Here is a 72,089-nt window from a genome sequence, read left to right as displayed (position 1 = left end):
TGTGATATGCCACTGGATGTCCATGTTGAGTAAGGACTGCCCCAATAGCATAGTCAGAGGCATCTGTCTCGACCTCAAATGGTTGTTGTAAATCTGGTAACGCGAGCACTGGTGCCGTGCAGAGGCGATCCTTCAACTCCCTGAATGCCTTCTGTTGAGATTCAGACCAAAAGAATTTTGCTTTCGCCCCGCCCTTGGTGACTTGACTCAAGGGCCAAGAAATATGAGAAAATCCCAACACAAACCTGCGGTAGAAGTTGGCAAGACCTAGAAAGCTGCGGAGCTCTGTTAGAGTGGTTGGAGAGGGCCAATCCCGAATGACTTGGACCTTGGCTGGATCGACATGCACCCCCTGTTCATCAATGATGTATCCCAGATACTGAACCTCGGTCATGCCAAAAGTGCATTTCTCCAAATTGGCACATAGCTTGTGTTGCCGCAGTGTTTGGAGAACCTGTCGGATGTGGTGGAGGTGCTCTTCCCAACTCTGGCTGAAGATCAGAATGTCATCCAAGTATACTACTACAAAGGAGTTGGTGAATGGCCGCAAGATGTCATCCATTAGCCTCATAAAGGTTGCAGGAGCATTCGTCAATCCGAAAGGCATGACCAACCATTCGAAGAGGCCCTCCTTGGATTTGAAGGCAGTCTTCCACACATCTGAGGGTTCAATTGGTACCTGGTGATATCCTGACTTCAGATCGATCTTGCTGAAATATTTCGCCCCCTTTAGTTGGTCTAGGAGGTCATCAATCCGCGGGATCGGGTACCTATTACGGACAGTGATCTTGTTCAGCGCCCGATAGTCAATACAGAGTCTCCACGTCCCATCCTTCTTCTGTACCAACACTATCGGGCTCCCACAGGGCGAAGAACTCGGACGGATGTGACCTTTCTGCAGGAGCTCCTGAATCTGCCTCTTGATTTCATTGTTCTCCAGAACGGAGCGCCGATAAATTGGTCCATTGGGTAGCGGCGCACCTGGGGTCAGATCGATGGAGTGCTTGACTTGACAGTGCAGAGGAACCCCTGCCGGGGAGGTGAAGATGTCTTCGTACTCCTCCACAATCTTGTCCATCTGTAGCTGCCGTGCAGAGGGACCCCGTTTGGAGGCCGCGGCCACTGTCTTCTTCTTCCCTTGAGGGCGTATCATCAGGAAAACAAATTTCCTGGTTTTGGAAATGATCTTACTGCATTGTTTTGCAGTAATCAAAGAGATGGCGGCAGGTGGTGCTACCTCTGGTATCCTGAACAACTTATTTCCCAATGTAATAATAACAGCACGGGGCCTTGATTCATACACAGCATGTCGCTTCCACAAGTATGGTTGTCCTAGTAATACATCACAAACTTCAAGGGGAGCAATGTCACACAATACCTCATCCGTGAAGGGCTTGATGTTGTATGGAAGGCGACACTGCTGGCTCACGCGAAGATCTCGCCCTTGGTGAAGCCACCCAATGGTGTATGGTTGTGGATGTGCTGTGGTCGGTAAGCCCAACCGCTTCACGACCTCTGCCGAAATGAGGTTCTTTTGACTCCCGCTATCAACAATGAACTGTATCGGGGAGCCCTTTACCCACATCTGGGAGTGGAAGAGACGCTCCTCCTCCTCTGGATCTTCGGGTTCATTTTTCTGGATCTTTGCGGTAGCAACAGTGGCGCTGGGATCCGCATCAATGATCTGCTTCCCTTTTTCATACCCCTTATCGGGTTCTGACTCAGAGTCGGAACATGCATCTGATTCTGAAACCTTTAGCTCAGCCACCAGTGACTGCTTGGCCCGACACTCACTTGTGTTGTGAGTGGAGCTCTTATGGAACTCGCACCATTTTCCAGTGTCCTTTCTCGGCTTCGCGGCGTTGCTCTTTGCTTGCAGCTTCGGCTGGTTGTCTTGGGCTGTCCCGCCTTGGCTTTGTCCTTTGTTCTGTGGTTTAGGGGCACCTTTCCCCTGCTTTGGATTCGCAGATCCAAAGTCTCGCTTCTTTTGTTTAAACTTCTGCTCGACCTTGACGGCATACCGGTATGCTGCGCCGAGCGAGGGGATGTTTAGGAACTGTATTTCTTCCTGGATGTACTTGTGCAGGCAGCCACGGTATTTGAGTATCAAATGTTGCTCCGAATCCTTGATACCCAACTTTGTGCGAAGGGTATGGAAAAGATTGGTGAACTCCGGCACGTCTTGGTCCCTTCCCTGCCGCAGCGTGGTCCACTTTATGTATTCATCCTCATAGCTTCCGACAGGGTAGTACTGCTCCTTGATGGCATCCCGGAACGAATCCCAGGTGGGTGCGGCTGAAAATAGTGAGCCAGTACTTTCATCCTTCTGCTCGCAGTAGGTTTCCCACCAGTCCTTGACGTGGGGGGCTGCTTTGAGAAGAGCAAAAACAATCTTTTCCCGACTCGAAAATTCATGAACAGAAAAATAACCCTCTAGCAGATTTAACCATTTATCTACGGCATCGGCGTCTATCTGACCCTCGAATATGGGGATTTCAAAATTAACTTGTACCTTAAAGGGTGTGGCGTTTCCAGAGGAGCTACTGGAAGCCGATGCGCCGCTTCTGGGTAGCCGCTGAAGGATCTGCGCAAAGCTGTCCATCATCGCGTTCCGTTGTCGCTCGAGCGCTTCTTCGAGCAAGATTTTGATGGGATCTCCTGCCCCCTCGTCTTTCTTCTCGTCCGCCATGGGAGGCCGTCGGGATTTGCGAGGCTGGTCTTGCAAAGGTTCAACCAGTTCAAGCCCTAACTCCTTATATCCCGACCTTGTTGGGGACATGCAAAGAAAAACAGAGAAAAAGCAGACCGCTCTGATACCACTGATCCGGATTTAAACAGGAACGCAACAAATTACAGAGATAACCATATACACAAAGATGCAGCGGAAATAATACTTCATTTCATTAATGGAAAATACTGAAATATGCTTACAAACAGAAATGGCAATAAACTAGCTAGGGCGATGGTAGCTTATCTCTGAGAAGAGATGTGATGGCTACATGCCTCTGAACTGTGTTACAATGAGGCTCGAAGGCCTATTTATTGTTGAGAAACAATGGAAAACCCTTAACATTCCAAAACCTAACCCTAGGAGATGAAACGCCAAACTGTGGGCCCCGTTTGGGTAAATTGGTACATCAACTTCCCGGGGTCGTAACTTTGGCATACGATCTCTGTTTGACGCGTACAATAGCTCGTTAGAAAGATCTATCCGAGCACTACCACTTTGGGAAGGGCAACATCGGTCCATGGACCCATGTTGCCCCCAGATTTCCCAAAAAACGTCGTTTAGGGCCTCAAAACGGCTCCGGAAGTTCAGGACCCGAAAAACTGCTAAAAATAGTAAGTTGTGCTACAATTAAGGAAACTGAAAATGCTGAGAAAGACAATGGTGGGGGTCCAGGTGGACTTGGCAGGTGGCCACCAATATCCACCTGGATCATATGGCTTCATGATGTCTTGAACCAACACTTAATATGTGAACTGTATATGCATGATTATTTCTTGGAAGATGACCAAGCATTCAACTCAGTCCCCTATGAAGGGGATATTCAACTGATAGTTTTCACATCATACACCATTAATCAAATCAAGTGGAAGAAGGCCATTGATACATTTGAAGTAAATCAATCTACTAGGCCTCTTCTTAATCAAAGAGATCATTGCCATTTTGATACTATTTATAATAGACATGCTACCTTCTTGAGGATTAAGGGGCATCCAGAAAAGATATTGGTAACTCAAAGATGGTGCACTAGGTTATGTATGACACGTGTGGTTTCTTGTCAGGATGAGGCTTTGGATCGCTGCCAAAGGAGATGGATGTTGTCATCATCAGCTGTCAAAGTGCGGGAACCTTTCGGGGCCCCTAACTATGCCAAAGCACTGGAAAGATTTCCATGTTATATTGTCTGCATCCATACTGGAGGGGTTCATTGGATGGGCTTGAGATTCCAATTTCCCATCCTTTGGTTGCCAGTAGACCAATACACTCCTACCTACAATGTGAACAATGATTGGTGGAACGATATCATACTAACATATGGATACAAACCCCTGGGGATAGATATGGTCGAAAAATATGATCTTTCTCAGCTGCATGTTGATCACAGTCGATTTAACCCATACCTAAGAAAGCAACGGGTTGCATGAGGACATGCAGAAAGACCAGTTCGGGGGAGATGTTGGGTGCTAAACTTGCATTTTTTACTTAACTTTTTATCCTATTTTCCTTCACATTTTCACTCCTAAATAAGTCATTTCATATCCTAAATCGTGCAGGTATACCTCTAATCATGTCTTTATGAATTAATCAATCATTGAAGCATAGTCTAGGGGACTATGACCAAAGAGCTTGCTAAACTTCATCTTATATGCATATTTCCAAGTCAAATGGCTAAATTTACACATCGAGCTAGCAGAGCTATTATCGAACTACAGTTGTAATAGCATAACTGATCCAAACTTCCTCTTCTATATTTGTATTCAGTTCTGGGCTTATTACAACCTTCATGTAAATCGCAGGAAATAGTTACCTTGATCTCAGGAACGGTTTTTGTATAAGAAAGGATAGAGAGTTTGAAACAAGGGGTTGGAGACAAGAGAGTTGAGCTTTGTAACATAGACTTTTATATTAATGAAATTTACAGCTTTCTGATCTTTCTTTGAGTTCATGAGTTCATCACAACCCTGATCAGGGAGTTGGGCCCACTCTCCTGATCATGTGTTGCTAAGATAGTGTGTGCTAGTTTCCTTTTCATATATGTATTTCTTTTCCTCATTGTGATGGTTTGATGTAAATGTTGTGAATCGAATTGCTATTACAGTTAATTGTTGATGTCATTTCTATTTGTTGTTTCAGTTAATTATTGTTGTCATTTCCATCGTTGTTACAGTCATTTATTGTTGTTAATGAATCCTTAGCCAACTCTGGGTTGTACAATTGTCCCTGCATATACATTGTGCGTTAGCCTTGTAGTAACTAATAGACCTCGGATTGATAATTAATGTGGGAAAGGGTTGAATAGTTTTATTCACACTTGGACACCAACAACAAGATTGTAACATTACCTTCTTGAAAGGGATCCCCTTACGCGGTGCATGGTCACTTTCATCCTCTCTCTACAACCGAGCACCTTGAATAACAACAGCTCCTTTGTTAACTTCTCTCTGGGCATAGATGATATGGGAAAATAGAATATATCCATGGGCACATATGATGAAGCCCGATGATTCGGTTCCAAGCATGCTTGAATCGCCGATTGAAGAAAAGGTAGAAAACCCGACAGTTGAAGAAGTTGAAAAGCCAGAGGAGCACAAGGTCGGTTGATAATTGTTGAATAGAATTAATCACAATTTAATTAGGAGTCGGTGGTAGAATCCAACGGCTAACATTTTTACAATCATCTAACACTCAATCTAACATTGCAGACGAGTACAGAGTGGCAGATGGGGGAGTTCTTGTCAGAGGGGAATGCCTTATAGCGTAAATATAGAATTTATTTTTCATAGTCAAATTAAATCAACTTAGAGTATCGGGTTAGTAAGTAATGTCTTACAAATGATTTATTTAAATTTTAGTTTTAGCTTAATTTATAAAATAAATTATTTGTAGATATTTTAGTATCCAACATATGAATTAGGATGAGTGTCCTATAATGTAATGACTCATCTATTATAGTGGATGGATGTTTTCTCTATATCCATTGTATTTTTTTAATGATGTAAACTTTAAAATTCTTATCTCTTCTATTTTCTTGTCTTAATTTTAGTGTGTTAATGATGTATGATTATAAGACATTATAATATTGTTTGATCTTTCTTCTTTATGTTTTATTGGTTACATTAAATAATGTTTTTCTAAAGTGGTCTCATAAAAATTTATCTACTCTGCTTCATTCTCCTTCATTTAATATTGTAATGTGGTGTAACCTTGGTATGGAATTATTATGATTCCTTTTAGGGTTTGATACATCCATAGGGGGTTCTTTTTGAAAATAAGTTTCGTCTATTAAAGTATAGACAAAGTTTCAAAAGTTTTGACGCCATTTTTTGCAAATCTTCGAGTTTTGCACTTATTGTGATGTATGAGTTGCCTACGCTCAATCGTTTTCTCTTTCATTTGGTTTGTAAGCTTTATTTTGCACTACAAAAATTGTGTTAGCTTGAATAAGGCTATTGTTTAAAATTTTACAAATTTTGGAATTTGAGTGTGGTTGAAGTTTCCCTGTTGAAGATGAAATAAAAAATATTGTTCTTTTTACAAATTATATCTACCACCCAAAAAAATGGATATTGTAACACACATTTTGTTGCACCCTGTAATTCTAGATATTTGTGTAAATTTTTGGGACATTTTTAAATTTATGGGAAAATGAATTGATAGATGGCTAAAGAGAGGGACACATACCCAGTGCTTTGGCGAGGGTGGTGTTGCTTTGATTGGTTGAATTGTCCGTGGTGCCATGAACAGGCCCATGCCAAGCTCAATTATTTTCATTAACTATCAACATGGCCACTAGCAGCCTATGTTAATAGACTAAGATTTTTTGGAATAAGAAACATGGGTGTAAGACAGTGCCCCCCTCCTCTTGGATCGAGACAAGGAACAATTGTCTCGACAGGAAAATGAGAGGGGCAAATGGTTGCTAAGAAGATATGGCACCGGAAAAAGAAGATAATGCACAACAGGCAGAGATGGAGAGATGAGAGCATGCAAATGCAAATAGAAGACACAAATGAGCACACACAACAAACAACAGATAAAGAAAATTCCTTATAGAGAAGAAATAGCTAGGAGAAATTGGAAAGGTTGAACTAAACTGGATTGTCCTTGAGCTTGCGCTAAGATATTTGGGGTGTCATCCCCTGTTTTGTTATGTGCAGGTCGTTGGACTATGATTCTAAGCCGAAATGGTCAGTGGGAGGCTCAATGGATGACAAATAATTGTGGTGCTTGTTGTATAATTGATAAGTCACTTGGACAAGGCAATATGAACCATTGTGGGGCTTGTTGTATTGATGATAAACCACTTGGACAAGGCAATCTGAGACCTTGTAGTGTTTTCTATGAAAATACAGTTGTGAAACCACCTAGATAGTGGATTACAGACCCCTTTATTTTTTTTATAAAAAGATACTTGTTAAACCAACAAAACAATGGATTCAATCTCCTGGAACTAAGCATAAATACATCATGGCCTTGGGTGAAGCCTTGTTATTGAATTCAAAGTGTAAGTGGGTCATTGGGGTGCTTGTTGTAGCTGTTAAAGAACTTGGATAGGGAGATTTGATCCACTGTGCTGCTCGTTGGAGAGTTATTAAACCACCTAGATAGTGCATTATAGACCCATGTATTTCTTCCTAAGAAAAGACGGTTGTTAAACCACCTGAAAAATGAACTTCATATCCTGAGTGTTTGACCAAGCCATGGTGTGAAATGCCCCTATGTAAGCATCCCCTCAGACTCTACATCTGACTTGAGGGTGGTCAACTACAAGATAGATTGCAGTGTAGTTGGCCTATGGTTGGATGGAGAGTTAAAGTTCCTCCTTCAATTGCCATCCATTTCAGTTTATTCAGATAAGTATAATGCTTTATGCATATTTGGATTATGAATTATGATAGTCTTTAATATGTTAATGACCGATGTGTGGTTCTACATTACTCAAGTAAGAATGTCTGGAATCATTTCCATATTGATGCTTAACAAGTTAGCTTATGTATCTATGGTGATAATGAATGAATGAATTGTGTGGTAATTTCCATCTTCATGAATTGTAGGATATATTATATGTTTATGACAGGTGGTATGATGTTTACTCGAAATTAACCATATATCGTGTAAGTTCTCAGTTATATTAAATGTTGGGATTGGGCAGGTCACCACCTTACTCATGATTGTGTTGGCAAGTTCTTACCATGTGAAAGTTATTCTAAACCTTGAATCTCTACCAGTTTCTTCTTGTTTTTATTTAGATCATAACTCCTGTATTGAGTCAAAAATTCACCATGTAAGGAAATGCATGATAACCTTCTTCAAAATTGAGTTGCAGACTTGTATTATCAGTTGAAGGTCAAGGATTAGCCTCATACAACATTTCTCGGAAATTTGGTGTTTAGGTTGTGCCCCTTGCCTTAAGGACTTCCTCAAATTCCTCTTATTTCCTTTTTGCGTATCATTCTACAAAAAATATAGTGATCCAGGGTCCAGGGCCAATGAGGAGTGGTTATGATGTAAGTAGGTTGGACCTCATCTTGACTAGAGATCTCATTTCAAGCGCCTTCCGCATAAAAGATCTTAGAATCTAGAGGTCGGTGGGGTCAACACCATACGCGCATGACGAGATGGGAAGTGGCTAGATTACCTTAACATATAATTTTGGATTTGTAGATCTGAGGATTTAGGGTGGTAAGGATTTCCACACCACTGAAAGGGTTGGATGCCTATAGAGCGGATACAAGAGGAAAACATTGAAAAATGCCAAGGCATGGGGACTTGGTGGACCCTACTTCAAGTCGGCACGGTGATGCCACAAAGGACACCATGTGGATTTCACTTGATATACGGTGGCCCTTGCACCATATTTTCCCTCAATTGTAGATGGATCTGGAGATACGGCCATCCAGGAGTGTGAAGTGGCAACATAACATTCATGGGATGGATAAGTTGTGGGTTGAATATAATGGTGATTTTCCACAAAACAACATCGATGGTCCTTGTGGCTGTGTTGATATGGCAGTACCATGTGGTCCATGTAGGGACCATGTGGATGCCACATGGAAATTCAATGTTGACATGGCCTAATATGATTTGTTAAACTTTTGATGGGAAGAAGTCTCAATCTGGGAGTCGGATTGAGGTAAAAATTATATCTTTGGAAAGCTCTTAATGATTTGTATGTGATGGTGGTGTTTATTTTTAGATTTGAATATTTAGAAGAAAAAAAATTGCAACCCCAACTCTATAACAGACTTTGGGAGTCAGGTAAATAAAAAAAGTAATGCCTCCCATGATAGCTCGAGACACTTGAGGGGGTGGGAGGGAGTGCTACAAATACCTCATATGAATTCCACAAAACAAGATAAGGAATAGGTCTATTTAGTGCTTTTTTTTATATTTACTAGTTTTTGTCTCTATGTTTTAGTTCAAACTTTTCATTTTTGGAAAGTTTATTTTTCTATTCCCTCCACCTTAATATCCTCCAAGTAAAGAGTGGGCCATATTCCCATTTTTTAGATTCCAAATAAAGCTTCAAACTACCTTACCCATTACCTCTAGGGACTCACCCTCAATGAATTAAATAATCATGCTTAAGCATGTAAATCCTAAATTTAGATTTTAATCACCAATTTCATTATGATAGTTTTTATGAATGGTCTGATTACCCAAGTATGGAGTCTTAAAGGTGTGAAGGATATATAGGCTCATTGAAATTCTCATATTCAACTTGATAAACACTCGATACAAAAACAACCCTCTTATATTCATATTCTTTCTCTATTGATTGCTGTATTGGAGATAAATGAATGGAAGAGGCAACAAGATTGTTGCTATAATTGAAACTGGAATGACTTGGTGCATATGTTGTTGCAAAATAGGGTATGATAGTTTTTTTATAATATTCTTAGACAACCATCTCTTTATCATGCATTCCTTCGAATATAGAACTTAAATACTGCTCCCTAATAGGAGGGGAGGGACATTAAGGAGTAAAATAAGAAAATTTGTAATGAAAAATATGACTACATGATATTGAAATTTTCTATTAGCAGAAGATGTTACATACTTCTCATTCCCTCTTTATTGAGATTGTTGTTATGTAATTTCTTATTCATGATACCCATGAGAAATGATGGTTTCCAACAGCGATGTCGAACAATCTATCACTCCTTGTAGATGTTTCTCTTCATCTTTGATTCAAATATAATGAGCTTCTTCACAATAAGGGTCAACAACAAAGACTTCTTTAGATTTTACACCATTGCTCTACAAATGTTAGGGTCTCATACTAATTCTCGTAGTTAAGAAAATAAGTTGTTACTTAATGTATAGTGACCATATTTATTAAATAAGTTCCAATATTTAGTTAGAGTGTGTAACCAATAAACGCAATATGGTCTTATTAAAGAATGTCCACAAGGTAGTTGATGTAACCTCATTAACAAAACTCCACTATGTGGTTAGGATTTGGGATATGTATAAATTATTTATATCAGTAGAAACTATGTAATTAGGCACCAAGTAATTAATATTGTATTGGAGCTTTGCTAAATTGGAGGTTTCCCCCTTGAAAAGGCAAAAAAACATTGCTTCTATTCATAATATGAATATATGTTCTCCTTTTATTGTTGCTTCAACACTTTGGTTATATTTATTTACTTTTTGAAATTATATTTCTATCAATATTGTTTTGATGTTTTTTTTTAGCTATCAAGGTACACCACAAGTGGTAATAGAGTGCTTCCTTATGCTAGCATTTGCCCAGTTTTAGAGAACTTGTTTTAAGGCTAAATATGAGTTCCAATGTCTTTAAACTTGGTGCATATGGGTTAATAGGTAAAAATATGGCTATCAAGCACACATGCAAGGAATAGAAGTTGGGTCACTAGATTATGCCCTTACACACCTTTATTAGTACCTGAAAGTTGTACCACATTAGAAAAAATTATATAAGGTTCAAATTGTCATGTACACTAGGGTTTCTCAAAAGCCTCCTATGTGCACCTAAAACCATCCTTACATAAATTTGTTCATCATATTTTTTGTAATAATAAACCAAGTGTAGCACTTAGGGTGATCACTCTAACATACCAAGGAATCAGGTATTATCGCTAAGGGCATGGCTTATCCTTAGTGCCTTGAAAGAAAAATTGATTATTATTGTTGGAAACCATCAAGTATCTAAGAGAGTTATAGTTCCTAAGATTCATTTTACCTTAAAACCCTTACCTCTATAATATAGGTAATGAAGTTCCTACATAACTTGGAATCTCGTAAATTTGAGAATTCCATAAGTACAATAAATCTAAGGAAGGAGTAAATAGCCCAAAAGAAAGAAGAAAGAAAGTACTTAGCCTCAACCAAACCATTATGTGAGATCCATTTCAAAAGACTACTCATTACATTGATTTTGATATAGCTCTTAAGTAACCTCATATTCCCACATTGAACCAAACCCTTATTTATGTACGTTCTCAAAATCCTCTTACAACACTAATTGTGTTGGTCTAATGCCTTTGTAACCCTTTAGTTTGTCCATATGGTCTCATGGATCATACTAGAGACATTTTATCCATGGAAGACAAAATGAATGGCATAATGGAAGAAATCATGTCCCTCATACAAGTAGTAGATGTAACCAAGGACCAACTTCAGAACCACATTACCAAATTCAATAGGCAACTCTTATTTATTTTCATAAACTTGACAAGATAGAGGGTAAGCATGATGATGGTGAATGTTCTATTAATGAAGAATCTAGCAACTACAATCACTTTCCAAACCATTCTCCCAATATGTTGCATCAATTACCTTTAAGTTAGATTTGAATAAGTTGGATGGATCCAATTTGATAAAATGGGTTGGCCAAATGGAACACTACTTGTCCCTTAATACAATAGAGGATGACCCATTTAAACTAAACGTAACAGCTATATATCAAATCAAAAATATTGGTATTGGTGATAGCGGGAAAAAATCATCTCCAAGATACATTGCATACAAGTGGCTTGTGGAATCCCATTTTACTCACTTTGAAAAATGATATTAATCTTGTGGTACTACTTACCAAATTTGCATAAAAAAGCATGGTGTAAGAATATATTTCTTCTTTTGAGCACTTGGCAATTGGAGTAGAAAATTTGATTGATGAATTTTTCATGTAATGTTATATTAGTCATCTTAAGGGGGAATAAAAACCCACTTTGAGATTAATCCACTGGGGATTCACTCAGTGAACCTCTAACATATCACATGCGTTTGTAGCATATTAAACAATACCCTTAATTTGACTACATATTGGAAAATCCCTCTAAAAATCACAATATTTAACCCCCTACCAATATGAACCCAATAAAACTTCCCAATTTAAAAATCCCCTACTTTCACTAGATATTGTAGGTATCCATTTTTTATGCCCCTTTATATTTTTTCACTAACTTTAAGCTCCATTTTTTATATTTGCTAATATGAAAACCCTTTACCACCTATATATCCCCCAATATATTGTGTCATTTGTTCTTCAATATATATCCCCCAATATGAACCCACATGGTATGATATTTCCCCCCCAGTGAATCCCTAGTGGATGAATCACCCCACTACCTGCTAGATTTCATGTAGAGGTTATGACATTATCACTATCCAAAAATCCAAACTTTGTTCCATGAACACACCGAAACTTTGTGTCTTCTTAACATCCTACTTCACCCCTCAAGATCCACAAGTTGACATGGGAAGAGATGGAAAAATGTCAATTCAAGTGTATTTACTATAATTATGATGAAAAATATTTCCCTAGTGTAGGAATTTACAGGGTAAGTTCCTTACATAGAACACCAAAGAAGATCACTCACAAACAGATCATAGATCAGTAAACCAATATTATTGACATGGTTAAAACCCTCAAAGAGGAAAACAGTCCACGTCCTGAGCCAACACGATCACTTCAAGCAATTTATTAATGTAAAAGAAATAAAATTTACATAAGCTTCTCTCATGAACGGTCACCTAACAAATGACCCTCCATTTTTTATATTTTCTAATATGAAAACCCTTTACCCCCTATATATCCCCCAATATATTGTGTCATTTGTTCTTCAATATATATCCCCCAATATGAACCCACATGGTATGATATTTCCCCCCCAATGAATCCCTAGTGGATGAATCACCCCACTACCCGCTAGATTTCATGTAGAGGTTATGACATTATCACTATCCAAAAATCCAAACTTTGTTCCATGAACACACCGAAACTTTGTGTCTTCTTAACATCCTACTCCACCCCTCAACATCCACAAGTTGACATGGGAAGAGATGGAAAAATGTCAATTCAAGTGTATTTACTATAATTATGATGAAAAATATTTCCGTAGTGTAGGAATTTACAGGGTAAGTTCCTTACATAGAACACCAAAGAAGATCGCTCACAAACAGATCATAGATTAGTAAACCAATATTATTGACATGGTTAAAACCCTCAAAGAGGAAAACAGTCCACGTCCTGAGCCAACAAGATCACTTCAAGCAATTTATTAATGTAAAAGAAATAAAATTTACATAAGCTTCTCTCATGAACGGTCACCTAACAAATGACCCTTCATGCTCTTTAAATAGAGATCATGGACCAATCAGGTGTTAAGCCACAAATCAAATGTCGATAATATCGAGGAGAGAATGAACCGTCAGATCACGTTATGTCTAGAACATATCGTGACCGTCAGATTGTAAGTTACAAAAAGTACATACTAAAGAAACACACTTTACCTAACTATAAACTAGACCAAGTTATACTTAATTATTGTAGGTTTTAACCCCGTACAGAAATTACCTGCATACTAATTATAAAACACAAAAAATAAACAATGCAAGAGAAAAACACATAAAACACATATACACGGATATTTTCCCCTAGATCCCAAAACCGGGACTACCAGCTTGATTTTTCATTATATTCCTTTCAATGTTACAATACATATTTATACATGCCGAAGCATCCAATACCATGGACCGAAAACCATCGTGCCCAAAACCATGAACAAAATCATAGGTAGGTCCGCCCACCTAATATAGGGTCCAAAAAAAAAATTCCTCAAACTCCATATGATCCCCCCGCTGCGCAGTCGGCACAACGAAGGGGGGATTTGCCCCACCTCTAACCCCGTAATTTAACTAGGGGATCTATGCGTGGAAAGAATATAACACAACCCAACATTCTCCCACTTGTTGTTTTCTTTCCACAGGGGGCCACAGGAGAGCTTAGTCATTTGTCCAGCCCTACAATGCCCATTTTTTCTCTACACCAAGAGAAATTCTCAGAGTTCACAGATTTTGTCAATGCATCTGCAGTATTCTTCCAAGTGTCCACCTTTACCAGCAACACCTTTTTGTCTTCTATCATATCCCTCACAAAGTGATATTGAACATCAATGTGCTTTTTCTTTGAATGGTAAGCAAGGTTATTTGCCAAGAAAATTGCACTTTGGTTGTCAGAGTATATCCTTATAGTTCCCTATACTAACCCCATACTTGAACACAATCTCTACAACCAAACTGTTTCCTTGCTTGCATGAGTGGCTGCCATGTATTTTGCCTCTGTAGTTGATAGTGCCACTATAAATTGTTTCTTACTCATCCAACTGACTGCACCTCCAAATAGGTTAAACACAAACCCACTTGTAGATATTCTCTGATCCAGATCTCCAGCCCAGTCTACATCAACAAAGCCATGAATATCCAACACTTTGTCTAGTCTTGGTCTTCCTTGGTAGCACAAACCATAATCACTAGTGCCACACAATTACCTAAAAACTCGTTTCACTGTTGTCCAATGCTCCTTCCCTGGTTTTGACATAAACCTGCTCAATACTCCCACTGCATGTGCAATGTCTCATCTAGTATAGACCATCGCATACATCAGGTTACCGACTGCACTTGCATATGGAACACGGGACATGTCCTCTTCCTCTTCTTGTGTCTTGGGACACTGTTCAACAGATAACTTTACGCCTATAGGAATAGGAACCTTCATCGGTTTACTATCCTGCATATTAAACCTTTGCAGTATTGTCTCAACATAATTCCTCTAGTTTAACCAGAGTTTCCTCTTTGCTCGATCTCTTTTAATTTCCATGCCCAAAATATATTTTGCAACACCAAGATATTTCATGTCGAATTTGGAGGACAATTGGGTCTTCAAATCCTGGATAATTTCTTTGTCATTTCCAACCAACAACATATCATCCACATACAAGACCAGATAAATAACACGATCACCAATTAATTTAAAATGCACACAATGATCTGCTTTGCTTCTGGTGAAGCCAAGTCCTCGTATAAATGTATTAAAATTCTGATACCACATCCTTGGTGAATGTTTTAACCCATACAGAGACTTTTTTAACATGCATACCAGTTCTTTCTTACCCTTCACTGCAAAGCCTTTAGGTTGCTTCATGTAGATCTCCTCTTCCAGATCCCCGTGGAGAAATTATGTCTTCACATCCATCTGTTCTACCTCAAAATCAAAAGCAGCAACAACAGATAAAAGTAATCTAATAGAAGCTACCTTGGCAACAGGAGAAAAAATATCACCAAAATCAATTCCGGACACTTGGGAATAATCTTTTTCTACCAACCGAGCTTTGTATTTCTCCACCTCTCCTTCTACATTTGTCTTCTTCTTGAACACCCATTTTCTTCCAATGGGTTTCCTTCCAGCAGACAACTCCACCAGATCCCAAGCCTCATTTTTGTGCAAAGATGTCATTTCATCAACCATGGCCTCTTTCTAGAGTTTTCCATCCTCTGAATCTATTGCTTCCTTCATAGTTATGGGATCATCATCAGTAATAGATAAAGAAAAATTTGAACAAAAAGCAAATGGACTATACCTTTCTGGTTGCCTTCTTTCTCGAACTGATCTTCTCACAACGAGATTTTGTGGCTCTTCATATTCTGATTCCTCTTCTGCTGCAGAGTCCTATTCTTCCTCCTTTAGCTCAAACTCTATCTTCTCAGGTTCCTTTGGTTGGAATTCATGTTTAATAACATTTTTCACCTCTCTGAACACCACATCTCGGTTGTACACAACCTTCCTTGTTACTGGGTTCCAAAGTTTATAACCCTTTAAATCATCCTTATACCCAATAAAGATGCACTTTTCAGATTTACTATCCTACTTTTTTCTTTTCTCCTTTGGAACATGTACATATGCATCACATCCAAATACCCTCATATGTGAAAGAGAGGGTTTCTTACCAATCCATACCTCTTGTGGAGTCTTATCCTACAACACTGATGAAGGTGATTTGTTGACTAGGTAACATGCAGTCTCCACCGCCTCTGCCCAGACTTCCTATCCTAACCCGGCACCACTGAGCATGCTTCTTGCCATGCTATACCACACTTCTTACAGAATCCTTCAAATTCCTTCTTGCAAAACTCTCCACCATTATCTGTCCTCAACACCTTTATCTTCTTCTATGTCTGGTTTTCTACCGGAACTTTAAATTCTTTAAACCTGTCAAAGACTTCAGATTTCTTCTCAAGGAAATATATCCATGTATCCCTTGAGAAGTCATCTATAAAGATACATAGTACACAGACTTACCCATTGATGGAACCTTCACAGGTCGAAACACATCACTATGCACAAGCTCTAGTATTTGTTTCACCCTCTTACCACCAGAGGGGAAACTCACCCGATTCTGCTTCCCATATACACAATTTTCATAGAAATCAAAATCCATAGATATATTAGTCATACCTTCTACCATACCTTTACCATGAAGTATTCGAAGGCCCTTCTCTCCAATATGTCCAAGCCTTTGATTCCATAGCATGGTCTTTTCTCCATAGACCACTATATTTTCTGCTCCACTCTTAGGAACCATAGAACTATTGCACCCATCAACAACAGTGCTACCTTGCAACTTGTACAAATTTCCAATCCAAACTCCCCGTATCAATACCAGTGCTCCCCAAACCATCTTCTAGGTATCCTTATCAAACATTGTTTTTAGACCTGCATCATCCAGCTTGCTTATAAAAATCAGATTTCTAGCCAATGCAGGAATATGAAGAACACCTAGAAGTTTTCTAATCATTCCACCTTGCAAATTCAACATACGTTTTCCGCAACCAACGATTTTAGCCTTCACTTCATCCCCCAAGAAGAAATCACCACCATAATATTTCTCATACTCATTGAACCACTCTCTATGGGGAGTGAAGTGAAAGTATGCACTTGAGTCAATCAACCATGCCTCGTGATCTACACATGTACTTGAAGAATCCAAGTACACATCCCCACCTTCATCTGAGGTGGTTTTTGCCTCTGTAGAAGGAGCATCATCAGATCCCTTTCCTTTGTCAAGAGCTTTAGATTTATTGTCCCTGTTGTAGTGCCCTTCCTTTCCGCATTTCCAGCACACCTTTACAGGTTTTCCTGGAGATTTAGATCTCCCTCTAGATTTAGATCTCCCACTTGATGACTTATTTTTTTTTATATTCTAGGAACATCCTCATACAGAAAAGGCATCACCATTATATCTCTCCATATTTTTCCGTCTCATCTCCTCCATCAGTAAGGATGAGACTATTTCATCAAACTGCAAGGCAGTTGCATTGCTACCTATTGCAATAACTAGACTATCCCATGAATCTGGTAGAGAACACAAAAAACTGATGCACTTATCTTCATCTGAAATTTTAATATCAACAAATAATAACTAACTTACCACAATATTAAATGCATTCAAATGCTCTGTCACCGAGTCTCCATCTTTCATCCTCATGTTATACATCTTTTTTTGTAGGAACAATTTATTCACCAGAGACATAGATTGGTACAAAGTCCCTAACTTGTCCCACAAACCCTTCGTCATAGCTTCCCCTGATACATTCAGCAATACTGAATCTGAGACAGAAAATTGTATTGTGCTCCTTGCCTTCCGATCCAACTTCTCCATTCTTCATCGGACACTCCTGTTGGTTTAGTACCCGGATCTACTGCGATCCACTGATCTTTATCTACCAACAGATCCTTCATCTTGAGTTTCCATAACTTAAAAATTTGACCATTAAATTTCTCGATCTCTATCTTTCCACTGCTCGCCATCTTCTTTCACCACCAGAATCGATCCTGTAGATCTCCCACTGAACAGGGTCTACCATAGGCCCGAGTGAAACCCCTTAGCAGTAAAGGCATCCCCTTGGAGCTAAAACAAATCCAATACCAAATGTAGTTTTTAACCCCGTACAGAAATTACTTGCATACAAATTGTAAAAAACAGAAAATAAACAATGCGAGAGCATAACACATAAAACACATATACACCCTAGATCCCAAAACAGGGACTACCAGCTTGATTTTTCATTATATTCCTTTCAATATTTATACATGTTGAAGCATCCAATACCATGGACCAAAAACCATCATGCACAAAACCATGTTCGAAAACCATGCACAAAACCATAGGTAGGTTCGCCCACCTAATATAGGGTCCAAAAAAAAAAATCCCTGAGTCGCTGCCCCGAACCCCGTAGAGGGGGGCGGTTAGCCCCCCTCTATGCAGTCGGCGCAATGAATATAAAACAACCCAACAATTATTTCCTATGTATCGGAATATCCTAACATCCCCCCTTAAGAACAACTTGGGATAATATTCAAGGATGTACAAATATGACACAATAGGAGAAGGAAGGAGGCATTAGAGCCTATCCCCCCTTAGTGACAACTTCCTGAACTCCAACCATAAATCAAAGTTTAGTAAACTTTGCCTCTATGAGAGCCTTTGTAAAGATGCTTGCAACTATATCATCGGTTGAACAATATTGCACTTCAATAACATGGTCATGAATGAGATTTCTGATGAAGTGCATGTGTAGTTCAATGTGTTTGTTGCGTTGATGTTGGACTGGATATTTTCATAGTTGAATGGAACTTTGATTATCACACCAAAGTGTAGTCGGATGTTGTTGTTGAAAACTAAACTCTGATAGGATCTGACGAAGCCACGGGGCTTGCTTACTAGCTTCAACGCCGCCATGATACTCTGCTTCTACTGAAGAAAGAGAAATGGCACTTTATTTCTTACAATCCCATGTAATAGGCCAGAACCAAGAGTGAAGACATAACCTGCAATAGACTTCCGATCATCAGGGTCACCAGCCCAATCAAAATCAGTGAAACCAACCAATAGAGGAGATACCTCTCCACTATAATGAATCCAAAACTGACTTGTACCTCGAACATAACGAAGTATTCTTTTAGTTGCTTTCCAATTACTTTCATGTGGGTTTTGCACAAACCAATCAACAAGGCCAACAACAAAGGAAAGGTGAGGACTGGTATGGGTCAGATACAAAACTTTTCCAGCAAGTTGATAGTATAAGGTAGCATCAACTTCAAGGGAAGTACAAGTCACTGAAATTTTGGCTCCAGACTGAAAGGGAGAAGGGGTTGGCTTACAGTCTTCCATGTGAGAGTGGCATAGAATATCACAAGCATACTTGGACTGGGAAAGGGAAATACCTTCTTTGGATTTCAAGACTTGAAGACCAAGAAAATAATGCAAGTGTCATAAGTATATCATTTCAAACTACTTTTTAAGGTTGGACTTCACATGGTTTATAGTGTTGGGATCACTACCAGTAAGAATAAGATCATCAACATAAAGAATAAGAATGATAAGAGACTCACCCACTTTTTGGGTGTAAACATTATTGTCAGAATGACACCTAGAAAATACAGTATCTAAAATAAAGCTATCCATTTTGGCATACCAATCCCCAAGGGGCTTGCTTGAGACCATAAATGGATTTCTTAATCTAACATACAAGGCTAGAGTCTGTTTGTATAAATCCAGGAGATTGTTCCATATAGATTTCTTCATGCAAGTCCCCATGCAAGAAGGCAAATTTAGTATCCATCTGATGGACTTCCCATTTGAAAGAGGTAGCAACGGAAAGAACAAGGCAGATAGAGTTCATTTTGGCAACAGGGGAGAAGGTTTCAGTATAGTCATTGCCTTCAACTTGTGAAAAACCATTAGCAACAAGACAAACTTTATGTTTATCAAAATTTCCATCTGGTCCAAACTTGGTTCTGTAAACCCATTTTCATCTAACAAGTTTTCATCCCTTTGGAAGAGGAACAAGGTCCCATGTATATGTTGAAAATAGCAACAAGAAATGACAAAAATAGAATCCAGAATATTCCAATTTTAATTTTTCCTTGAATTAAAATTGTGAATTAAAATCGAATTTAGTCTCACCAGCTACTTGGAAATAATTAATTAATTCATTATGGATTAATTAGTTGGAGAATTCAAGCTAGAAGTCTTCCTGAAGTCATGAAAGAGTTATCCCTTAAATTAAGGAGATAAGACTTAAATTAAAGAGATAAGATTGAATTATATTTGAGTTGTAATTAGTTTACTCAGTTTACTGAGTTAAGTCCAGTTAAATTAGTTCCAAATTGTTTGAGGAACTAATTGTGAGTTATCAGTCAGTTGATGCATGCATGCACTCAACTAGTGTACTCCAAATAACTGAAGATTCCCTCTTCAGAAACTCGTGCATGTCTATTTTGAGAAAGACAAAGTTGAGATTAAAGTCAAGGACAGTGTACTATGAGTTGCATGTGTTTTCCTATAAAGGAAACTCATACATGCAGTCAAGGTAAGGTTCCTTGAGGATTGCGCAGTTTTAATGTGTATAAGTGTAGTGTTCCACTTGGTTGAAGGTGAATCATCCTAGAGGAACAACGCAAGGAAATAGGAGCTTGGAGGGAAGAGAGGAAGGCTTGTGAGAAGCCAGGATTGCCTATGAGCATCTGTGAGGATTGTACTGAGAGTTGGCTAGCTGTGAGAGCTAAGGCTTTGTATAATCTCTATGTATTTCCACCTTGTATGATAATACAATAGTGGGGTTTTTAGTTGAGGCTTTCCCAAAAGTATTTTCATGTGTATTGTGCATTGATTCTTCTTCTTCTGGTTATATGTGTTCAGCTCAATCTTGCTCTATCTTTAAGCTTCCGCAAATTGATAGTAGAATTAGGTTATAGTATTTTGCTTTGGTTACATTGCATTATCGGGTTAATCTATAGTCAAATTTTCTACATGGTCTTAGTGCGAGATTTGTAGAAAATTTGCAGAATTTATACATGGTATCAAAGGCAGGTTTATCGGAGCTGTGAACAATATACTGAGAAGAGAATTCAAAGTTTTAAGTTCAGGGTTGCAGGTACAAATCGAATTCATATCATACTTCAATTGAGATGGGACATTATGCAACTAATTTCCCATCGAAGAAGTCCAAGAATGGATCCTCGGAAGGATCGAAAGGTGAGGCATGAGCCTCTCAGTTCAAAATGGACTTTACCTTCATCGCATGCATGGCGCCATCGATGATGGGTTGTTTCTGGTATCTTGACAGTGGAGCCTCATTCCACCTGACCGGTGATAAAAGTTTATTCAGTACCTTGGAGGAGAAAGACCTCAAGATGCTCATAGAGATGGGTGACGATGAAAGGTATAGTGTTTGAGGAGTGGGCATGGTTTCTTTTCAGAGGGAGCATGGAGCTCCTATCACCTTAACAGATGTGAAATATGTGCCTGGACTGAAGCAGAACTTGGTATCAGTCGCGATGTTGGAGGACAAAGGCTATGATGTTGTCTTCAATAAGGGAAAGATTTTCCTTAGACACATCACCACGAGACAGGTGAAACAGATCGGTTCACGAGTTAATAACCTGTATGCTCTTAAGGTTCAAGATGCATGCAAGCCTTGAGGAGCAAGGCAAATGTTAGAGACTTGGTGGTTGAGAAAGAGAGTAAATTAACTCTCAACATGCAGTCCCAGAAGAAGTCTCAGACAATTGAGGAGGAGCCACAATTGGAGAAGCGGAGAGGAGACCGAGTGAAGAGATCCACTCATACAGATACCTCCATTAGGGGGGGATTTCGATCCAAGTGGGCAGAGGGATCACACCCAGCCATACCTCTAGGTGTGAGGTGGGGCGATATGAAGTGATAGTCCCATGAAGGCTGAAATTGGGCAGGGTCCAATGAGAGGTTTTATCTCATGGATCGTACCTTGCTACGGGAGCCCAAATTAAATAGTAGCGGGAGGAATCGGTGGGATTGATGCAGTCTTAGATCAAAGTGACAAAGGCTAGAGCAGTCAGATACTGAAGAGCGTAGAGAAGGATTGACAACAGTGCAGAAAGGCAGAGTCAGCAGAAGCGCAAAGTTTTCAGTTCACAGAGGCAATAGCAGTTAGAGACTTCGATGACAAATGCATCATACTAATTCAGGTTGGATGACTTTTTTTGTTTTGTTTCTGGAGTTGCTAGAGCAACAACACTCGAGAGAGGTGTTGCATGCATAACATTCCAAAGGTTCACGATTGGGATCGAGTTGAATTCATTTCTTGTTGAGAGGGAGTGTTGAAAATAGCAACAAGAAATGATAAAAATAGAATCCAGAATATTCCAATTTGAATTCCTTGAATTAAAATTGTGAATTAAAATCAAATTTAGTCTCACCAGCTACTTGGAAATAATTAATTAATTCATTATGGATTAATTAGTTGGAGAATTTCAAGCTAGAAGGCTTTCTGAAGTCATGCAAGAGTTAAGCCTTAAATTAAGGAGATAAGATTGAGTTATATTTGAGTTGTAATCAGTTAACTCAGTTTATTGAGTTAAGTCCAGTTAAATTAGTTCCAAACTATTTGAGGAACTAATTATGAGTTATCAGTCAGTTGATGCATGCATACACTCAACTAGTGTACTCTAGATAACTGAAGATTCTCTCTTTAGAAACTCATGCATTTCTATTCTAAGAAAGACCCAGTTGAGATTATAGTCAAGGACAGTGTACTATCAGTTGCATGTGTTTTCCTATAAAGGGTACTCATGCATGCAGTCAAGGTAATATTCCTTGAGGATTGTGTAGTTTTATAGTGTGTAAAAGTAGCGTTCCACTTGGTTGAATGTGAATCATCCCAGAGGAACATCGCAAGGAAATAGGAGCTTGGAGAGTAGAGAGGAAGGCTTGTGAGAAGTTAGGATTGCCTGTGATCATCTGTGATGATTGTACTAAGAGCTGGCTAGCTGTGAGAGCTAAGGCTTTGTATAATCTCTATGTATTTCCACCTTGTATGATAATACAAATAGTGGGGTTTTTAGCTGAGGCTTTCCCCAAAGTATTTTCATGTGTATTATGAATTGATTCTTCTTCTTCTGGTTATATGTGTTTAGCTCGATCTTTCTCTATCTTTAAGCTTCCGAAAATTGATAGTAGAAGTAGGTTATAGTATTTTTCTTTGGTTATATTGCATTATCAGGTTAATCTACAGTTAGATTTTCTACATGGTCTTAGTGTGAGATTTGTAGAGAATTTGCAAAATTTCTACAGTATCATTTGCCAATAATGAACGATATTATTTATTCATAGTTGCGTCCCAATCTGGATGGCTTGAAGCTTCTGCAAAGGTTTCAGGATCATAATTCATTGAAGCTTGAGCTAGTAAAGAAGAGGCTCTATCAAACTGAGAACGTGTATGACGTTGATCTGTAGGATCACCTACAAGAGCACCTATTGCATCCTAAGTAGCGCAGACCCATTTTGGAAGCTAAGGAACTGAAGGAGGATCCTGAAAAGGCGGGAGAGGATTTTCATCCTCGCTTTCATCATCTGAAGAAGGAACATTTTCTGAAGTAGAAGGGATAGAGAGAATTGTCACATCTACCGAACTAGGCTCGTATTTCGATATATTTTCAGAAAACTTTACATCTCTTCTAATGACAACATTTTTGGATTTAGGTTGAAGAAGTCTATATCCTTTGACATCTTCATATCATCCTCATTTTCATCATCTGAAGAAGGAATATTTTCAGAAGTAGAAGGGATAGAGAGAGTTGGCACATCTACCGAACTAGGCTCGTAGGTCGATATATTTTCAACAAACTTTACATCTCTTCTAATGATAACATTTTTGGATTTAGGTTAAAGAAGTCTATATTCTTTGACATCTTCAGATCATCCAACAAAAATACATTTTTCACTCTTAGCTTCTAAGGCTTTATGTTTCTCATCTGGAATATGGGCCCATGCTTCACTTCCAAAAACATGAAAGTGACTTACATCTGGTTTAATTGAGCTCCATGCTTCTTCTGGAGTTATATTCTTTAAAACCTTAGTAGGAGTGCGATTTACTATGTAATTTGCACAATTAATTGCTTCTACCCAAAAATTAAGACTAATTCCTTTAGATTGAAGCATACAACTAGAAATTTCCTTTAAGGTGTGATTCTTCCTTTCAGCTACACCATTTTGTTGTGGAGTATATGGAACAGTATGTTGCAATTGAATTCCATGCTCAATGTAAAATTCTAAGAATTTGTTGTTAACATATTCTCTGTTATTATCATATATTAGCTTAAGAATTTGATGTCCAAATTGTTTCTCAACAAAGGCCTTAAAGGCCAAGAACATGTTAAAGACTTCACTCTTGAGTTTTAAGAAGTATACAAAAGTCTGTCTAGAGAAATCATCAATGAAAGTTAAGAAATAATTGTAGCCAAGGAATGAAACAACTAGAAATGGACCACATAAATCACTATGCACAAGCTGTGAAGGGGTTGAGGCGTGCCAAGAGGCACGTTTTTCAAAACTATCCCAATGATGTTTTCTGAGTATACATCTGGAACAAACACCATCTCTGCAAGATACCATAGGAAGAATTGTCACCATATTTTCTTTACATAGATTTTGAAGGGAGCAACAGTTTAAGTGACCAAATCGTTCATGCCAAAGTTTTCTCACTTCATCATTATGAGCAACAAATATAGAGGGAAGAGTTGATGACCCAAAGCTGCTAAAATTATACAGCCTTATAGAATCATCGGCAATTCCAGTAGCTAAAATCTATCTAGGATCTCTCAGGTCCTTAATTACAACAACATGAGGTGAAAATTCAACGGTTTTACCTTCACTTGAATCAGTTATCTGATATACAAATAGAAGGTTGAAGGACAAGGTAGGAACACATAATACATCATTAAATTGACCATTGCTTAGATGAATAGTTCCAGTCCCCACAACACTAAGAGATCTATCATCGCCAATATATATATATTTGGTGTTACAATCATTTAAATTAGAAAACATGGCTTTGTTTTTTGCCATGTGATAAAAAGCTCCAGAATCAATGAGCCACTTATGAGAATGAGAAGAATAAGATACATTTAGTGCATAACCATACCGAGATACTTGACAACCACATGCAGAAAGTGTTATTCCTAAAGATGAAGTTGAAGTTGAAGAGTGCTCCAAATGGATGTTATGCTTATTCATTGTTGCTTCCAAGGCTTCCATCTTCTTAAAGCATTTGGATTCTAAGTGGCCATCACAATTACTTTTTTGCAATGTCTATCAATCTTCTTCCTATTGTTTTTAGTTGTCTTTTCATTTTGTTTAGTTGATTTTTCATTGTGAGACTGAAATTTCTTAGGACCCTTGTTTGTTTTAGGACCATTCATTTTAGGATGTTGCGTCTTAGGATTCTTTGAACTTGGTTTCTACTAAGTTGTTAAGGATTTCTTATAAGAGTTTTCAGTATTAAGAAGACCAAGATGTAAGAGTTTTTCTTGCTCTCTTATTAAAGAATCACAAAAGAGGGGGACTTGTAGGCTTGTTCTTGAGAAATAAAGGCTTCTCTAGTAGAATGGAAGGTAGAAACAAACACAGAGTAGGTTGATCCTAACTTAGTAAGAATGGAATAGATAAGGCTACCATCTTCTCTCTTAACCTTAACACCTTCCAAGAGAAATCTAAGGGTCTTGAACTTGGACAAAAAATCCTCAGTGGAAGAAAAATTATTGGGGTCCAATGTAAGAAACTCATTTTCGAGTTAATGGGCTATAATTTCACTTTTCATTCCAAAAACATTACTGAGCTTTTTCATTACTTCATCGTGGGTATCAATTTCTGCAATATGGAATCTAAGGTCTAGAGAAATAGACATCCCTATCAACCCATGTGCATGATCTTTCTTATTTTCCCATTTGGCTTGTTTATCTTTATCTTGAGGTTTAGACTCTTGGCCTAAGGCTATTCTATAAACACATTTACTTCTAAGTAAATCCACCATGTAGAATAGCCATTGGAAGTAGTTGGTGCTGTCAAGAATAACTAGGCATGGACTTTCCAATTTAAAAGATACTAAAGTTGTATATGATGAAACTAAGTGTTCAAATGGAAAGATCTCGAAAAATTAGGCCGATTAAAAAAAAATTTCTCTGCAAACGGCTCCCGGATGAAGAAGTTATGGCTTTTTGAAGAAAAGTTGTTGAAAATGTCAACGAACCACGTGAATGTTTGGAAGTTGATGATAATGTTATATTTAAAATAAAAAACCCCCCTCCTTTCCAAACTTAATCTAATTAGCTCACTTAAAAAAAAAAAAAATTACTTTATGTGACCCACTTTTATAAATAAGTGAAAGTCACTTTTACAATGGTACTTTTTTATGAACTATTGACTATATTGTAACTTAAATAAAAGATAAAGTGACTTTAGAAATATAAGTGACTCACTTTTTACAATGGGTGAGAACATTTTTACATAAAATAACTTTAAAACATAAGTTACATGTGTTTTTTGAAAAAGTAACTCAACAAAAGAAAGGCTTGAACCCAAAACCTCTATTTAATTTTAGACCAAGTGAGCTAGTTTAAAAGGTTATTAATTGTTGGAAAGGAAGAATGATTTTTTTTCATTTTTTTTTTTCCTTTCTTTTTCAAACAATGAAGCTTTGGGGTGTGTGCTTACTTGAAAAACCATTTTTCGCCTACAAAACAAAAAAACAACTGCACAAACCAAACAAACAAGCAAATGTATCCAATTCTTACACCTTAAAGTTCGATTTTTCCAAAAACTAGATATTTTCCTCAATGTTTATGATTTTCTGAGATCACATTTAGGCGTGGCGGAAAAGAGCATACACATGAGAAAAATATTTTATTTATGTTTATGGTTTTCCCAGATCACACAAAGTCCCAAGGTAAAGAGTTGTTGTAGGCTTGAAAAATCGAGACTCCAACAAGGGGGATAAACACCCTGTCGGGACCTTAAGACAACTCTTTTTTCGTTTGGAATAGTGGCTCCGCTGGGGATGATGGGACCAGTTTCCCAATCTATTTATGATGTGTGTGTGCTAACGGGATAATGTTTTTCTTTTTGGGGTTTTATGGGGTGAATACGTGTTCTAAATCTAATCTATCTTCTAACTATCATATGCAATCTATCGTAATCAAAGAAAACATCTAACTTTAAAACTATCCCAGGAGTAACGTTTACATATGAGATCTAAAATAATTTCTTAAAAGCGATTGATAATGAAGATCATTCAATCACCATAAGAAAAGAATCCATTTAAAAATGATTGTTTCGTATAAATAGTTAGCCGAAACAATATGAGAAATATATCGCATAAGAGTCATTCACATATTTAGCATAAAGAGTAAGTCATCACCATACAAAAGTGCAATAATGATAACTAAACATTTAAACTTTCATATATAAATAACTGAAAATGATTTATTGCTTAACACACAAGTAAAAAGCATTAAGAGATAAAAGTACCATTTGTAATACGTTCTACTTATGAGCTGCAGCAATATCGATCTATCTTCAAATCACTTAACATCCACTAAGAGAACAAAAGTGCAATTTCAGTAACAGATATTAAACTCAAATAGAAAATAAATATCGTTCCATTAATTTTATCAAAACCTCCTCAGTGGGGGGCAAGATGCACGTTCTGAAGAATGCTTTTGATAAAACTCTGGACCCCTCTCTAAATGCATGAGAGGGGTTTAAATACTACTCTATGAAATCTAAAAATAAATATTACAAAAATAGATGAGGAGGTTTAAACGACCTGCCTCATTTTAAGCAAAGTTAAATTAAAACAAAAATAAACTATACCTATGACTAATCCTGCATATGATTCTTTAGATCGCAAATATCCAGCATTGGTTTTAAGAGTGTCGGTTGGTCGACTTCAACTTTCAACTATCCTGCAAATATGGCGTTGGTGAGAGCTGGCACTATCTTCTTGGCAAAAGTCATCAGGCACTTCAGGGTCATCCATTGGCTATGTGGTTTCACCAGGTACTGCCAGTATGCTTCCTAGTTCAATCTGTTTACCTATTTAATTGCCTCTACCCTTTCCTCTGCTGCTTGTTTCCACACTATTTGAAGTTGTTGTGCTTTTGGAAGAAGCTAGGGGTGGTATCTACTACCAAATTAACCTTGTGCATATTTTCATTTACGCATTCAATGACACTGTTCGTTGTTGTCGTTGCATCTTCCATTGCCTGTTCTGCTTCCTTTAGCCAAGAATCCCATTTCGCGAATAAAATTTCTTTGTGTGATTCATCAATTTTGGGCATGTCTGCTCTTTTCCCTTCTTCAGATTTCTGCCAGTTCAAGAAGTCTGAGACTTTCTTAAAAATTGAATCATATTCAAGTCGTAATTCTACTACTTGATTTTTAATATTATTTCTCATTTCACAATGGGAATTCCATTGTGAAATCTTCTGGCATAGTAGTTCTTTCTGTTGCAAGAGTTGGGAATTGAGACCAAGTGCCTCTGTGACAAACTCCCCAATTTTGGGATCATCTTTATGCAGTTCTATTATACCTTGTAACTTTTTTTCTTTACTAGTTAAACTGCTCTGTTGTGCCAACTACATCTGCTGAAAGTCTTGTTGAAGTTTTTCCAACTGTGTTTCCGCTTGTTGATTGATGCTGACTTGCTGTAACTGTTGTTCCAAAAACAAAATCCTATCTTCTTTTTCTTTAAGTAGCAATTGAACCTCTGTTGCCTTATCAATAGTTGCTGAAGCGTATGCACCTACGACCTGTGAGAGCCTAGTGAGATTTTCTAAAGGATCTGTAGAGGGGTCTTTCCAAAGAACATCCAGAGGTTCATCCTCGGGAGTGAGCACAGAATCCAACTTTATTTTCTTTCTTTTCCTTCTGATGACAGCTTTATGTTGAGGGCTATAAAATACATCTAGAGGAGGAATTTTCTCTATTCTTAGTACAATCTCAGATGAGGGAGCAATGGGAATGTGCTCCGTTTCCTGAGCGTTAACAGCCCTTTCTATTACCATTTCCATGGTCGCCTCTTTTGGATTTGTTGGTGGCTCTGCGCTCTGTTCTTCTGTGTTAAGTATCTTATTAAAATTTTCCCATTCCCCTTCTAGATCAATTACAAGTGGCTTTGTTTGCTTTGTAAGAGGAGTGGAAACTTCAGCTTGCTTTGCAGACAAAGTCTACTGATCAGACTTTGTTGTAGACTGAGCTGTGTCTTTTATTGACTCCTCGCTTTTACTGTGTTCATTCTTGGATTGATCGCCAGACTTTTCAGCTGATTCTTTTTCAGAACTTGTTTTGGACTTCTCTTTTGAATCCTCACTTATGCTAACACTGGGAGTAGGATCTCTTATTGGTTCGATGAGTAATTGGTCCAATGGGACCTTAGATAACCTTTGTTTTCTATAATTGTCAAAATTTTGGAGACTTTCTTGGTCAAAAAGAATTCGTGTTGTATGCTGAACCTCTTTGAAGGTGTTTTTCTGCAGGAAAACATCATCAAAGGGATCTTCTTCATGGGAAAATATTTTTATTTTAACCATTGTAGTAAAATCACTTACAACACCAAAGGGATCATATTTCCTTCCCGAGAACTTGGGTAGTTGTAAAGATAATACATTATTAACTTCTTTGAAAGCATGACCTAAGTCATGCAATGCAAATGCTCCGCATATTACAAGAAATTGGGGCCAAATGGCCTTCTTGGAATCTTTCAGTACTTTGCTCATTCCCCCCATGCCGTAGCTCTGATAGGCTATCTCCCTAGCCATCAGTTTGTCTGGGACGTAAAGAGGTAGCACATAGGGTGAAGCAATGTTGCCAAACACTCTGACATATGTGAACAATTCTTCCCCAAACCATCTTGCCACGAGGAGAATATCTACCTCAGCTTCTTGGGAAAACCTTGGGGCATCTCTGTTGTAGATCTTTTTATGGATCGGGAGTATAACTTCGTGACAAATTTTGAAGAAATGTGGCACAAAATTTGATTCCCACATGGCTTTGTGATAAATTTGAATGGGAAGTGGATTTTGAACCGTCCACTTCCATCCCATAACAGGAAATTTGGAAACAAAACAAATAGCGTCCATAACATAGGCGCTCATAAAAAATGGAGGGTAAACCCTCGAAGCAATGCTTCTTTTTCTTCTGTATTCTAAAATTGCAGTGGCTAAATTATCTGACAGGATTTGGGCCCAATTCATTATTGTGGCATTAATAGCCGCATCCACTAGGGGTAACCATTCTGATGAAAATTTGTTGATATCTGGTTTACCAAACAATCTACATAACATTGCGGTGGAAAAACAGTAAGGGGAACAAAGAGAACCAGTGGCGTACATACCGTTTTTATCTTTCTTTAGTCTTTCCTCATTGGCAGACCAATTCTTTTTGCATTCCTCCAAGTCTTCGTTTTCCTTGGCGAACTTCTCGACAAATTTCTTGTTGTAGATGGCCTGGGGTTCTAGTAAGTGGTACATGAGCCTCAGATTTTCTGGAGTAAATGACCCCATGACTTCCTGGCTTGCTGTCTTGAACTCTCCGTCAGATATGTCTGCGTCATCTATAATCCATTTCACCATGTCGGTGTAGGGGAGTATCTTTGGCCTTGCAACAATGCAGTGTAGAAACGAGCATGCAAGTTCAATTAGGGATGCATCAGAAGAGCCGCGTCCATCCGCTGCAACTGTTACTTCCATAATTCTCGGTTGTTCTTCCTCCAACAATTGATACATATTTTCCCACATATATGTCCCTCCATCCCGACTACAGGTAGTGTCTGTGAATAATGGGGTCATTTCTGACTTCTCAGACACGGGAGCCTTGCCTTTCTTCACCATTTCTTCTTGTATTACGCTCTGTGTGTTCTTCCTGAAAGTTGCAAGCAGAGAGAAAAAATATGATAAATATGATAGTGAATACAGGAATAATTAATAGAAGGAAGAAAATAAGGTGACGGGAGGTCTTTGATTCTGAATCACATCAAAAGATATCAACTTACGTCCAATGGTCATTTACATTGATCCTAATCGTTCTTTTAATAAATGACCACTAATGGACCGTTATGCTAAACTTTAATGTTCATAAATTTGCATCGAACATCGGAAAGTACTCTCCTAGAACCCCTAAGCCCTTCGAATTGCGATAAAAGTGATTTTGCGATTTGCTTCGCAATATCGCAGATCGCTATATCGCAAAATCTGTTTTCGTTAAAAACCACTGCCACATGAGTTGCTGCGATATGTGATTTGCGAGATGCTATCGCATTTCGTGATATTTGCTTATGTTTCATCAAGTAGCACCGCGATATTGAAATTTGTGATGCGATAAGGTTATAGGATTTATGATCTCGCATTCTCGTGGATCGCATTTTCAAGGGGTAATTTTTATAAGGGATGTGCGCTGTAACTTTTTTACAATGCGAGAATAATCTTTCTAAAGCGGGTTATTCAAGGTTTACCTTAATGTTCATGACTTTCCATTATAAAGTTATTCTAAGGCTTTTTATCATGTAGCGCTTTTTATAAGAAACTCGTAGTTTGTGAAGTTTTATGCGCTTAAAGTATGAAAAGGTAAATTTCCATGTTTTAGCAAGTTCCACTTTCACATCTTATTTTAAAAAACAGGAAATGCATGATTAAATGCTAAGATTTGATTTTTTGGAAGGGTCCCCATTTATTAATGTTATTACTAATACTAATAAATGGGGGGGTTGTTGACAAGCACAAAAATTGGCAATTCACTTGGAAGAACCAGTTATCTCTGAGGGTTTTTTGAATTTTCTAAAACTTCCAAAATAGAAATGGTTTTGAAAATGAAACTTCATTGTACAAAATATAAGGTAAATAGTGCTATTTATTAATAACAACATCTTGTTCTAACTATCTTTATTTTGATTATCTTCTTTCCAGAGTTAGTCATTTTACTCACATCATTCATTACTTGGTTGTAAAGATAAAAACAAAAACATCTCTTTAGACCAGTTTTGGTGTACTCATTTGTCGTAGGTAGAGCCTCTGCTACCAGCAGACGTTCATAGCCTCGACAGGGTTACCTGTTACCCAGCAATGATCCAGTGTCCCACTTGAGAAGCATGCAATTTTCAAAGATAAATCCTCATATACACTTATTGCTTTTTCTTTTCTTATTTCTCTTTTAATTCTTAAAGAACAATGTCTTGGTTTGGTGGCCAAAATTGACAGTGCCATTCACTTGATTTATAACTTAACTGAACAAGCTGGCTCGTGATGAGACCCCTTGTCTTTTGATTGAAACAATCTCGAGCCATTACCCTGTTTTGTTATGCAGTATGGAAATGTTAGTTAGTTATAATCTTTATTATCATGATAAGCCGACTCTTGATGAGACCTCTTATTCTTTAAGTTTAAAGTGTATAGTTGGATTACTCTTTGAATCTCGCAATTTCCTTGAGTGGGGGGAAAGTCATTGGTTCCTTAAGAATTCTTCTGGACGACAATTGTAGAGTTTAAAAATAGCTTTTCCGCAGAGAATCTTTGTTTTGTTATTGATACCTTTTGTGACTGATGTAAGGAAAACTTCTTCCTAAGGTTGATTCTAACCAAAAACTTTAGATAGTTGAAACAAAAGAATAGGCAAAAATTTTCGAAATAATAGCACTTACCCATCTGTTTCGTAAATGGAGATTAATTTTCATAACCACTCTCATTTATACAAGCAAAAAACAAAATTAAAATGAGACACTATTATTTTCGTGAAACCAAAAGTGAACATTCTCAATCCGTTTTATTATCAAAAGAAAACTTTAACTAAAAACTATAATCTACAGAAAATAGAAGAGATCATCTTCTATGGAAAATATTTATTTAGGATCTGTCCATTAACAGGTAAAGACTCTCTTTTCCCTGCTAAATCTTGTAACATGAAAGTTGATGGACCAATGAGTTCGACAATCTGGAATGGTTCAAGCCACATCCATTGGAATTTAGTATGCTTGCCTTTCTCCTTGTGGGCTTTATCCCATTTTAATACTAAGTCTCCAAGTTGAAAATCTTTTCTAGACACTGAGTTTGAATCAAAAGAAGCTTTTACTAATTGTTGATGATGCGCGTGGGTAATTCTGGCCTTTTCTTGTTCCTCTTCAAGTTTAAGAATCTACAATTGTCTTAATTGCAAGGATGAGGAAGGGGTTTCTTCAATGAATTGAACTAAGGCTAAAGAAGGAATAGCTAGATTTGTTGGTAAGACCACTTCTTTCCCATAAACTAAATTAAAAGGAGAAGTGCCAATGGAGGTTTTCTGAGTTATTCGATCTCCCTAGAGAGCATACACTAAAGACTTATGCCAGTTTCTATGATTTTGATCAATAGTCTGTTTAATGATTCTAATAAGATTTTTGTTTGTTGATTCAGCCAACCCATTTCCTTGCAGATAATAATTAGCAGAATATTTGAGTTTAAAACCTCTTTTGAAAGAAAATTTTGTCATAGCATTACTTGGGAAATAGGATGCATTATCAAACATTAAAGCAGAAGGTAAGCCAAACCTGGTGATTATGAATTAATCTATAAATTCGATGATACTCTCAGAGTTGGTTGTCTTGAGTGGAACTGCTTCTACCCATTTGGTAAAGTAGTTGGTAGCTGTAAGGATGTATTTATGTTGTTTAGAAGAATGAGGAATGATCTCACCTATTATATCTAATCCCCATTGTTCAAATGGTTGATCGATGTTGACTGGCTGGAATGGCAACGATGGCTTCTTTTGTCTTCCGGCAGCAATCTGGAAAATTTGACATCTCCTTACATAGCTATGTGCATCTTTAAATAAAGTTGGCCAGTAGTAGCCAGCGCGCAACATTTTATGTGTTGTTGCATCTCCTGCGTAGTGTCCACCTGCTGGTCCGTCATGGAGTTCCTGCAATACTTTTTCTGCTTCAGACTTCTCGAGGCATCTAAGGAGAACAGAATCATAATTCATTCTAAATAGTACATCATCAACAATTGATATTGTTTAGCTTTTAGCCTTAGGGATCTTTTCTTTGTGTGATTCAAATGTGGAGGAGCATATCCATTTTTTTAAGTAGAACATGATATCAACATACCTTGATTCAGAGTCGTTTAGGCTTACCTCATACACTTGTACTTCAGTGTCTGGAGACTACATTTCTAATATGTGCGATGATCTTGCCAACATCCTACAAAAACCTTGACCTTTTACAATATTTTCTGGTTTAATTTCAGCGTCATATTCTTGCAGGGTTGTGACCCAATTTGCCCTCTTTTCACCCACATATTTTTGTACCAAAAGATTTTTTACCATTGGAAATGGTACTATTATTTTGGTGTGAGTCTTGAGAAGGAAGGGTCTGAAGTGTTTGATTGCTTTGAAAACAACATAAGCCTGTTTCTCAACATCGGAGTAATTTAATTCAGCTCCTTGTAAGTTTGAACTGAAGAAGGCAATTGGGGCTTCAGCTTTATCTTGATTCGCTTGTGTGAGTATGGTAGCATACAATTTTTCGGGGGCAAATGTATATAGAGTGAAAGGATCAGAAAAGTTTGGAGTCACTGGAGATGGGGCATTTATAATTGCTTGTTTCATCAAGCTAAATGCCTCATGTTCTGCATTGTAACATTGAAAGGAATATAATGAAAAATCAACCTGGTAGTCCCAGTTTTGGGATCCAGGGGAAAATCTCTGTGTATATCTATTTTATGTTTTATGCTCTCACCATTGTTTATTTTTTGTTTTTAGAATTCGTATGCAAGTAATTTTTGTAAGGGGTTAAAACTTATAATTAATGACTTTCAAAATCATGATTTCAAATAAGGGATCTATGAAATGTGGTGGCTAGCATGACAATGTGAAACTCTAAATGGGTGATTGTTTCTACAAAACTCACATGTTTTTCATTAAAATGAAAATTGTGATATCATTTTTGGTGCAAAATGGTTGGGAAAATTGGGTCCAATAACCATGGATGTCTTGGGATTATACGGGAGTTTGAGAAGGACGGGAATTGTTAGAATCTCAAGGTATCAAAGGAAATTCTAAAAAAAAATTGATTCTCACCATATGTAAAAGCTCTTGAAGAAGGTTCAGTAAGGAATGATTGTACAGTTCCATGCCATCCACATTCATGATAATTATTCCCTATATGTTCATCCTGATTTTGCAGTTGGTATTGGAAAAACACCAGTAGGTCTTCAAACTTCCCCATGGAGTAGTATAATCACTTGGTTATAATTATCATATCATGTTATTAATATCTATTACAACATGGCCCTCCTCATGGTGGCTCTAGAGAAGAATTTTCGACATTTTGAGGAGGTGTTTGGCTATAGATCATAATTTGAATAGGATGAGAAATCAGGGGATAATGATAACCAAGAAAGAAGTTGAAAAAAGAGCTAGAGAAAGAGGAATTAAGTTCTAGTTTCATCAATGCTTCAAAATCCTTATTTAAAATGGAGGTGAAAATGGTCATCACATCCTACTAAGGTAAGATTGATTTTGTTAAGTTGAATCACTAGTTGCAATAGTTGAATTTTATTTCAATGCCCATAACATAGGAGAAAGAAAAATATTTCATTTTCTTAACTAAAATTAGGGGTCCATGCTCTAATATAGTTGGAGATCCAACACTTAGGCTAGATGGTGTTCCAAAAATAATTAAATTGATACTTTTAAAACCCTCATATTTTCTATATTCTACCCTATTGGTATTGTAGGGGACTAGTGGATTTGCCAGCATCACTTTAGGTAGAGATAAGGGCATAGTGTGAAAGAGTACACTATTGAGTTCAAGAAGGTAATAATTATGTTGGGTATATTTCCCAAGAACATAGATGTACTCCTCATGTATTTGGAAGGTTTTCATAGTGGAAGCAAGTGATCCTATTTAAAACTAGGAAAATTGATGAAGATTGTGTGTAACCATAGTATCTAGAGAAAACAAACAATAATAAAGGACAACCAAGTGGTTGCAAATATAAATACAACCAAGATGATTCCAAAGAGGAGAATAAGAAGTGGAAAGGAAATACAAGAAGACCACAACCACTACAAATTACTTTAGGGATCCAAACAACCATATTAACCATTGTAATATCAATGGTCACGTGGAAGATAAGTGTTAGAAGCTACATCTAGAGATGAATCTAAAGAAACGTAAGAAGGATTCCAAGACGAAGACCTACCAACCATGAATTCAGGAAACTAGGTATATAGAAGTTTGAATGTAGATGAAAATATTGTCTACACTACAGTGCATAAGGATGTGAAATTGAGTATACTTCATCACAAGGAAGAGAATGAGATGACTATACTCTTCTATATTAAGGTATAGGTTAAAAATAGAAAGGTAGATGCTATATTTTATTCTTCTTCATAGTCTAATCTGATAGAAGAATATTTGATTACGAATCTTGGATTAGAAGTTCATCATCATCTTAACCCATCTCCGTTGGGGTGAGTAAATAAGGATGCAAATCTCAAGTTCACTCAATATGTAAAATAAAATTTGTTATAAGTGAATGATATATTGATGAAGTGGAGGTAGATGTAGTACCACTTAATGTGTGTTGTTTAGTATTTGGAAGCCCCCACATGTATATTAGGGATGCAATCTTCATGATAAGAGAAAACCAGTACCATCTGATCAAGGATAGGAATGATTTCATCATCAATGCACACCAAGGATAATTTTAGGGGCGAATGTTCGCCCTTTGGCGAAATTAAGGGGTTTTAAATTTTTAGTGGGCGAATATTTTGTATCGTAGTACATTTTTACAAATCACCTCAAATAGCCCACCTCATTTTAAGGGAGAGGGTAAGAAAGGTAAATTTAGCCCTTGAAATTAGGAGTTACAACCTTCCATTCGCCCATTTTCAAGAATAGGTTTTATTTAAGTGAATCCATTCGGCCATTTTCAAGAATAGGTTTTATTTAAGTGAATCCTATGGGCCAAATACCATATTTATAAAAGAGGTATGGTAAATTAATAAAAATATAAATAAATGAGAGGTGTGGTAAATAAATAAAACATTTTTTATATTTACTCCATAAGTCACTTGGTGTAAACAAATAAAAATATAAGTAAAGTGGAGGTATGGTAAATAAATAAAATGTCTTTTTATAATTACTCAAAAGGTATGGTAAATAAATAAAAATATAAATAAACTAGACGTATGGTAAATAAATAAAACCTCTTTTTATATTTAGTCCATAACCCTCGTTCTATTTATGAAGGCTCAAGAAAGAGGTTTATTTAAGTGAATCCTATGGGCCAAATACCATATTTGTAACAGAGGTATGGTAAATTAATAAAAATATAAATAAACAAGAGGTATGGTAAACAAATAAAACATTTTTTTATATTTACTCCATAAGTCACCTTATATTTATGAACACTAAAAAAATGGGTTATATTTAGGTGAAACCTATGGGCAAAATACTATGGGACAAATACCATGGACTAGATTGTTTTTAATACCATGAAAAAAACCATTATTAATCCTAATATTAGAATTAATAAAAATAAAAATGGCACATGGTATTGACCCATGGTATTCACCAAAATGACACATGGTATTGACCCATGGTATTCACCTGGAATGTAGCCTATTTAAATGGGGGAATTAATTAAACCAACATAGATCCATCTCTGGATCTAGAATTATTTAAATGGGGGAATTAATTAAACCAGCATAGATCCATCTCTGGATCTAGAATTAATAAACCAGCATAGATCCATCTCTGGATCTACTAACCCCCGAGAGGTATCAAATATCGTGATATGCAAACTAGCATAGAGTGAAAAAATATTTGATCCTCTTGGGGCTTGGTCAAGAGTAAAAATGGATGTTGTAATTTAATGTAGGTTAAACATTTTAGCTTGGTTAAAATAAAAAATAAAATAAAAATCAACTATTAATTTTATTAATTTTTATAAATTACTAATACTAATTTTTAAGCTCCAGGTTTATGATAACCATGGTATTGACCCATGGTAATACCATGGTATTCATGTGAGCATAGACTATTTAAAGGGGAAATTCTATAGTCTTAGATCCATACAAAGTTTTATTATTTAGTGAAAGACTTGCCAAGATCTTACAAGATTTTATAATTGAGCAAAATATTCGCCATGCCTAGTGAGAGATTCGCCAAAAAATTATATATACATATTATATTATTGATAAAATCGCCTTCCATTTTTCCTATATACCATGGAGATTCGCCCATTTATTATATTTATAAATTTAGGGGGGGTTCTTAAAATTTTCCCTGATGCACACAAAGGTATATCCAATATCTCTCTTATAAGTTCTAACCAATCCAATATATTGATCAATTCTAGTAGGAAATTTGATTTATTTTTGTTAAGAGAGAGTCAACCAAGTTATGATTTGGTAAAAGTAAAGGCATATCTAGAGGAATGCACTAAAGAGAAGAAATATTAGTTGGAGGAGTTATTGTAGGAATATAGACAATATTTTTTATTATTTGAAGGGTTACTGATCCAAATTGGATCCTAAAACACTCTCTAAGTTTTCATGAACTCTTTAAAAATCATGCCAAGGATTAAAAGTCTTATAAAGATCAAGCTTATTGGAGATATCCTCGTAATAGTTGCAATTTGTGATCAGCATGGAGCAATGAGGACCATCGGTCAAGGCGCAGACCGTCGGCCCATGGTAATGCGTGTTGTCGCAAATTAGCAAATCCAGAGGTCATTTCAAGAAATGGGGGTAGTTTATGATATGCGTTATCGTAGGGCAAACCCCTCAAAGAAGGAAAGGCTGTAAGTGCCCGAACCCGAAAAATCATAAAATGCAGCGGATATCGTTCTGATTCCGTTGAAAGTAGGATTCTTCAAAACCAGCAGAATATCGGAGGGGCTTCGAGCGGTAAGCGGTTTCAACCAAGTCCCACCCAATGCCATGCAGCGAGTGCCACGCATCCGGCGGAAGAGAGAGAAAACCGTTCACATCAGACAGGTAACCATCGTGCTACTTAGCTACCCGATATGAGCAATGACTGTAGGATCTAGGGCCCCTAGATCAACGGTGGAGACATGTTCCGATGGATGACCAGATTTGACAGGGTCAACAGGCAGAGTTGTATAGGATTTGAAGTTCGATATGGACGATGTGTTGGCGTAGATTCGTGTTTCGCGGGAATTCTTGGATTAAACGAAAAAAAATGGTCATTCAAACATTTCTAGTGAACCTGACACACTCATCCATTATAGAATAGGTGACCACCTCTGTGTGAAGCGTTATGCAGTGATTGTAAACACCGAAAGAAGGGAATTCAGACGGACATAGGCAGGGAACCAGAAAGCTGAGAAGCGGAATGAACAGCCAGAAAGCAGATTAGCTTAAAAGCCACAAGCTGACAGAGAGAGTAGTAGGCAGTAAGCCGCAAGTGAAGCAAGTAGAACAGAAAGCAGAGAGAAGAAGTCGAGCTGACTTGCAGAGCAAAGGCAGCATCGAGCCAGAGTTAAGACAGAGACAGAGAGAGTCAGAGAGTCTGTGCACTCCATAGATGACTTGAGAGGTTCAATCGAACTCCTCTGTATATTCCTGGCATGTATGAGTCTTAGATTGGGCTCATACTACTGTGACCAATAGAGGTCCAGAGTCAGTAAAGAGAGTCTGTGTACTCCAGAGACTTGGGGGATCCAAGTACAGTCTTGTTGATTTGTATCTGTTGAGTGAGACTCAAATTGAGCTCATTGTTGTAAAACTCTGCTTGAAAACATAATAGAGAGGCCACCACTAAAGGTTGGACCGGGAGACGTAGCCAAGGAGTATTGGGTGAACTCCTTATTAAACTTGATGTGTTTATATGTTTGCCTGTTATGTTTTCTTTAACTACTTCATTACCTGCATACTTCACAATCTTATCGATCCGTTGCATAAAGTAACATAGGCACATCCATGCACATGAGTCTATAATACCTTATTAATTTTCTTAGATCAATTCAAGTTCAAGTGGTATCAGAGCTCTAGGTTACTAAGGTTAGACAAGCTTGTGTTGGATTTTTTTTGTTGAATGCTAACTAGGACAAAGCTCAAATTAGGAGAAGGAGAGTTGATTGAAGCTAACCCAGAAATTGGAAGAGTCTATCCTAAGAGGAAAATGGCAGAAGAAAGTCCCTTGGAATCAGAATCCCAGTTCATGGACAGTTTCATGACCATGAGGGCCATGGTAGAGGGAATGTATAGAGAATTTAAGAAAGGTCAAAGTGGAGATTCTTCAACTTCCCAGCATGACAAAGGAGTATAAGAATCTCTCCTAAATGACCATTCTAAAGATAAAGGGAAAGAATAAAAGCTTCCCACACCTCCTGATAGTCCTTAAAATAAAAGAAGAAAGCATCTTTAATAAATTAGATGTTAAATTTGATTTGCCAATATATGATGGAGAGTTGAATGCAGAGAAGCTGGATAATTGGATTAGATAGATTGATTTATATTGCAGGGTGTAGAGCATTGATTCATACAAAAGTAAGATTCAGCTGGCCAGCCTACGCCTTGGAGGAACTGCCTTGGTATGGTGGGAAGGCAGAACATAAGATGACATGAAGAAGCACTGTAAAATTCTTTCTGTCTGGAGTGAATTTGTTTCTGCAATTAAAAAACAATTCTATCCACTAGCTTACATGCAACAAGCTATGATGAGTTTGAAAACTATTTGCCAATTGAAAGGGCCAAGTGTATAAAGTTACACCCAAGAATTTAGAAAAAGAGCTTTGATTCTAGGAATTTCTTTAGACTCACCTAAAACTCTGCTGAAGTATATAGGTGGTCTACATAGCGATTTAAAGCACACCATTCTCATCTTTAATCCTACTAGCATAGATGAGGTATCTATTTAGGCTACACATCTAGAGGCTATAGGTAAGAATGTGAACCCAGAAGTTGGGGGATCATCGAAACCCACTGCAAACAAGAACAAGGAAAAGAGAAAGCAGAAATGGAAAGAGAGGAATTCAAATATTGTACAAAAGACCAAACCTTCATTGACTCACTGCAAGAAGGATGGGCATGATGATGAACATGGCTAGATTCTACATCCAGAGCTGAAGCCCAAGAAGTACGATGGCAAAAAGAAGAAGATTGTTGCAGCCATTCAAAAGGATTTGGGGTCAAACTCAGGGGATGAAACAACAATCACAGCCACAGGTATAAAAGGTTGTCCGCTTTAGAGAATGCAAAGATCAAGAAGCAAGTACAAGAGTTGCTGAAGAAAGGGTTCATAAGACCTAGCACATCACCATGTGGGTCTCCAATTGTCTTGGTGAGAAAGAAAGATGGCTCATGGAGAATGTGCATTGATTACCGAGCACTGAATAAGATAACGATCAAAAATCGTTATCCCCTTCCTCGCATAGATGATCTATTAGATCAGTTGAAAGAAGTTGTTTACTTTTCCAAGTTGGATTTGCATAGTGGCTACCATCAGGTCAGAGTTGCAGAGCAAGATGCATGGAAGACTGATTTCAAAACGAAGTAGGGATTGTATGAGTGGTTAGTTATGCCTTTTGGCTTGACAAATGCTCCTGCTACTTTCATGAGAGTAATGAATGATGTACTCAGACCTTTTATTGATGATTTTGTCATTGTATATCTAGATGGCATTCTTGTATTTAGTAAAACATGGGAAGAACATTTGAAGCATGTAAAGCAGAGTCTAGATGTTTTGAAAAGAGAAAATCTTTATGTTAAGTTATCAAAATGTGAATTTGGCAAAACATCTTTGAATTATTTGGGTCATATTGTAGGGGGTGGTGAATTGAAGATAGATCCCTCTAAGGTTGCAGTCATTGTAAACTGACCTAAACCCAAATCTGCTACAGAAGTTTATTGCTAACTTTTAAGGGAGCAGCCCAGTATTGGAGAAAGTTTATTGCTAACTTTTCCTTGATTGCAGCTCCCTTACATACTTTAACAGGATTGAATAAGGTGTTTTAGTGGGGAGGAAAATAACAGAAAGCCTTCGACACCTTAAAAGAAAAGATTAGTACAGCACCAGTACTAGCACTGCTCGATCTTCAAAGACCCTTTGAGATTGAAATGGATGACAGTGACTATGCCATGGGAGCAGTGTTGATGCAGCGCAGTAAACCCATATGTTATCATTCTGAGACATTTAATTCTGTAGTAGTTAATTATCCCACATATGATAAAGAATTGTATGCATTAGTACAGAGTGTGAAAAAGTGGAAACATTACCTAATGGGCAAAGAGACAGTTATAGATATTGATCATCAACCACTTCAATATTTACACTTCAAACTAAGTTGCAGCAATCAAGACACTATAGGTGGATGGGTTTTCTACAATAGTTTCATCTTGTCATTAGATATAAAAAGGGCATACACAATATGTTGTCTAGACCAATCATGAATGCATCTACTATACTTAAGCATAACTCAGTATTGCATGAAAGCTACATTGAACAGTATGCTCAAGATATATATTTTAAAGATGTATATGCAACTTTAAGTCATGGCAAACAAGTAGAAGAATTGGATTATCATGTTAAGGACCAACTCTTGTATCATTTTGGAAAGTTATGCATTCCTCAAACTAAAAGAGTAAAGATAATTAGGGAGGCACATACTTCCCTGATATCAGGTCATTTTGGTGTAAGTAAAATAGTTGCACAGCTACAAAGATTTTGTTATTGGCCAAAAATGAATGAAACAATTTCTAGATATGTGAGAGGGTGTACCATGTGTGCTAAAAGCAAGCCCAACAATAGAAAACTAGGCTTGTACACTCCACTACCAGTTCCTTCTCATCCTTGGGAAAGTGTTTCCATGGACTTTGTTGGAGGACTACCTAAATCTAGAAAAGGTCATGACTATTTATATGTTATTGTGGATAGGTTCAGCAAAATGTGTATTTTAATACCTTGTAACAAACAAATTACAGCTGAACAAACAACAAATTTGTTCTTTCAGCATGTATGGGTTCATTTTAGATTACCAACTTCCATTGTATCTGATCGGGATTCCCGATTTGTTGGGAAGTTTTGGTCAAGTCAGTGGGAGTTGATGGACACCAAACTGAAGAAGAGCATAGCCTTTCATCCACAAACAGATGACCAAATAGAGGTGGTCAACAGGACAGTGATCCAGTTGCTCAAATGTTATTGCAGCAAGCATCCCAAGCTTTGGGATGAACATTTATGTTATGTGCAGCATGCTTACAACCGGGCTAAACATTCTTCTACACAAAGATCTCCTTTTGAGACCTGTTTTGGTTTCACACCAAGGTCTCCCTTGGATTTTGTCTTTGGTAAAGACATAGCGGTTGATGGACACAGTGATGTGGACAAGGAAACCAAGTTTATTGAACAAATCCAAGAGATTCACTAGGCAGTACAAGAATAGCTGGAAAATAACCAATCCAAGTATAAGGTAAGGCATGATAAGCATCGGATTGAGCATGGTTTCCAAGTTGGTGATCAAGTCTGGCTGTATATCAGCAAAGACAGAATGCAAGGTGAAGGTAAGAAGCTGAAGCCAATAAGGTATGGACCTTTCAAAATACTTGAGAAAATCGGTGAGAATGCTTTTCACCTTGATTTGCTAGCTTACATGCACATCTATTCAGTAGTTAATGCAGAAAGCTTGAGACTATTTGAACCTTCATTGATTGAAGATCCCGAAGAGCAGATTCAATTGCCTTCTATTGATGATCTGTTGCCTGAATATCTCAATGAATTGCAAGAAGATATAGTTCTGGACAAGAAGGTGAGAACAACGCGTAGAGGGGATGTTGAGTACCTCAGGATTGGACTCAAAGGTTCAAAACCAAGTAGTGCAAGATGGATAGAAATTGGGCAAACGAGGAATCTATATCCTCACTTGATTGATGCTTAAAAACCAACTTTTGGTGGTCCAAAATATTTTTCAGTGGGAAGTTTGTGATCCAAATTGGATCCTAGAACACTCTCTAAGTTTTCATGAACTCTTTAAAAATCATGCCAAGGATTAAAAGTCTTATAAAGATCAAGCTTATCGGAGATATCCTCGTAACAGTTGTAATTTGTGATCAACGCGGAGCAACAAGGACTGTCGGTCAAGCGTGTAGACCGTCGGCCCATGGTAATGCGCACTGTTGCAAATTAGCAAATCTGGAGGTCATTTCAAGAAACGGGGGTAGTTTCTGATATGCAATTAGCAACAAGTCGCTAATCGCATATCGTAGGGCAAACCCCTCAAAGAAGGAAAGGCGCAAGTGCCCGGACCTGAAAAATCATAAAATGCAGCAGATATCGTTCTGATTCTGTCGAAAGAAGGATTCCACAAAACCCGCAGAATATAGGAGGGGCTTCGCACGGTAAGGGGTTTCAACTGAGTCCTTCCCGATGCCATACAGTGAGTGCCACGCGTCCGACGGAAGAGAGAGAAAACTGTTCACATCGAATGGGTAACCATCATGCTACTTAGCCGCCTGATATGAGCGATGACCATAAGATCTAGGGCCCCCAGATCAACAACGGAGACGCGTTCCGATGGATGACCGGATTTGACGAGGTCAACAGGCAGAGTTGTATAGGATTTGAAGTCCGATATGGACGATGCATTAGCGGAGATTCGTGTTTCGCGGACATCCTTGGAGTAAACGGAAAAAAACGTTCATTCAAACATTTCCAGTGAACTTGACACACTCATCTATTACAGAATAGGTGGCCACCTCCCTATGAAGCATTATGTAGTGACTGTAAACATCGAAAGAAGGGAATTCGGACGGACAGAGGCGGGGAACCAAAAATCCTGGAAGCAGAAACAAACAACCAAAATTAGATTGGCTTAAAAGCCACAAGCTGACAGAGAGAGTAGTAGGCAGTAAGCTGCAAGTGAAGCAAGAAGAACAGAAAGCAGAGAGAAGAAGCCGAGCTGACCTGCAGAGCAAAGGCAGCATCGAGCCAGAGTTAAGACAGAGACAGAGAGAGTCAGAGAGTCTATGCACTCCAGAGACAACTTGAGAGGTTCAAGCGAACTCCTATGTATATGCCTGTCATGTATGAGTCTCAGATTGGGCTCATACTACTGTGACCAACAGAGGTCCAGAGTCAGTAAAGAGAGTCTGTGTACTCCAGAGACTTGGGGGATCCAAGTACAGTCTTGTTGATTTATATTTGTTGAGTGAGACTCAAATTCAGCTCACTGTTGTAAAACTCTGCTTGAAAACATAATAGAAAGGCCACCACTGAAGGCTAGACCGGGAGACATAGTCCAGGAGTATTGGGTGAACTCTTTATTAAACTTGATGTGTTTATATGGTTCCCTGTTATGTTTTCTTTAACTGCTTCATTTCCTGTGTACTTTGCAATCTTATCGATCTGTTGCATAAAGCAAGATAGGCACATCCATGCACATGAGTCTGTAATACCTTATCTTAATTGTCTTAGATCAATTTCAGATCAGTTACCACCTAAAATGGAAGTGTAGCATGATATATACTTGTTTCCTGACTCCCCGAAGCTAAATATTGGTCTATAAAAATAGATTGTCTCAAAAGTAGATCAAGTGAAGACTATTGGAGTAGGAAGTAACTTGACCAAGCACCTCACCATGTGGATCACCTATCATCATAGTACCTATGAAGGATGGGACATGGAAAATGTGTACTGACCACATACCTTTCAACAAGATAACTCTTAAGAATCTATACCTTCTACTAAAAATTTATGATTAGTTTCAATATGCCAAGTACTTCACGAAGTTAGATCTCAAATAGGGATACCACTAGGTATAAGTTAAATAATAATACACTTTGAATACCACCTTTAATACAAGGCAAGGTCTATAGGAATGGATAATAATGCCTTTTGGTTTATGTAATGCACCAACTACATTTACATATTTCACCAATGATGCATTGCATCGCTTTCTAGATTCATTTATGATAGAGTACTTAAATGATATATTGGTTTATATATCTACCTAAGAGGAGAATATACCACATCTCATATAGGTGTTATAAATCTAAGAAAAACATCAATTAGTAGTGAATCTTAAGAAATGTGAGTTTTCTTAGTAAGCATTGGTATATTTGGAGTATGTGATTGGTGGAGGGGAACATAAGATAGATATTTTGAAGATGGAGACCATTCTCACATAGTTAGTTCATATTAATTTCATTAAACATAGGATCTTTGTTGGATAGTGTGGTATTTATGAAAGTTTATAGCATCCTTTTTAGCTATAGTTACACCATTGCATGTCATAGTAGCTTGTGATAAAAGTTTCCAATGAGGGAAAAATTAGTAGAAATGTTTTAATGACATGAAATGGAAGATCAATCAAACATTAGCTCTTGCATTTCATAATTTGTAGAATTATTTGAAGTGGAGATGGATGCAAGTGTATATGATATGGGAGAGATCCTTATGTAGGGAAGTAAGCCAATATTCTATCACTGCATAATATTTCATGGTGGTCTTGAAATACCTTATGCACAATAAGGAACTCTATGCCCATAGTCAAGCTATTAAGAAGTTGAAGAACATATTTATGTGCAAGGAAACCATTATTTACACTAATCCCTAGCCATTGTAATACTTGCAAGCCCAAATTAAGTTTCAAAAAATCAAGTCTTACAAGTGGATTGGGTTTTGAAGTATTTCAACTAGTCATTGAGGGGTAGCACTAATAAGTTGGTAGACATGCTTTAAAGGCCACCCACATCCAATAGTATATCTTTGTGAAATATCCATAGGGATCCGTTTACCCATGATGCATAAAAAGAGGCATAAATGGAAAATGAGTACCTTAAATAGGTGTTTCAACACCTACATGGCAAAACTTGTGTAGAAGAAGGTGATGATAAAGTTGAATATTATCTCCCTAATTGGTTGCTCTATATGATAAACAAGATTTGAGTTCCTAAAGGTGAAATATTGTAGCTTACTAGAGAGGATCATACCTGTTGTAAATTTTCTTTACGTATGCAATTTTTGTTAAATTGTATATTTTAAATAAATAAAAATATAGATATCTTGCACTTTGTAATAAAAGTCAGCATATTTTAGAAATGTCACTTTTAATTTGAATTTTTGGAAAATAAAATAGTTTTATTTTATTTATTGTGATTTCCGCCAAGACACATTGACTCCCACACACATTTCAACAGCTGGAATGTTTCCCACCACAATCGAAGGTTAATAATGTATTGTTGGACCCACCCCCCCACCCCCCGCGCTCCCAACGTTTAATGTGGGGGGAGGTCCGCAATATTTGGTTTTCCAAAACCATCAAAATCAACGTGGCAAGTGCGCGTGCATTACATACCCCCCTCCACAAACCACTCTCCAGTTTAGCTATTACTCCCACTAATTTATCCCTCCATCATCATTTCGCCAACTACCCACTAAAATAGTTACGACTATTTCTCCCACTACTGCTAATGTACAACCACCAATTCATCAAATTAATCTGCGCCAACATTTAAAAAACCAATTAAACGTATCGATCATTAAATTGACAATGAATACTCCATTTGTGTCAAAACCAAATTGTCTTACACCAATTTTCTAAATTTGCTTGATTCGCTCAAGGTTGCAATATTGCAGGACGTCCATATAAGTTCCAAGTTCACGGGAGTTGAATTGATTCACCATATGTATTATTCCTGGGTAAAATCTTCATGTTTTCCTTCCATTTTCAAGATGAGTTCCTCCAAAGGGAAAGTAAAATTCAAATTGAAAATCCTATGCTTCCCCAATCTTAAATTTAGATTAATTACCGCTGGTAGACCTAGATTTTAAAATTACAGAGACCAAATGTGAATTTGATATGTATGAATTACATAACTGGTGTTGGCATTATGATTCAAGTGTTGTCCTTGATGGAAACTCACTCAGAGGATGGTACAGGTGCTCAGAGGTTGGTACAGGTGATGGCAACTTAATCAGAAGACAGATCCTAGTACAGCATGCCAAGGAAGTTCATACACGCAGGTTCGTTAAGCCCAAGTCGCGTGTACAGGCAGGTTGGCTTCAGCAAAAGCGCGTGTATGTAGAAAAGTACCTTTGGTCCATGGCGGTTAGTCCTTGGAAGTTGTGCCTATGGTTTCGGACCATTGTGTCTCGACGGGAGTGTCGATCCCTAGTTTTGAAGTTGATGGTATTGTGTTACTATGGTTTTGGCTCTTGGTATTGAGAAAGGCCTAAGGCTATATAAGGAGAAGAAGATCATTAGGCAAAATCATCTTTTGACAAGGCTTGAATATCTGAAAGAGAAAGAGATCTGATATGCAGGGTCTGGGTTGCTTGATCTGAGCTAAGCAGAAATCACATCGGTTGATGGAAGACTAGATCTAAGGATAAATCGAGATCTAATGGTTTGAAATGCACTATTATGATATGGTTGATTATGCGTATTTCTAGATCTGCATACTGTCGTAATATTATGTTCTGGGTCTAACTGATGTCTGGTACAGCTGCAAGTTGAGAGAATTTATTTTTAGATCTGTACGCAGGTTGGCTTAGGTAAAAGCGCGTGTATATGCGGGTTTCGCTCATTGAAGTAGCGTATATCTCTTGAAGCTTGTTTTCTGGGTTTGCAGTTGGATCTGACTGTTATTGCAGAGTTCTGTAGACTGCTCTGTGTTCTGGTATCTGGTGATTGACAGGGTTCAGTGGTTCAGTGATTCAAAGTTTGATGATGCTAGTATTGGTTGTTTTATGATCTGTTGTGAAAGTTGAATGAATTGTGGTCTACAGATTGTAATGTTGTGCTTCAGGAATATCCAGTCTGAAAATGTATGAAAGGTGGTACCTGAAAGAAAGAAGATTGTAGGTCAGCACCTACGTACTAGTATCTTAGCTAGTACAAGAGCAGAGGGGGGTTGGAGCTCCCTTCCAAGGAAGTTTGGAGAATGAGAGAAGGTTGTAGCCTTCTGTAGGTTGTAGCCTGCGTACTGGTATAAGGCTGCACCAGTACAAAAAGATTGTAAACTGAAGTTTCATATTAAAGAAAGATAGAGACAACTTGCAGCAGGTGGTTTTCACCCACATTGGGTTTCCACCTTATATCTTGGTGTTCATGTGTATGGTTTCTGTGTGATCTGTTCTACTGCATCTGCTTACTCTTAATATGGTGAATAATGTCCTCATGCACTTAACTGAAGATAAACTGACTGAATTATAAGATTTCTAGTTATACGCTGTTTCCTTTATTCACAGTTGCGTGTACACGCTGGTTCTCTTAACGAAAGTAGCGTATATGTTTCTAAGCATTGAAAAAGTTTTATAGTTCTGATAATACTGATTCACCCCCCCTCTCAGTATTATTTCCAACAATTGGTATCAGAGCAGGTCCTTCAGAGAAGCTTGATCGCTTGAAGGTAGATCGTTCATCATGAGCAACTACGAGAGAAAAGCATCAATCAGGCCACCCGTTTTTTATGGGACAAACTTCAATTATTGGAAGGTAAGAGTTACTGCATATCTTCAATCTCTTGGTACAGAAGTTTGGGACATTGTAGAAACAGGCTATGCTTTTCCTTCAGCTACTTCTACAGATCCAGCTGAGAAAAAGAAGTATGAAACAAATGCAAAAGCAGTCAATACTCTATTAGGAAGTATATCCCAAACAGAATTCATGAAGGTAATGCACTTCAAATCAACAAAGGACATATGGGACAAAATGGTCACAAGCTATGAAGGAGATGAATAGGTAAAACAAGCTAAACTTCAAACTCTCAGGATTCAATATGAGACTCTCAAGATGTATAATGATGAAAGTGTGGCTAATTATTTTCTTCGGGTAGATGAGATTTTTAATTGTATGAAAAATTTGGGTGAAGAAATAAAAGAGGCTATAGTAGTTCAAAAGATTCTAAGATCATTATCCCCCAAGTTTGAATCTAAAGTATCTGCAATAGAAGAAAAGGAAAATCTTCGTGTTCTCACTATGTCTCAGCTACATGGAATTCTAACTGCTTATGAAATGAGAAAGGGAGGTCCATCAGACAGAAGGGAAGTTGCTTTTAAGGCATCAGGCAAAGAAGATTACTATGAAGCAAGCCATGTTCCAGAAGAAGAGGAAGAAGAATCAAATTTTGTCAGAAATCTTCAAAGGGGTTCTGGAAGGTTCAGAGGTAAGCTACCTTTCAAATGCTTTGCTTGTGGAAGAGTAGGTCATTATGCTGCAAAATGTCCTTATAAGGATAAAGGAAAGGAACCTGCTAGATGGAACAAGAAACAAAGTGCAAATAAGAAAAGCTACTACACCCATGAAGATAGTGAGGGTTTATAAAACAGTGATGAAGATGAACAAGGTAATAAATATAAGTTGTTAATGGCATTTGAAGATGATGATTATGAGGATGCTGTAGATGTGAATACCCTCTATGATGAAATTACTAGACTCAAGAGATGTATAGAAGAAAAGAATGTGATCATTGATACTCTACAATTTCAAATTGATGAAAAAGAAAAACATCTTGAAAAACTAGAAGGTGAAAGTGTTGGTCTCAGAAAAGAAATTGAGAAAACAAAAGCTATTAATCTTAAGTTTGTCAAAGGATCTGAAACTTTGGATGAGATTATCAATGTGCAGCGGTCTCCTCTAAACAAGACAGGTTTGGGTTACAATGGAGAAACCTCTCAAGCATCCACCTCAAAAAGTTATCTTGATGCGGCAAGAAGAAATGAGCAGAAGAACAATGAAGATAATCAGGTAAAGCAGAGACAAAATACAAACAGAAACTATCAGGGGCAATCCATCTTAAGGGTGAACAAAAGCTACAACCAGCCACAGGTAAAATCTTCTCAGTTTGGTTCAAGAAAAGATGAAAATAGAAATTACAATCAGTTGGCAGGTAGATTCAATAACCGCAGAAGCTTCTTCAATGGACAATGCTTTTCTTTCCATAATTTTGGTCACAAAGCAGCTCAATGTGTTGCATATAAAACAATCATGACTAGGGAAGCTCAAAAACAAAGAAGTATGATAGGGATGACAAAAAGGACCTATAACAACTTTTCGGTTCTTGAAAATGAAGTCGAATGTTCTATTTGCAATAACTTTGGTCATGAAGAATCTGAATGTAGGAGCAGGTTTCAGCAGAAAAAGGAGCAAGCCTCAAGCACCAAAACATGGAGAATAAAGGAACCTCAAACAGAAAGATGTGGAATAGCATTTTATGCAGAGGGACAGGAAAATCTATGGTACATTGACAGTGGATGTTCGAAGCATATGACAGGTGATAAAGAAAAACTTGAATCTTATTCTGTTCTAGAAAAAGGAAAGAAAGTCTCTTTTGGAAACGATACTCCTGCAACTATAAAAGGAAAAGGCATTGCTCAGTTAAAAGGAAAGGTCAAAGCTGGAAATGTTTGGTATGTTGATGGATTGAAGCATAATCTTCTAAGTGTCAGCCAGATGTGTGATCAAAGAACCGAGGTTATTTTCAGATCGAATGGATGTCTTGTTCGTGATCTTGATACAGGTAAAACAGTACTCAAAGGCAAAAGAACTCCAAATAATCTGTACATATTTTAAGAAGGACAACAACAATGCTATCTAAGCAAGGATGAAGAGCACTGGTTATGGCATCGAAGGTTGGGACATCTAAGCTTTTCACAAATAAGGAAAGCATGCAAATATCGGGCAGTTCGTGGTCTTCCAGATATCAAAATTCCAGACAATACCATATGCAAATCTTGTCAGTTTGGAAAGCAAACCAGAACTAACTTTCCAGAGAAGGAAGGATCAGCTAGCATGCCTCTCGAGCTAGTCCATACAGATGTATGTGGTCCATTTAGGAAGAGGACACCTCGAGGAGAAGAATATCTGATATTATTCATTGATGATTTCTCCAGATTTGTTTGGTTAGGGCTCATGAAGCACAAAGATGAAGCATTCGAAAAATTCAAATCCTTCAAAGCCTTGGTTGAAAATGAATCAGGACACAAAATTAAGTGCCTCAGATCTGACAGAGGTGGGGAGTTCACCTCAAATGAATTTTTCAATTTCTGTGACGAACATGGGATAAGAAGAGAATTCTCTACAGCTAGAACTCCTCAGCAAAATGGGGTTGTGGAAAGAATGAACAGAACTATCCAACAAATGGCTCGTGCTATGCTCGATGAATCAGGTACTCCCGCAACCTTCTGGGGTGAAGCTGCACATGCTGCTGTTATTATTCTTAACAAAACAAATGTCCGAGTAAACAACACTCAAACACCTCATGAGCTCTAGAGTGGTAAGACTCCTTTGGTGAAGTGCTTCAAAATCTTTGGAAGCAAATGTTATATCAAGAATACTGATGAGCAACTTGGCAAACTCGAACCAAGAGCAGATGAGGGCATTCTTCTTGGTTATTCTCCACATAGAAAAGCATACAAGTGCTACAATAAAAGACTTGGCAGAATTGTTGACAACATTGATGTAGTGGTTGACGAGAAGGGATATATTCCTAGGCAAGTTCATCATGAAGACATTAAAGAAGATGAAGGTTACCCCCAAAGGCGGAATGATGAAGAAGAAGAACCTCAGGAAGAACCAGAGGAGCAGACAAGAATAGAAGAGAAGACTCCATCCAGATATGTTCAAAAGAATCATCCAGAATCTCAGATTGTGGGGCAGAAAGAAGTAGGAGTACAACCAAGAAGGACACTTGCAGAAGCTTCAAGCTATTTGGCATTACTCTCCTCCACTGAACCACAAAATGTTAAAGAGGCTTGCAAAGATGAATGTTGGGTCAAAGCAATGGATGAAGAACTTGAGCAGATCGAAAAGAACAACACTTGGGAATTAGTTCCTAGACCAAAAGATAAGAATGTAATAGGAACAAAATGGGTCTTCAAGAACAAATTAAATGAAAATGGAGAAGTAATTAGAAACAAGGCCAGACTTGTTTGTAAAGGGTATGCGCAGCAAGAAGGAATAGATTTTGAAGAGACCTTTGCTCCTGTGGCAAGACTTGAGGCCATCCGAATGTTCCTTGCTCTCTCAAGCTTTCAAAACTTCAAGGTATTTCAAATGGACGTGAAATCAGCCTTTCTGAATGGGGACTTAGAAGAAGAAGTATATATTGAACAACCAGATGGTTTCATTCTTGGGAATGATCCAAACCTTGTATGCAGATTGAAAAAGGCTCTCTATGGACTCAAACAAGCTCCAAGGGCTTGGTACTATCGGTTGGACAAATATCTTCACCAACAAGGCTTTTCAAAAGGATCAGCAGATAGCAATCTCTATATAAAAGTTGAAAATAACAAATTACTAATTCTTATTGTTTATGTAGATGATATTATCTTTGGCAGCAATGAAGAGACTATGAGTCAAAACTTTGCCTTGGTTATGCAGAAAGAATTCGAAATGTCACTACTTGGAGAATTGACATACTTTCTTGGATTGAAAATCCAACAAAATGGAGGAGGTATCTTCTTGTCTCAAACCAAATACCTCAAGCAGATCTTGAAGAAGTATGGCATGGAAGAGTCAAAGGCTGTATGTACACCCATGGTTACAGGATGCAGCCTCAGTGCAAATGATGGATCAGCAGCAGTTCATCAACCCACTTATAGATCCATGATTGGGAGCTTGCTTTATTTGACAGGTACCCGACCAGATATTACACATGCAGTAGGAATTGTTGGAAGATTTCAAGCCAACCCAAAGGAAACTCATCTTCAGGCAGTCAAAAGAATCTTCAAGTATCTTCAAGGGACACAAAACTATGGCTTATGGTATCCTAGAAATATAGATCTCACTCTTCATGCTTACACAGATGGAGATTGGGCTGGAAGTGTGGATGATAGGAAAAGCACAAGTGGTGGTGCTTTCTTCATGGGTTCCAGACTAGTATCTTGGTTCAGCAAGAAACAGAGTTCGATTGCCTTATCTACAGCTGAAGCAGAATATGTGGCTGCGGCATCTTGTTGTACACAACTTCTTTGGATGATGCAAACCTTGCAGGACTTTCAAATCACTTGCACTCCACCAGTCTCTATCTTATGTGATAATACAAGTGCAATCAACATTTCAAAAAATCCAGTCATGCACTCAAAGACCAAGCACATACCAATCAAGTACCATTTTCTTCGGGAGCAAGTGCTTGAGTAGAAGGTCAAGTTGGAGTATGTTCCTTATAAGGAACAAGTTGCTGATATTCTCACAAAACCACTGCCCAGGGAAACTTTTGAATATCTCAGACAAAAGCTGGGAGTAGTTGATGCTTCATCCTACTGTTAAATCTTGTCTCTTCTACAGAAAAGTTGGTATACGCAAGTTACGTAAGGGATATCCGCGTATATACGCATATTTATGGGGGGTAAGTCGCGTGTATGTTGTACGCATGTTGCAGAGAGTATATCCGCGTACATACGCTGGTATATGCAGGAGAAATCACGTATATGGAGTTCTGAACAGCAAGTGCAAACTCTGGTTTAAAGGATCTGAGATGGGTATGTCAGAATTCTTCAGACACAGTTTCAAGGGGAGCAGCAGGCACAGGTTTAGGGGGAGCAGCTTAAAAGTCTCATAAAGCATTGTTGGCATTTCGATGTTTTGGTTATTGGTTTCTCAGAAAGAAATCCTGGTTGCTGATCTAAAAGATGTTTATCAGATGCTGCTGGTGACTTTCATAAGTCTTGGTCTAGATCTGTTGTCTCTATGTCATGCCTCTCTTTTGTGATATTTCGTTTATGGTGTCAAGGTCATGTAACGGCCTATGTTGATTTCCCCACTATGCCTGGGATGAATGATGTAATATAATTGGTTGTTTCTGATATGTCCCCTCTTGGTAGGGAGTATGGATGTATGTATTGAGTCTTTTGGTGATAGGAAGGTCCCTTATGGTGTATAAGTCTTGGTTCTTGTTGAAGAACATCTTTTGCAGATCTGGCCTACTGTCAGGGGGAGCATGAGTCAGCACAGCCAAGCAGAGGTATCAGCATGTCCTCAGGGGGAGCACAGCCCTTTGCCCTTGATGTCAAAGGGGGAGAGTGACTTGGTGTGGTGGTTGCCATCAAGTCCAAAGGGGGAGATTGTTGGCATTATGATTCAAGTGTTGTCCTTGATGGCAACTCACTCAGAGGATGGTACAGGTGCTCAGAGGTTGGTACAGGTGATGGCAACTTAATCAGAAGACAGATCCTAGTACAGCATGCCAAGGAAGTTCATACACGCAGGTTCGTTAAGCCCAAGTCGCGTGTACAGGCAGGTTGGCTTCAACAAAAGCGCGTGTATGTAGAAAAGTACCTTTGGTCCATGGAGGTTAGTCCTTGGAAGTTGTGCCTATGGTTTCGGACCATTGTGTCTCGACGGGCGTGTCGATCCCTAGTTTTGAAGTTGATGGTATTGTGTTACTATGGTTTTGGCTCTTGGTATTGAGCAAGGCCTAAGGCTATATAAGGAGAAGAAGATCATTAGGCAAAATCATCTTTTGACAAGGCTTGAATATCTGAAAGAGAAAGAGATCTGATATGCAGGGTCTGGGTTGCTTGATCTGAGCTAAGCAGAAATCACATCGGTTGATGGAAGACTAGATCTAAGGATAAATCGGGATCTAATGGTTTGAAATGCACTATTATGATATGGTTGATTATGCGTATTCCTAGATCTGCATACTGTCGCAATATTATGTTCTGGGTCTAACTGATGTCTGGTACAACTACAAGTTGAGAGAATTTATTTTTAGATCTGTACGCAGGTTGGCTTAGGTAAAAGCGCGTGTATACGCGGGTTTCACTCATTGAAGTAGCGTATATCTCTTGAAGCTTGTTTTTTGGGTTTGCAGTTGGATCTGACTGTTATTGCAGAGTTCTGTAGACTGCTCTGTGTTCTGGTATCTGGTGATTGACAGGGTTTAGTGGTTCAGTGATTCAAAGTTTGATGATGCTAGTATTGGTTGTTTTATGATCTGTTGTGAAAGTTGAATGAATTGTGGTCTACAGATTGTAATGTTGTGCTTCAGGAATATCCAGTCTGAAAATGTATGAAAGGTGGTACCTGAAAGAAAGAAGATTGTAGGTCAGCACCTACGTACTAGTATCTTAGCTAGTACAAGAGCAGAGGGGGTTTGGAGCTCCCTTCCAAGGAAGTTTGGAGAACGAGAGAAGGTTGTAGCCTTCTGCAGGTTGTAGCCTGCGTACTGGTATAAGGCTGCACCAGTACAAAAAGATTGTAAACTGAAGTTTCATATTAAAGAAAGATAGAGACAACTTGCAGCAGGTGGTTTTCACCCACATTGGGTTTCCACCTTATATCTTGGTGTTCATGTGTATGGTTTCTGTGTGATCTGTTCTACTGCATCTGCTTACTCGTAATATGGTGAATAATGTCCTCATGCACTTAACTGAAGATAAACTGACTGAATTATAAGATTTCTAGTTATACGCTGTTTCCTTTATTCACAGTTGCGTGTACACGCTGGTTCTCTTAACGAAAGTAGTGTATATGTTTCTAAGCATTGAAAAAGTTTTATAGTTCTGATAATACTGATTCACCCCCCCTCTCAGTATTATTTCCAACAACTGGGCTCTGTAGAAGTTTTAAGATGCAAGTGACGAATTTAGCTTTTGGGAATCTATGTTGCCTCAATTTGTCTTCCCTCAAACTCACCATTTTCTGAAGTTTGTATCCTTGTGTGAAAGTCAATATTTGCCCAGTCATAGAGCAATAGTAGTAAGGAATGGTGAAATATTATTCCACATAACCCTAAAGTCTATTCTCCAAGCATTGAATATTAATCCTTCAAACTCATTACATACTTTTTTCAGTTGACCCTGTAGTATAGATTTACCAAAATCTTACTTTTCAACAAAGAGCCCGTATTTTTTAGTCGTTTTTTACCATAAGGTTCTGAATTTCCATGCCATAATCCACCATACTCTTCAGCTACATTTCCTGAAATTTCTAGACAAATAATTTCTATGGTTAGTTGTCTTTTGGGATATCAAAATGATGACTGGGTTGATGAGGCCATCCTAGGATTTATATCTTTATTTTCATCTAGGAAAAAGCCTACTGTCTTTTTCAATTTTTCCCAGTTTATTCCAGATACCATTGATGAGTAGTCTTGAAGTTTAATATAGAAAGATCCTTCAGGCATCAGCCTGTGTTAGTTTATCTATTCTTATATCACTAGGATGAGAGATTTAAGATGCCACTACAGAAGTTGGATTCACGGGGAAGACCATAGTCATCTATTCACTGGACTTCATTAGACAGAAAGGATTCAAAAAATTATTCATTTAGCAATTTTATAGACCATTTCTTGTATTTATCACTTTGTATTCTTAATAGCGATGTGGTCCCAAGAATTTCATCTGAAATTAAATGAATTTTACATTAAGAGAGTATACAAAGGTAGGATATTGGTACCTAAATCATAATTTTACAGAGATTAGGGTTTATGGTTGTGAATTATGTAATATCGCTCCCCTTAATAATAAATAATAAATAATAATATAATAATATAATAGTAAATAATAAATAACAAAAAAATACTACAAAATAATAAATAATAATAAATCATAAATCATAAATGTTAAATAATAAATTATATTAAAAATATATATAAGAAAATAAATAAAAATAGTAATAACCATACTAAGCTCTAAATAAGAATAAATAGAAATAAAACAAGAAAACTATCAAAAAGAAGAAAATAAAACAAGAAAGCTAAAAATCAAAAGAAAAGTAAAGAAATAAAACAAGAAAGCTAAAAATAAAAAAGAAAGTTGCATGTAGACACATAGAGTGTGTACATGTGGTTTCCCATCCAATGTTTGTTCTATTTATTAGATGGTGAGGAGGATGGGAGGCATTCCATCATTCCAAGATTCTATCTTTCATTCTCTTAGGAGAATGGTGTTCTAAGACATAGGAGTCACTGGCAGTAGTACGTCGATTGAGGGCTCGGGGGTGGCCAGTTGTAGCAGATCCTTGCGCGATTGAGCCTACGGTTGGGTGGAGAGTCGTCCCCAAGACTTTGTTGCAGGTAGCAAAATTCAACTAGCATTCAACTAGTGTTCCACAGGTAAGTTGTCCCTCCCTTCTCTCATATTTTTGTAATTTAATGTTAACTGGTTGATAAAGTGCTTGTTGATTATAGATCGCTTGATTAATCTAATTAATTATGTGTTGTTATTTCGGGGCTGTTACATATGGTATCAGAGCCAAGTTCAAACCCTTCAGGACCTTAGGGCTTTAAAATTTTAGTTAGTAACACCTTCTTTCTCACAAGAACAAGGCTACTTCCGAAAAGCCCAGGCAGAGAACTGTCCACTTCCTCGTGAGTTTGCGGCAGGTAACCGTATTTTTCTTAGGAAGGGTGGCTTATATCCTACTTACCTCTATCACTAGGATTTGAAGTAATGACTAGCTGGTTATTTTCATTAATTTTTTTTGGGGTTCCATGCGCTGATATGAGTATAACCTGCCATCGATTTTGTGTCCTATATCAGTATTTTTTCCATCTCTTATCTTCATAAAATTGCTTCATGAAATTGTTTCTCTTCACAATAAAGTATCTAGAATGTCCTTGTGGAAGCGGTATTGCAGCAGAGACTGTGTTAGGTTGACTCAATAATCTGTTTTTCCATGGGGTTTAATGATTGGCCTTGACTCTGATTTTTTCCTGAAAACACCTGTGTCTACCCTTCATGTAATCAGCCAGGACTACAGAGCTCACCGGAAACTTCACCATCACCTTGGCACAGGAAGCCATGGCTAACTGATACTCTTCTGTTATGGATTGAACGCCTCTCGACCATTTCCTTTCCATGTCTAACATATGCCAAGCTAGAGCAAGCAGGGAGGATGCTGGCAAATGTCTTTGAGTCTGGCTTCACACCCGCAGCTTGCATCTTCCGAAAGAACTCGATGGCCTGATCAACGAGCCCATTCTCTGCATAGCCTCCAATCATCGCAGTCCAAGAGACAGCATTTGGCTGCCACACTCTGGCAAACACGTCACGTGCCTTCTCCATACCTGTAGAGAGCATCTGATGATACAATGCCTCCTCCGCAAACCCATGTCTACTATAAGCTCCAATCATCATGGTCCATGAGAAGATAGTTCGTTCAGGCATTTCGTCAAATACTTTACGCGCATCTTTCATACATGTCCACTAGAGTGTTGAGTAAAAATTTGTCTAACATGAAGCCATTCATATTCATGTGCGCATGCAGCCATGCAAAATGCACTGATAAGAAACCCCTGTTTACAAAGTGTTTTAATGATCTTTCGAGGATCGTTGTGGGTGTTCAGTTCTGTTTCAGGAGCACCAGTGGAAAAAGTTATGTGCTGGTTATCACTCATGAGCCCAAAAAAAAAAATACCACCTTCCTCTTCTTCATGTTGTTTCTCAATGGTTGTATCATTGTTATTGCCACCATTGCTATTGCTCTGCTCTTGATCTGATTTCTGTAAGCGCCATTGCAGTTCTTTCGCTGCAATTAGTTTAAACCTGATACTAGTATTTAACTAATGACTTCAATGACTTGTGGCTAACATCGACCTGTTACTAACGCAATAACGTTAAGAGGAAGAACACTAGCAAAGGTGACCGAGCTAGGTCTCACATCTGCCAGTTTCATTTGCTGAGATATCTTCAAAGTCTCATCATAATACGCATTGCTTGAATACTCCGCGATAATAGAACTCGAAGACACTACACCCATTTTTGAGCTGCCAAACGGGCACATGCCGGAAAAACCGTGGCAATAGACGACCACAGGTATCAGGATCGGCATCACACCCAATTGCTCTATTCCAAACACTCCAAATGCTAGATGAATTGTTGTTTTCCTGTTGATTCTCTGTACGATTTCTGTGTGTAGAAATGTAATATTTAACACCCAAATCAGATAAAGTTGTTTTCTTCTATAAGCCCATCTGAATGCGGTCCAATTTTGCAGGGAAACTGTTGATGTTATTGCCATGAATAAATTTCAATCATGGTTTACTTCTAATGCTTAATATGTAGATAAATTCAAACTTAATCGGAAAACAGAGTGCAGCTGGTGAATCCAAATCATAGGAATTTGAATATAAGGTGCATTAATTTTACAAAGATAACCTGTACGATAACTTTCCATAGTGAAAACAGAGTGCCTAGCTGATAACCTATCGTTGTATGTTTGGTTGTGTCTTTTTCTTGCCGTAGCATCTTCCATTTAACCAAATATTTGAGATCTATCGTAAGACTCTATACCAGCTGTTACAAGGGAAAACTTAGTAGGATCAGGCTTCACACCTGACCATACCATATCCCGAAACAATTTCAATGCCTCATCACACTGCCCACTGTGCACAGTCGCACCAATCATGCCACGCCAAGTGTTTTAAAAAAAAATGCCTGAAAGAGATATGGCAAAATCATACAGATTTGGAATAGTTTGATTTGCATTAGAATTAATTTATTGTTGTTATTCCAGTCTCAGATTATTGATTCAATCCATCTATGGAAGCGATGCAACCTTTTGTCAGGATAACAAGAAGATCGTATATTGGAACATCTGGATGTCTCTGCTTGCTTCTTGCGATACAGGAAATCTTCTGTGTCCAAAACATATGAAGCCTTAGATGTGTCACATGATATTTATGCTCAAGACCGTTCACTATTTCGACACCCTTCATCACCTTAGACATCACACTGACTTCCTTGCCACTAGCATACTTGGGAATGTTTCTTGAAAGGAAGAATTGTTGCCTTTCCTTTGTGTAATTATCTGTTGCGAGAAATTCATTATACAAATAACTTGAAAAGGTGGGTTCCAGTGCATTAGGAATGACTTCAAGCTTCTCGAGCCCTTCCGTTAGTTGAATTTTCAAGTGATAAGGATTAGATGAAAATTCAAACCTATAAATATTTTCACCATGCAGTAGCGTGGAAGCATTTGCATGGTATATTGAATCAATAAACCTTGAAGGTGATCTTGCTCTCTCATACAATTCTAACTGAAACAACTTGTTTGCCATATCGTCTAATGCAATTATTTGGAGCTGCTTTACGAGTTTGAAAACCAATTTATCCAAAGTAAACAACATATATGACTGTGTTCCAATTACTGCTCGACATACATCCTCAAACTTCGCATTATCAGCTGATCCATCAAGCAAACTGTATAATGCACTCATGAATTTTGCATACAAATTAGGAGGTGTTGTATCCTTCACATTCTTCCAATTCCGCTCTGCAGTTAATGCATTCTTCTTTGCAGAGAGTATCTGTTCATATAAAGTCTGATGCAGCCTAGAAAGCACATAAAAAGTATCATTGCCATAGAAAACAGATCTCTTCTCTGATATGTTGCTTGAAGTAGTAGAGTAGAAATGCTCTGACAGAGGCTTGGCCAGGGACAGAAAGCGATCCATCACCATCCATCACCATTTCCAGATTCACTTCCTGAGATATCTTCACCACCATCAGAAGCATTCTCACTATCATCAACTGATTTGGGTGCACTCTCTTCTCCATCTTCAACCTCATTCTCTACCACTGCACAGTTAAACTCGTCATTTTTTCCTGTCTAACCATATAAGTTCTGCCTTCCATCTTGTCATTTCCTTGCAGGATAGCATTCTTACCAGAGACAAGGTCACTATAACAGTGCACATTTTCTTCATCCTCCACCACCGGAGGTGGAGACAGAGTTGGGGACAATTCACCTTCCTCCATTTCAGTTTTCCATCTACCATGCACTACTTCATGATTATTAAACCTTCGATTAAAGGCATCCGATTTACAATCTGTAGCCCCACATTCTCTTTCCAGTGGTGGTGATGCCCTGTCATTTTCAATCTCCTCTTCAATTGAAATCTTCTGTGTCTCTTCGTCTAACAAAGCCTTCATTTGAGACTTTAATACATAACCAGGAGGCATAGCGGGTCTATAGTGACATTCTTTTCCTCTGTTGGTTTGGTTATATTCCGTTTTCTTGGATTCTACAACCTTTTCAAGCGTCTCTAGGTCCCAATCATCCATAGTTTCTTCATCTCGCTTAAAAAAAAAAAAAAAATATTCTATATGTTATGCTATATTGAGAAAAAAAAAACTTTTCTATATGTGTTTCTGTGTGTAACTGCCTATTACAAACAAATACGTCAAGAAAAGTGAGAAAACTAGTGGTACTCAAGTTTATAACAATATCTTTAGTATTTAAATGCAGCCATTGAGTGATGTTGTAATAAAAAAAATTACCATTGACAGAACGTTACAACAGATTATACCACTTTTAAATTTGATGACATCGCTAAGGGCAACCCTGGAATTGCAAATGGTATCTTATTTGTAATGGTCTCCCCTTCTTACAATGAGTTGTTGCATGAAAATAAAGAGAAAATAAAGCTAATGAAAAGAACACAATGAATGAAAATTCCATATGGATATCATTGATGAATTAAAGGTGATTATGATCTTAAGTCATAATTAATAATTATTTGGTTGACCTTGATCTAAGGATGTTAATTCTCAAGAAGAGAAAAAGGTAAAATAATATATTGGTTGACTTGAAGCAAATAATTTCCTTGATCTTTGATTACTCTATATCCATTGATGTTTAGTTTCTACATCTGCTTAGTAGTAACTAGCATAAGAAAGTTGTGTTTATATGGATAATTAATGCACTAAATAATGTAAATATCGTGCTATTGAATTTGTTTTATTTTATGATCCACATTATTAACAATGATAAGGAAAAATCATGAGATGCAATTAAAAGTATGAAATAATTGATCAACTTTTGTTAAGCTCTCTACAAATAGTCAATTTTCATAAATAACGTAGGAAAATATTTAAATTTCCTTAGTAGATGTGTCATTGATGAGTTATGTAATTGGATAAGTCAAAGTATTGGGAGTGAAACAATGTTTTATAGAACGTTGGTAAGGCTAGTAATAGCTTAATTAAAGGTTAAGGCTCTAGATGTTGAAACTTGCAAATAAATAGACTACATCAGAATTGTAGCATACAAATTGTGTGATGAACTAATTAGGAGTGCTTACTTAGCTAAGACAGTTACTTTTATGGATTATCTAAATCATGTTTTATTGTTTAAACTTTATGATACATCTAAATCGTACACTATGATTTCAGTTTAGTTAACTGTTATGATGTTTAGTATAATGTTACATGAGGTTTTGTGATATAATGGTAGGAGGATATGACCTCTCTACACTGCTATACAACTGCTTTGTGTAACAACTAATAAAGTCAAATAATAAATAAGATCATTTCAATGGCCCTAAAGGGTATGATAGCATTAGATTAAAGAAGAGAATCCATAATAAAAATGAGCAATTCAAGGAAGATAAGTTATTATATTGGAAGAATAGTAGCAACATTTCAAGTGTAACATGTTTTAAATTGAGACTAAGGGAAAAATAAATTGTATCTATGAATATATGGTAGGAGGAAGTGAAGGGATGTTTCTGTCAAAAAGAAAATTCTCTTAATGATATTGATGATTGAACCAAGCAACATGATTAGTAAAGGACATTGTGATGGTCTATCTAGTTTAAAAGTGCCAAGATAGGAAGTTGAGAATGCTCGTAATTGAGGAATGACCAATGATAAACTAGGAAAATGTTTAAAGATATAAATGGTAAAAAATAACAGTTGAAGTATAAGAAGGAATGTTGTTGGAAATTTTATAAGTAGACTGTGAGAAGTATTGTGTGCATATTGACAAGTGAGAGTCAACTAATAGAGGTTTTACTTTACTAATCTACACTCATTGTTTCATGAATAAGACTTTACATAGAGAAACTTATCAAGTTTTGTTCCCATAGCGTTAAAAGAGGTTGTTTCCATAGAACACCACACATTTAAATGTTTCATGGACAATGATGGTAGTAGTGTTTCCAACTGTTTCAAAATCTAAAATAAAGATACTATTTAATGAGCAAGAATCTCTTGTCCAACTTGAAGAAGGGTGAATTTTTGATAAAGCAATCAAATGGTATTGAGATAGTAACTTGACAAGATAAGAGAATTTTTATTTTTTTTTGTGGATGAAAATGATAATTGTTAAGTGATGTATGTATAAGTCAACATGGATCAACAAACCCTCATGCAAGTAAATTAAGCATGATATAAAATTAAATCATGATGACCTAGTGTTTATATGCAATTGCATATAGCGATATTGGAATCAGTAAAACAAAGGATAAATGGATGTAAAACCAAGGGATTTTAATTTTGAGATAGATGATTTAAATAATGATTGTATAACTAGTAATATCTTAACAATGAATTTCACCAGAATTTCCTTGGGGAAGGAAGAATATATGACGAGAGATTAAGACTCAAGATGATGAGGCTCATGTGAAATTTAACGATGTATTTAGATAATTATACCTATGGTGTAAATGGTCAACTTCTTAGTTGAAAGAAGTGGAAATGATTATTGAAAAACTAATTGGTGTCTTGATGAAAACATAACACTAATAACATTGATGAGATAACATAGATCCTAGATGGATGTTGAATAATCTTAGTTCATAGTTGAATGTTTGTAAAGTAAATGAAATTCATTTTTCTGATGAATCATGATAAGAATGCTTATAGAGTATTATTCTATATTTGATAAGTATTGAGATGTTTCTCATATTGATGATGTTTCATGATATGATGGTATGAGGGTGATCATGCCCATGTGGTTCATATTTATATAGTGGTTACAATAGTGATGATGTATACTTATGATGATTATGATATGCATAGGCATTATGATGTTATGTCAAGGTATATTGACATATTCATTTACTACGTGATGATAGGTATTTAATGTTGAAAACTCATGATGGATATGATATGCATAACGTGGCATAGGAATTATGATGCTATAATATGAGGTTTATTGACATGTGGTTCATTTATTATGTGAAGTCATGATATATCTTTGTTGCAAATATGTTGATGTTATAACTTATGATGGTATTTCATGAGGTGAAGCATGTGATAGTTGCGTAAAAATTTATGACATGCATGAGCATGCAGTTCATTATTATTCATAATGTTGCGATTAACAATGATGAATGTTACATGATGACATGCAAGACTTGGCATGTGGATTATTTTCTATGATACTATGATGGTATAGCTAATGCATTGGTTGCATGTTGAGGTGTGATGATTCACAGGACTCCACAAATGGGTCGAGAGGGCCGGTTTATTTGATGATCTTGTGCGAGCCCATACGCAGAAGGGAGAATAAGTAACACCATATGGGCTGGGGACAAACTCAATCAACACTACATATGCCAGTGGTTCCTTTGTCTTATGTAGCTCTTGATGGATAGCTCTTGAAGAGCTATGGGACCATCTTGAGGAGGCCAAGTGCCTGATGTTCTAGGCTAGGTGCCTGTTATTGGATTGGAATGTCGAAGTCTGGAAGGGATGTAAAGGACTTCAATGCCTGGGGCTGTGCACCTTAGTAGTTGTGGAGCGGGTGGGCCAGCCTTGCGAGATGCCCGGGGTCATTGAGTATTAGACCGAAAGAAATAAAACAAGAAAGCTAAAAATAAAAAAGCAAGTTTCATGTAGACACATAGAGTGTGTACATGTGGTTTCCCATCCAATGTTTGTTCTATTTATTAGATGGTGAGGAGGATGGGAGGCATTCCATCATTCCAAGATTCTATCTTTCATTCTCTTGGGAGAATGGTGTTCTAAGACATAGGAGTCATTGGTATTAGTATGTCGATTGAGGGCTCGGGGATGGCTAGTTGTATTTTGGATTGCAGGTTTCTGTGGAGTGGTTTTTGAGAGATAGAATTCGGATAATCCACAGTGTTCATCTTTTTCTTGTCGACGTTTCGAGTCTAGAGCAAGACTCATCATCAGGACTTGTTATACAGAGAAGAGGAAAACGATTGTGATAAATATGGTAAAGGATGATAGCTAGGATGATTTAGCCGACCATTGATCATTTAATAATTTATTAAATTTTATTATTTAACCCATTAACTGAATAGCCCTAAACCTAGTTTTACTTTTGTATAGGTGAATGATGTTGTTTTATTAATATTAATAACTGGATGCTATGCGCCGAGACGCTGCTTGTTTTAATTAACCTGGCTTTATTTTGATTTGGAATTATGAATATTGTATAATTAATAAGTTTTATATTGTGTAATTTATATAGATCTAGGTTGCTTTAATTTGTAAAGTCCTATTTTGTTTTATTAATTGGATGCCTATTATTAACTACAATTAATACTCTAGGTTTTATATATTAGGTTTATTAGTTTAGATTTAATAGTCCAATTAACCTAGATATATATTTTTATGAAATGTATAATTATAATTGTATAGTTATATGATGTTTAACCAATATGGTTTTATATTGTTTTCCAATTAAATTGTTTAATAGATCCTTGCGTGATTGAGCCTACGATTGGGTGGAGAGTCGTCCCTAAGACTTTGCTGTAGGTAGAAAAATTCAACTAGCATTCAACTAGTGTTCCACAAGTAAGTTGTTCCTCCCTTCTCTCGTATTTTTGTAATTTAATGTTAACTGGTTGATAAAGTGCTTGTTGATTATAGATCGCTTGATTAATCTAATTAATTATGTGTTGTTATTTCGGGGCTGTTACAAATTCCACCCTACAAACTACTATATTTTATTCCAATAAGAATTTTTGCTTTGGAATTCATAAGACAGAGCATCAATGTAGCTAAAATTCATTTTGTGTCAAGAAAACAAAAGGCCTAGTTCATGCTAAAAGCTCAGGTTGATCCCTTCATAGCAAATACCAGAGCAATTGTGTTGGGTGAAACTATGTTCGTTTAATTCTGTTGTAGTACTTGCCCAACTATTTAATTTGTCAATCTGAGGTCCGTAGACTTACGAGACACATGCACTATATATGCAGCACTGAAGTGGAACTAATCTAATCTAATCTAAATTACTGAAATCAAATTAATCTAGGAAAGAATTGAAACATTAACTATGAAAGAAGGAAATTGCATAAAGGAAAAGCAATACAACATGTGAAGAATTGAATGACAAACAACATATGTGAGCTCACAACAATAAAACTATGTCAAATTATATTACAAGAATCAAATTACAAATCATGAAATAAAAGATGAAAAACTAGTAATTCCTTTCCATTATTCATTCATCCTCCAAAATGAAGAGAGAGCACTCTCTTATATACATGAGGAAGATAACCATCTCATAATTACATATCCAATATTCTCTCAAGCACTCTCAACTAATTTCCCATTATTACAAGATATGATCCCACAAATCTCTCAAGCATTTTTAACTACTTTCCCATTATTACAAAATATGATCCCTTTGAATCCCCCATAAATCTCTCACATATCTTGGATAAGATATGCCAACCAAATCCTCCATGATTTTCTCCTTAGAAATAGGCTTGCATAATTATCTCCTTAATATAGTGAGGAGATATGGATAAGTCTCTTGGAATTAATTCTTCACATATTTCCTACACATCACAAAACTCACATATTCTTGAGATATATATAAAAATATGTATATTTTCTAATAATTAATCATAAATTCACTTGTAATACAAAAATGAATAAAATGGAAAATAAGAAGGTGAAACCCAAATGTATGTATGAAAATGATATGATAAAAGGTTAATGGGATGATGAAATGTAAGGAATAGTGAAGAAAAAGGTGGATGAAAATATGACATTTTTGAGTCCCAACAAATTGATAAAGAGGTAAAAAATTTGCTGATCCAAATGAAATTTAAAATGAGTTTTTTGGCCTTATGGCCCTTTGGGAAAATTTCAGCTATTAGGCTTGAGCAGATGTCTGCTCCCTATATTCATTTTTCAAAGCCAGAAATTGAGCAATATGCTAATGAGGAAACTTAGGAGGAAAATACCCTACAAGAAATTGAAGAACAGGTATCAAACTAAACAGTATTGGAGACACCTCATCCAGAGGAAAAAGAGTTGAAAAGAACAAGTGAAAGTATTTTTCCTGCAATCTTAGCCTCTAAATCAGTAGAATTCAGGGTTTTTAAAAGAAGGAAAACCAAAGAAATAGAAGAGGAACTATATGAAGTTATAAATACATAAGTTTCAACTTCAGTGATGTAGTCAAGCGAGCTTGTGTTCACTCTACATCAGATGGAATAAACAACAAGTGTTGCATCTCCTTCTACTTCTTCTAGTAACAAAAGAATTTTTTCCAAATTCAGAGAGATGAAGAGAAAGAGTGAACTGCTAAAAACTGCTACATATTCTCAATTTTGGAAGCAAACAACCTCTACTCAAAGTAGGTTGCTATCAACACTAGATCTTAATAGAGGAAATTCTCAATTGGCATTCCTTGAGCCAAAAGTTCCAACTCCAAAAATTGTAGAAGATTACAAAACTTCATTAATCTCTTTTGATACAAAATAGATCCACCCAATTGACCAAATTGATTTACATAAACAAACAGGTGAAATGATTTATTCATCATTAACAAGTTATGCCATGGCTTCTTTAAAGTTACAGGCTTCTTTGAATAACATGCACTCTCAGTTAAAATTGGAAATAATGTCCTCATTTGCCAAAGATACAAGAGTAAAATCCTTAGAATATCTTATAATGAAGTTGGGTGTTGATCCTTGTGATGTTGTAGCACGAGAAATTACTAAAAATAGGAATGTTGATATCCAGGCCCTGCGAAAGAATTTAAAGTTGACAACAAAAGAACATCCTCAGGCTCAGGAAGTAGGACAAATTGAAAAATAAAAAGAAATCATTTTGCAAATGATTGTAGAACAAATTCTGTAGATACAAAAAATGGAACAAAAAATGGAAAATCTACTGAAAGAGGAGGAGAAAAATATCAATGCAAGAGTTCCATCAATAAAGACATGATAAATAGGTCAGGACTCAATAGAACAATTATCAAAATTCATGGTTGGTCTATCAATTTGAGAAACTAAAAGCATCATTACAAAGAGGTGAGGACAATAAGTTGAAGGCAGACAATGCATACATTTCAGAGGTGCAGAAAAATTTCAAGCTTACAAAGCAGCTTGAAAAATACATGGACGAATCATTCAGTGCACAGAATTTGTCAGAAGCAAAAGAGCAGATTTGGTTAGATATAAATTATGCAATCTTAGATTTTTGGCCTTCCATAGAAATATTTTTGAGTAGGAAAAACTATTAGAAAAAGCAAAGGAAACAATTGAAGAAATCAAAGAAGAACTGGACAATAAACCTCGAGAAGCCACAATAATTATTAAAGTCTTAAATTCAAAAACCAAAGATGAGTTAGAAGAACTGGGAATTGAAGATAGAATAGAGGAAGTTCTCGAGGTAAGAAAAGTATTGACTAAGAAAAATTTGATGTTGTAGTTGGAGAATAAATGTCAGAATTTAGAAGTTCAAATTAAAATGTTTCACAAAAAATTATTTCTACTTCACTAGAAAGGACTTCCATCATTAAGGAATTCTCATGGTGAATTGGTTCAACAAGAAGATTATCAGAAAACTTTACATGATATAGCAGTAGACAAATCTAAGTTTTCTAAAGTTAAAGGGATTATTAGTGGTCAAAATGTTCTCCAAGGCATAGCAGATAACTTGTTTATTTCACATGAGATTCATCACCTTTTTGTCAGTAAATCGACTTCTGAAAAGTATATTGAGGTAAATGAGGCATACAAAAAGTTAATTAAGTTTTCATGTCCAAATGATGACGAATGGGATAATTTTGTTGAGCTTATCAGTTGAACAAGAAGCAGATTTTCAAGAATATTTCAGCAAAGAGCAGAATATTCAGTAGCACAATCAGAGAAATGAAGATTTAAAGCCAAGCAATTTGAAACAACATCCTCGAATAGTGTGTAGTTCCACTAAATTAATTCGAGGATATTTATTCTAAGTCTTTTTTAGTAGAATTATCCAAAATATTTCAGAAGAAGTTTTATTTTCCATGAAAAAGTTGTAACATATTTTTTATTTTTCAAAGACTCTATATATACTTTGTAATTCGAATTAAGAAGGGTTGATACTTTGACAGAACCCAGATACATTGTTGTATTTTGGAAATTTTGAAGATAATCAAAGGCTTATGGCTTTAGTTTTTAGCAACATTTTTGTTAATGTGAGTTTTCATGTATAATCATTTTTGTCATTCTTCATATATTTGAGGTAACATAAAAGTACTGGGTAAGGCTACGTTTAGTGTTGACCTCCCTGATATCCCACCGCAAAGTTATTATCAATACTGAGAATAGCTAATTGAACATTTTGTTTAAATTAGTACCCCTACATCAACAAATTGTTGCCTTTTGTATTCAGGAAGGATATTTAGTTATCAAATATTTTCTTGTTTCATCTATCACAAGCATTTAAAGGATTGTATGTTATTAATATTGAGATCATCAATTTGAGAAATCTTTGAAGTTTCTAGATCATATACATGTAAATGGTTAGAGTCATTGGTTGTCCATTTCAAATAAAATCCCCATTTAGATGCTTTGGCATAGTTCTCCAACCAATAACTATCTTCAAAGAAACAACAATACCGCTAAGGTTTGAGGACATTTTAGTGTTGTGAAGACAATTTACAACTTGCATAGGTATATTTGTTAGCCCATAATGCAAGAAGCATCTTGGTTTATTAGAGGATGCAGACTTTGTTGTCCAAACAAGCCTAGTAAGAGAAATAAAATTTTATATCATATCTTACTTGTATGCACTAGACCTTGGAATAACATATCTATGGATTGGCGGGTGGTTTTCCAACAAATAAGAAGGGACATGACTATCTACTTATGGTAGTATACAAGTTTAGTTAGATGCACATTTTTATGCATTGTGAAAAGATCATCAAAGGATAAGAAGCGACAAAAATGTTCTTTTTAATTGTTTGGGTGCACTTTGGGATACTAAGGAGTGTCAAGGCTCATATAAAGATACCATATTTCTTGGTGCCTTTTGGACTACACATTAGGAGAATATGGACAACTAGTTGAAGATATATAAATCTTTCCATCCATACGTTGAAGGATAAACAAATGTAATCAACATGAAATGGGTTCATATTTTGATGGGTTACAATAATAATCATCCTAAGATCCAAAATGAAAATTTGATTAATATTCAACACACTTATAATGAAGCAATCCACACTTCTATTAATGTCCCCTTTAGAAAATTGTTTTAGGTATCTGACAACATCACCCCTAGATGTTGCATAAGGACATGAAGGAGGAGTGATGGAAGACATTGTAAGAGATGCATTCGAAATAGAAAAAGTTGTTGAAAAAAATATATAGATCCATTAGCAAGTACAAGAGACATTGAAGAAGTCCTGGGAAAAGTACAAGGCTCAAACATGATCACCACATTATTTAGAAAACATTCAACGTAGGATATATTTTGGTTGTTTCTAAACAAACAAAGGTTGTAAGGTCCTAGTAAGAGATCAAGGATCTATCATATGGTCCTTTTAAAGTGTTAGATAAGGTTGGTGATAATGCTTTTTCTGGAGGAAAAATTATTGTGTATAGGTGATCCCTCTCATTTATGCAATAGAGATAAATAACTCACTAAAGGATAAACTACAATGGATTTTCCACTAGATCTAATTGTAAGTTCAATATCTATTAATAAGTGAGTAAAATAGGTCTTAGTTTTAATTTGTGGTTGTCTTATCATATACAGGTTGATGCAACTCCTAAATCCACTCCAAGCTCCTGAAGCAGGCCACTTGCACACAATTACATTATCAACCTTGCCTAGCATGAAATAAATCTAAGATATATATATATATATATATATATATATATATATATATATATATATATATGCATATATATGCATATATATATATATATATACACACACACATATATATATATATATATATATATATATATATATATAGATAGATATATATATAATAAGGTATGTTACCTTAAGACTACTACAACACCTTTTGGATTTAAGCTCTTAGAGATACTTCTTTTTCCATTCTTGATTTCTCTCCACTAGCATAAGGCCCCTCAAACTTTAAACTTTCTCTTTATTTCATCAACATAAGGATTCATAATACTCTATCTACTCTAGATTCTCCCTATCCTTTATTTTGCCTATTCAAATAGGAATTCATAAGAGCATGGATATTGGCTTCATGTAATGTGAATTGGGTGGATACAAGTCATATATAGGCTTCATGGCATGTAAATTAGGTGCATACAAGTCATATACAGGCTTC

This window comes from Pinus tabuliformis, chromosome 1_2 (genome assembly GCF_031772625.1).
Source record: "Pinus tabuliformis cultivar Carrire ecotype Pingquan chromosome 1_2, CPIR1, whole genome shotgun sequence".
Classification (NCBI taxonomy): Eukaryota; Viridiplantae; Streptophyta; class Pinopsida; order Pinales; family Pinaceae; genus Pinus; species Pinus tabuliformis.
Note: the sequence above shows the minus strand (reverse complement) of the source record.